Below are 72089 nucleotides of genomic sequence, written 5' to 3' on the forward strand. Positions count from 1 at the left end.
TGGCGATTCCTCAAGGACCTAGAAATAGAAATTCCATTTGACCCAGCAATCCCATTACTGGGTATATATCCAAAGGATTACAAATCGTTCTACTATAAGGACACGTGTACACGAATGTTCATTGCAGCACTGTTTACAATAGCAAAGACCTGGAACAAACCCAAATGCCCATCGACGATAGACTGGATAGGGAAAATGTGGCACATATACACCATGGAATATTATGCAGCCATCAAAAACGATGAGTTTGGGTCCTTTGTAGGGACATGGATGAACCTGGAAACCATCATTCTCAGCAAACTGACAGAAGAGCAGAAGATCAAACACCGCATGTTCTCACTCATTGGCGGGTGTTAAACAATGAGAACACATGGACACAGGGAGGGGAGCACTACACACTGGGGTCAGTTGGGGTGAAATAGGGGAGGGACGGTGGGGGGTGGGAAGCTGGGGAGAGATAGCAAGGGGAGAAATGCCAGATGTAGGTGATGGGGAGGAAGGCAGCAAATCACATTGCCACGTGTGTTCCTATGCAACAATTTTGCATGTTCTTCACATGTACCCCAAAACCTAAAATGCAATAAAATAAATAAATGGGAAAAAAAAAAAAGAAAGAAAAAAATCTTAAAGGCAGTTAGAGAAAAATGTCAAATCATATACAACAGAAACTCTATCAGGCTAACAGTAGACTTTTCAGCAGAAATCTTTCAAGTCAGGAGAGATTGAGAGCCTATTTAAAGCATTCTTAAAGAAATTCCAACCAAGAATTTTATGTCCCACCAAACTAAGCTTCATAAGTGAAGGAGAAATAAACTCTTCCCAGACAAGCAATCCCTAAGGGAATTCATTACCATTAGACAAGGCTTTCAAGAGGTCCTTAAGGGAGTTCTAAACATGGAAACAAAAGAATAATACCCACTATCACAAAAACACACTTAAGCACATAGCCCACAGACCCTATAAAGCAACCACATGATGAAAACTACAAAGCAATTAGCTAATAGCTTTATGATAAGATGTTGTTATCATACATCAATATTAACCTTGAATGTAAGTGGTCTAAGCACTGCACTAAAAAGGCACATAGTGTCAAGCTGAATAAAAAATAACCATTCATCTACCGCCTTCAAGATATCTATCTCACATATAATAACACCCATAGGCTCAAAGTAAAGGATTTGAGAAACATCTATCACATAAATAGAACAAACACAAAAAAAGCATTCCTCACTATTCTTTTTTTTTTTTTTTTTTTTTTTTTTTTTTTTTTTTTTTTTTTTTTTTGAGATGGAGTTTCGCTCTTGTTACCCAGGCTGGAGTGCAATGGCGCGATCTCGGCTCACTGCAACCTCCGCCTCCTGGGTTCAGGCAATTCTCCTGCCTCAGCCTTCTGAGTAGCTGGGATTACAGGCACGCATTATTCTTCATTAAATAAAACAGACTTTAAACCAACAACAGTAAAAAAAGGACAAAGAAGGGCATTACATAATAATAAAAGGTTCAACTCAACAAGAAGACTTAACTATCCTAAATATATACACCCCCCCCAACATTGGCGCACCCAGATTCATAAAACAGGTACTTCTAGACCTATAAAAAGACCTGAACAGCCACGTAATAACAGTGGGGGACTCCACCACCCCACTGACAGCATTAGACAGATCATCGAGGCTGAACACTAACAAAGAAATTCTGGACTTAAATTCGACACTTGATCAATTGGACCTAACAGACCTCTACAGAGTAACTCCAACCCATCAGACACAGAATGGACATTCTTCTCATATGTGCATGGAACATACTCCAAGAACAACATGTTCAGTCATAAAGCAACTCTCAATAAATTCAAATACATCAAAACCATACCAACAATACTCTCAGACCACAGTAGAATAAAAATAGAAATCAATACCAAGAAAATTTCTCAAAACCACAAAGTAACATAGATATTCAGTCATGCTCCTGAATGACTTTTTGGTAAAAAATGAATGTCTTTAATGGCATTGAAAATGGCGAATTTTTTCCAGAAGCTTTTCAATTTACTTTTTCCAGAACCAACAGAAAAATTAATATCTATAGTAGCTATAGCCTTATAAAATGTATTTCTTAAAAAACAAAATTTGAAAGTCCAAAAACTCCTTGACCCATGGGCTACAAAATGGATGTTGTGTTAGCAGACATGAAAACATTAATCTCCTTACAAACATTCGTCACAGTTCTTGGGTGACTAAGTGCATTGTCAATGAGCAACAAATTTTGAAAGACTTTTTTTTTTTTTCCTGAGAAGGAGGTCTCAACAGTGGGCTTCAAATATTCAGTATATTCTACTATAAATAGACATGCTGTCAACCCAGCTTTGTTGTTTCATTTACAAAGCACAGGCAGGGTAGATTTAGAATCATTCTTAAGGGCCACAGAATTTCTGAAATGGTAAATGAACATTGACTTTGATTTAAAGTCACCAGCTGCATTAGCTTCCAGTAAGAGAGTCAGCCTGTCCTCTCAATCTTTGAAGCCAGGCATTGACCACACCTCTCTAGCTATGAAAGTCCTAGATGACATCTTCTTCAATAGAAGGCTGTTTTGTCTACATTGAAAATCTGCTGTTTAGTGTGGCCACCTTCGTTAATGGTTTTAGCTAGATCTTCCAGACAACTTGCTGGAGTTTCTACATCAGCACTTGCTGCTTCAGTTTGCACTTTTATGTTATAGAGATGGCTTCTTTAATTAAACCTCATGAACCAATATCAGCTGGCTTCCAACTTTTCTTCAGATTCCTCACCTCTCTCAATTTTCATAGAATTAAAGAGAGTTAGGGCCTTGCTATGGATTAGGCTTCAGCTGAAGAGAATGTCATGGTTGGTTTGATCTTCTATCTGGACCATTCAAACTTACTATTTATCAGCAATGAGGCTGTTTTGCTTTCTTATCATTTTTGTGTTTGCCAGAGTAGCATGTCTAATTTTAAGAACTTTCCCTTTGCATTCACAGCGGGGCAAACTGTTTAACACAAGAAGCCTAGCTTTTGGCCCAGCCGGGCTTTTGACATGCCTTACTCATTAAGCATAATCGTTTTAGCTTTCAATTTGAAGTGACAGACATGCAACTCTTCTTTCACTTGAGCATTTAGAGGCCATTTGTAGGGTTATTAGTTGGCGTAATTTCAATATAGTTGTATCTCAAGGAATTGGGAGGCCTGAGGAGAGGGAAAGAGATGGGGGAACAGCCAGACATTACAGCAGTCAGAACACACACATTTACTGATTAGGTTTGCTATCTTATAGGGGCACAGTTTGTTGTGCCCCAAAAGAATTACAATAATAACATCAAATATCATTGATGACAGATCGCCATAATAAATATAATAATAAGTTTGGAATATTGTAAGGATTACCAAAATGTGACAGATGGACATGAAGTGAGCATATGGTATTGCAAAAATAGCACTGACAGACTTGCCTGATGCAGGGTTGCCACAAACCTTCAATTTGTAAAATAACATATTATCTGTGAAGTGCAATACAGCAAAGTGCAGTGAGATGAGGCATGACTGTAGTCGTAGACTGTAGTAGTTCAAATCATTTATTTTGGTTAAAGCTAATTTGAGTTGGGTTTTCTATCACTTGTTAGAGAAAGAAACCATATTCCCAGAATTCCCCAAACGGTACCCATTTAAATTATTCCTTATCATCAGTCTCATGAATGGTCATATATCTCTGTGATCATAGTGACTGCAAGCACCTTCTACAGGCTCCTGTACTGGGATGAGAGAGACGTGCTATCAAGGACTCTAGAAATCTAAAAAGTAGGACGTCTTGGGAAATGTAAAGTCCTTAAATGGAAATATAAAACATCAAAGACCAATTTTGCCTGACTCAAACATTTCTCTGGAGCCAACTCAGTGTCACAACTTAATTCAAATTGCCAAGAGAAATAATTGTCAAAGACACATACATTCTTAGTAGTAAACTGGGACTATGTGACATTGTAAGATCTGTCTATGTCTGTTCAATGGGTTTAAAGCCCAAATGAATCAGATAATTAGATCAGCTCTCTCCTCTAGCTGAAAACCCTGAATTAAAAAAAATTAAAGCTTTTATATATAGTACAAATGAAGTTCCTAACCTTTTAAATGCCCTAACACAAACAATATAATTGCTGAAGGTGATGGTTGAAAACAAAGAGATAATTGAAGTTTAGTGAATCACCGAAAAATTGAGAGTTTTTCTTATTTGTTGATGTGATACTGAGTTAAGCAAATTGAAATAGCATTTTGGAATAAAAATAGAAAATTTAAAATTGACATTAAAATACTGATGGCAATGATGATTGGTACATTGAAATGACAGCACACATGAAAAAACGGAAAGTTAAAACATCATCAAATTTAAAAAAAAAAAAAAAAAAGAAGTAGCAAGGCACTGTGGCTCATACCTGCAATCCTAGCACTTTGGGAGGCCAATGTGGGCAGATTACTAGAGCTCAGGAGTTCCAGATGAGCCTGAACAACATGGCGAAATCCTGTCTCTACAAAAAATACAAAAATTAGCCAGACATGCTGGTGCCTGCCTGTAGTCCCAGCTATTTGGGGGGGCTGAGGCAGGAGGGTTGCTTGAATTTGGGCGGTCAAAGCTGCAGTGAGCTGAAATGGCACCACTGCACTTCAGCCTGAACAACAGAGCAAGACCCTGTCTCAAAAAAAAAAAAAAAAAAAAAAAAAAAAGAGGGCCCTGAAGGTGAGGAAAAGTGTTCTGTTACAGAAATCTAGTTCATAAAACAAAAAGGCAACTTGGTAGATTGTCTCCTAAATCTACCTCAATCAATTCCTTTCCTCTCTGTACATATATGCCACATCCCATCAAGCCCATTCCTTCCATCTCCTCGAATCTGGTCTGACCTTAGTGACTCTTTTGACCAATAGAATATGGTAGAAGTGGCATCCCAGGACTTCTAAGACCAGGCCATAAGAAGTCTTACAGTTTCACCTGGGCCTTTTCATGCTCCCTCCATGGGAAAGCTTCTTCTGGGAGAAGCCAGCCACTATGCAAGAAGTCTGGCTTCCCTGAAACTACCATGCTGTGAAGAAGCTAGCCATGTGAAAAAGGTCACATGCAAACAGAGAGAGACAGAGGAAGAGAGGAAAGAGAAGAAGAGGGGAGGGGATTGGAGAGGTTGGGAAGGGAATGGAGAGGGGAGAAGGGAGGGGAGGAGAAAGGGGAGGGGAAGAAAAGGGAGAGGGAAGATAAAGGGGGAGGTGGTGGGAGGAGTAAGGAGGAGGTATGGAGGGGAGAAGGTACAAGGGAGGGGAGAAGAGAGGAGAGGGGGAGGGAAGAGAAGAGGGGGAGGAGAGGGGAACGAAAGGGAGGAGAGGGGAGGGGAGGGGAGAGTGGGGGAAGGGGAGGGAAAATATGATGGGAAGGGGAGCGGAGGGGAGTATAGAAAGTGGAGGGGAGGGAAGAAGGGAGAGGCAAGAAGACAGGAAGGAGTACAAGGTAGGGAAGAGGGGAAGGGTGGGGAGAGGGGAGTAGAAAAGAGGAGAGGAGTGAATACCTGGCCAGCTTTACCTTTTCCAGCCATTGCAATTCAAGTTCCAGACACACGAATTAAAAAGCTATTGTGGACATTTCAGCACCGCAACTGTGTTACAGAGAAGTAAGAAAGGCAACCAACATCCCATACCAATATCCCAGTCTAGCCATCCCAATCAACTCCAGCCTAAAGCCACGGCCATGCCACCTAAGGTCCTAATCAGCATGGAGCACAGATCAGCAGTCCTAGAGGGGTCCTGCTGCAATTCCTGACATACAAAGTGATGACTGTGATAAAAGTGATTGTTGTTTTATACCATAGCATTAGAATCATTTGTTACACAGTAATAGGTAACCAGAACAACAACTGTCATCTGAAGCCAATATTGTTCATCTGAAATTACTACTTTCAAAACTGACGGCTCACAAAAATCTAAAATGTGTGTCAGGAAGCAGGAGAGTCATATGTTTCACAGAAGCAAAGTCAAAACTGAAGTACCAGTCTTTTTAACTGGTCATATTGCACTATGCTAAATCAGAGATCAAATAATTGATATTTTATAGGACATTTTAAGGAATAAAATAAAAGCAATACTTACAAACTTGAGTTCTGAGACCTAGTCTTAAAATATTAAAGATCATTAAGATCATGCAATCAGCAATTGATCTCTTAAGGAACAAAAGCTTCTCACCATCTGTTTCAGTTAATTTGGCCAAGTTAACACATCTGAGATTAAGCAGTTTTGCCAACACAGACTGTGTTTCAGATTTTCTAAACTTACACTACCTCTGACTTTTATGATTAAAATCTAATTAAAAATTTAGTTATTTTTAAAAGATAAAGATGGTGTAATTGTCTCATCTATTACAGTTATGACTAATTGTTAACCTTCTTAAATTGTTGATTCACTGCCATGCTTTTCATTTCAACCTTTTCAAAGCAAACTCCAAAAAATTTAGATTGCAAAACAAACTCTGCTGAAAAAGAAATGCAATTCACTTTCATTGCTTGATCAAAGAAATTGAAAGACTTTTACAGGTTTACAGGTCTAACCTTCAGGACCATGAATTATCCGAATCTTTGATTCATTTATCCAACTTTTCAATCTAAACTTATTAACCAAAAATATGTATTTTACAACTGCTGTATGCCTGTCTCTATCCTAAGTGCCATGAATGATCATAAAAGAATTAGAAAGCATTACCTCTTGTTTTCTTATTGGGAAAATAAAACTGTGAACATAAATAAATCTAATAATAACATAAGACAGGTCTGCTTTCTTCCAGGGATATAACTTATCTACAGATGGAAGAGGAAAATCATATATGTAGATGGCAATCTTGTAACCCACTGAATACCACAAGCTTTTCCCCATTGTTTTCTCTGAAGACTTGTTGGCATTCTCTGCTAGACATAGAGGAATCCTTAATTATTTTTAAGTAAGCCCCTCTCTGCTGTTTCTTTGGATCTCAAAGTTGCCTTGTGAGAAACAGCTGTCACAGATATTCCAACATTTCAGACTTTGTTTTTGAGACTTGATTGGTGCCCACGTGGTGACCCACCATGTTCTCTGTCCATGGTCCTCAGTGTAAATGCCATGTCTGTTCTGAACCAGGCCTCTTGTCAATCTTGGCTTCAAACTCTTCAAGAAGATGACTCAGTATCTCTTTGATGTGTTTCCCAGGGAGTCTCTAAAATTAATTATTTGTATGCCACATAACTGTATGTGAAATTAGGTCACACAAAAATGCTGTGCAAATTTGATGAAAACACTTCATAGCCATACTCACATAAAGCACTGACAAATACAATTTTCTTAGTTTTACTTGTTAAAATACATAAAGCACTTAGGAAGGACTAGGCATATTTGAATTGGCTTCTAAAAAGAATTAGGAAAGATTGTGTATTTTCTCCTCAAATAATAAGCGTAAGTGCTTTGAGAAAAAAAATCTTAAGCAGAAAGTCAAAATAAAACAGATTAATTACTATTGTTTTGATTCCCTTTAAAATACCATCTGCCGGCCGGGCGCGGTGGCTCAAGCCTGTAATCCCAGCACTTTGGGAGGCCGAGGCAGGTGGATCACAAGGTCAAGAGATCGAGACCATCCTGGTCAACATGGTGAAACCCCGTCTCTACTAAAAATACAAAAAATTAGCTGGGCATGGTGGCGCGTGCCTGTAATCCCAGCTACTCAGGAGGCTGAGGCAGGAGAATTGCCTGAACCCAGGAGGCGGAGGTTGCGGTGAGCCGAGATCGCGCCATTGCACTCCAGCCTGGGTAACATGAGTGAAACTCCGTCTCAAAAAAATAAATAAGTAAATAAAAATAAAAAATAAAATAAAATAAAAAATAAAATACCATCTGCCTTGTCTCCAACCACTTGGCTCAAAGGCTTCATACACAGCCCCCACTGTACAGTACTCCCCAGAAATGCTGAAACTCCATTGAACCCCCAGCTACATAGTATCTCCTAATTTCTAGCTCATTACTCTCTCACACACGTGTCATTGAATTAATATCTTTTTATTTCTTTACAGCTAACCACAACACCCTCAGATTCTTCTCTCCAGAGATCAAAGATAGACAGATTAAGAATATCAAAAGACTTTGCTGAATGCGACTCCTTATAAAGTATGTCAGGATTAAATGTTCCAAAGCCAAGATTATCTACCCCTCCTCCAACCTCCAAAAAAGGGAAAAAGACGAGAAAAAAGGGCGCCAATCCCTTAACAGCATTTTTATATTTACAGAGAACTTACTTTGTTTTCCTCCTCCATCTGATTCAAAATTCTCCATGTGGATTTTAGTTGTTGTGGAAGAAAGCTCATTTTTTTTTTGAGACAGTACCCCTCTACTTACACATTTAAGCCCCTCACACAGACACTTTGTATCATAAAAATATTTCACTTGAAGTACAGGGCTTTGATTCTTTGATTTGATTCGAGCTATAGTGACCTCTTGCTTTCCCTGTCTCCTTTTCATCCATGTAGCTGCAATTAACTATAATGTGTCTAAGTCTTCTTTATTCCCAGGCAGCACTTCCCCAGTATGACCATCCATCATTCTGTTCCTGCAAGTTTACCTGTCTCTCAGTACCCACCTGGATAAAACTTGAGTTAAGAAAAGTGATTTTTGTTTTAAGTCATTGGGGATCTTCTACTGCTTCTTTAAAAAATGATTCTTAGAATTTTTGAGTACCTCACCCCAGTTATGCTGTTATATCTGAGACATTTTTCCTCTCCAAACCTAAACTGAATCTTTTAAAAAGGAATAGAGACTTTGTTTTTTGTTTTTTTTTTTTTTAAAAAAAGAAAAAAGAAAACTATGGTCCCAAGAATGGGTAAACATTCCAATAAGGTTCTTGTTTTTCCCCCAACAGGTCTGCCCATCCCTACAAATTGCATTCTTGTAAGAATACTCTCAAAGTGAGTCACAACAACAAAGTAAACAGAGGGTTTCTCAACGTGACACAGGAAGAATTTTTTTATTTGAATTTGCATGTTGTTTATATTTTCAAGCAGGAACTGGAAGAAAGAAGTTTCACTCTCATTGAGGATATCCAGTCATGAGTTCTTTTTAAGCTTTGCTGTTTGCTCAATTCCCCTCAGCAGTGAATATTTGGAATGGGGGACTATGACTCAATTTCCCTTCCTTTCATCTCACTTACTCTTTCATCCATCTTTCCCAACACACCATGAGGAGATTCTTTGCCAGTGTTCATTCCAAATTTTAGTTCTAGCCACATCTCTTCACCAATCTCTTCCTATCTTCGAAAGTCCAAGTTTCCACCCTTTCAAAGTTCCTCATAGCCCTTCCTCATCCGCTGCTCATACACATCCTCTGCTGCTCCTCTCACCCATCACTACCCCAGCTAATCTTCTCTGTGTGTCTTCTCTCTTCTTGCCTAAAACAATATTTTTCTAAAGTTCCTAATTCCTTTCCCCTTTATTGTCTGGTCTCCAGATCTGTAAATAACTTCTGAATTTCACCTCTAAGAATCATTCTTAGAGAAACAACTTTGCCCTCAATTATTATATTTTTCATATTGTCTGCCAAGTACATAAAATATTGCCTTTTATGGCTAGACTTCCCATAATTCTTAAATCAATATATACATAAATCATGTTTGTCCTTGTTGTTGCCAATTTTATCAACAATTCTCTCTCCTTGGGTCAAGAATAATGAGAACTCTGGTTGTATAATCCTGCTACCAAGATCAATGTGTAAGGAACATATTTGATATGCTACAGTGAAGCATGGCTATGTAGTAGCCCAGAAGATGAGAAGAAAGGAGTTCTGTAACTGTTCAGATTTGGGAGAAAAAGGAAAGGAAGGGAGATGCTAGATGGAGAATCTGGAGGACAGAATGAAAGCAACTTAGTGGGAAAAAAACTCAATATAAAATGATCATAATTCCCAGACTCATTTCAGTCAAGTGATCTGTGCCAGAGTTGCAAGATGAAGTAGAAGGACATCTCAACATGTGCGGAATCCTGGTGATGTATCAGGCGTAGAATCCCTGTTAAAGATATAGAAAGACTGCAACAGAGAGAAGTATAACATGGGGGAAATTCCAGGCCATCCAAAATAGAAAACTTTAAGAAGCCTCACAGGTTATATTGAGTGGATGGGGTTGGGATTTACATTTGCTTAAATACTTCTTGGGTCATTTTAGTCAGGGATGTAGAGTGAAACTGGCCCTACATACAAGAAAATTAGTAAGCCCAGCTTTGGAACTAGAAAACACAGAGGAAAAATGAATGTATAGTGTAGTTTGGCTGGGATGGAGAATTGGATTGAGGCATAGAGATGAACAGGGCTGGAGAGGCTCTTCACAGACTTAGAGGGCTCTAGAAATTAGAAAACCCTTGGAAAATTACCAGATTTGACAAATGAGAAAACTGAGTCCCTAGTGCTAATTTCCCCAAAACTAAACCACAAACACATGGCAGTTGGGGCTTGAATGACAAGCTCAGGACGATTTCAACTCTGTGACATAGCAGTTTTTCTTCTCTTTCACATCTTTCACATGAAATGTCTGAGAGCAATAATCATCTTCATTTTGTGATTTGATCATGACAAGTACCAAGTATATGCCTCTTAAGTGACCCATAAAGAATGGTATCAGAGCTCATATAAAAAGGAGCACACTGATTTAAACAAACTGCTGCAGCATTGAGTGAATAACATTTCTGCTCTGTAAAACATGTTACCCTCCTTCCCCAAATGGATGACAATTATATTTAGTCTTAGGTAGGCTGACTACATTGAAAAGTGGGCAAGAAGGAATGAATAGGTATTTCTAAATTATATTCCAGGAACTCCAAGAAATCATTGGAGGTGTCTCTAGGGGATATAGTGTTTGCAACCAGGAAACACAGAGTGAGGAGAAATGAGAGTGAGACTGAGAGTAACTTTGGTAAACGAGTGGTTTTATTCCTGTGCTTCCATTTCTTACTCAATAAAATGGAGAGAGTAAGGTTTGCCCTTTTGCCCAGCTGGATTGTTTTAAAGTTCAAGTGAGAAGAATGTGAAAAGACACTGGAAGCCAAAAGATAAATTATTGTTGCTATTATTTTCTCTATTTGGAATTGAAAGTTTCCATTAGAAGTCTAAGTCTGACACAAAACAATAATACAAAGTCAGGAATATTAGAAAACCCACGTGTAGTACAAAGAATTCAGTTAATCAACTTAGAAAGGCAGAAGACCTACAGCTTTATCCACTTGATTTTAAAGATCTATGATGCTTAATAGTTTGACAGAAGTTTAATTTGAGCCCAAAACCACCACTATTAAACACACACATACACACACACACACACAGACACATACACACACACTTGGTGCACCTATATTCATTCTATTACATTAAAATAAAGACCAAAAAAAAGAGAGCTTTTTGGCATTTCTCTATTTCTGGCCATTTTCTAATGATTTATGCAGCTGCTCACTGAATAGGAAAACTTATTTAAGTAAGTAACTGTTACGAATTAAGGAAAAAAAGAAATCTGGAGATAGTGATAGAAGCATTATTTTTGAGATGGTGGTAACTTTCTCAATGTTTTTGTTGTTATTGGACTCAGTTATGGTACCAGCTTACTCAAAATTAAATAAGCAAATGATGTGTGATTCTACCTGGGTGACAGCCAGGCTCATATGAATGAATGAAATATTCAAAATGATATCCTGACTTTTATTAAAGTAAAACATGTTGCAGAAAACAATTCTAAGAACGTGAAAACCATTATCTCATGTTCAGTCACTTTGCATGATTGAAACCGATGGTGAAATTTCCCTTGGAAAAAGTTATAATCATTTGCTATATGTGTTTCTGTTACTACCCACATATAGGCAGTAGGTTAACAAAACACTGTAGTACAGTTTGAACAAGAGGTAACAGTTTATAGAGCTCCTCCCAATTCACATTTGCAACAAGCAGGGTAGTTTTGGTCAAATGAGCAACTGCTTACAACTGATTCAAATACTTAAGATGCATATTTGATAACAAATCATGAAGGTAGGAAGAAATGATAACTATGTAACATTCTAAAACGTCTTTGCATACTAACAGAGCTCCATGGGAAACAGTCTCTGACTCTATTGAAAAATATTTATTTGAACTAAGAGATTAAAACCTTTTTCTTGGAACTTAGAATAAAGTATGGTTGTTTATTTTAGTAAACTTCCCAAGGTTTCTGTGGACATTGCATTTTTGAGTGATATTTTCTTTACATCGTATCTAAGGAAAGGCAGTACAATGCATGGCTATGGAGGCTTCCAAATGTACGCTTAACCCCAGCAGAAGGATCAGACAGAGGTGGTGTATGTATAGCCCAGGTGCTTACTTCTCTTAAGCAAAATGAAATTTAATGATAGTAAGAATTCTGATGAAAATTTTAAAATGGTGTTTAAAATGTAAAATAGGAATTTATATTGATAGCATGACTTTTTAAGAGATGGACAAAGAAAAGTACGTGTAAGACTGAATTAAGGCAGATTAATGGGGAGGCAGGAATATGACACACAGAAATGGGTTTCAGAGTTAGTCAAACTTGGATTCAAGTTAGTAGCACTGTCAATTACAAATTGGATGACCTTGGATTAGTTAGTTGACTAAACTGTCTTGTCTTCAGCTTCCTCATATACCAAATGGGATTTTAATGTCCAACTTAACAGGAAAGTTATGAGGAATCTATGCAATAATAATTGTGAATTACCCAAAACCTGGTCACTATGAGAATAAAAAGAAATTGTATAACAATCTCCCACTTGCAATTTTTGTAAAGTCTGTGGGTATGATGCACCCACCTTAAAATGAGACCGAAAAATACTTGAGCTAGGTCATATACAGTACTGTGTCTTTCTGCAAAGAATGGGATAGTTGAAAGTGGTTATATGCAATAGTCTGGAACTAAAAATGGAAAGATTGGGCAAGATATTAAAAACAAACCAACCACAATAACCTCCCAAGTCGTAACAAGAATTGAGCAATAGGAGAGTAGCTTTAGTCACCATGAAGAAGATGCAACAATAGGTTAGAAAGTAGATGAAACCACTCTGGAATGACTACAGATGAAGACTGCTTGAGGTCAATGATATGAAATGGTTTTTCCAATCCCAATCTAGTTTATTTTTATCTTCCTCATGAGAAGTAAAATAATTCACATGACAATTTGATTGAGACCTTATGAGTATCATTTCCATTGTGCAAGACAGGAACATTTAGGGCAGAAAGCTTTTGCCAAATGGTAACAGAAGATGACCGGTGCAAGTGAGAGTCAAGAAGAAAGTTGAGCAAGAATTTAGTGAATTTGGGAGAAAAGGCCACCAGAGTAGATAATCCTAATCAAAATATGTCATTGTCATCGTTAGAATCTCCTTTCATTTGTGTCACTCATAGACTTAATGAGGGAGGAAATAATAAAAGTCTAAAAGTCAGGATTTTGATCAATGCCTTCTGGTTCATATTGTGGGGTTACCCTTCAGGGAGCATCTGTATATTACATACTAATACAAAACCTTAGGCAGCTCTCAGATGCTCCCAAAGCCTATTTCTATAGCAGTTCCTGAAATCTATGGGAAATTACAAAATCAATACATTTGGCCTACAAGTCACTAGCTGTGTGTCCTTCAAAATTACTAGTTGGTACCTGTGACAATCTAGATGAGATTTTAATGTCTCTACAAAAAAGTAAAAAGACCAGTATAGACCCAGGTTTAGACAATCTGTTCCTAATTTTTCTTTGCCCTTGGAGGACTGATAAGAGTTTTATAAAAGGATTGCCATTTCAGTGCTGGTGAGTTCAGACAGTGTATGTGTCCGATGTATGGTTGAGAGTGAGAATAATTAGAGTTATGAAAAATCAGTCTCTCCCATCAATTTCCAGGTACAGGCTGTACCATTCTTGGGTAATTTCATAATCTCATTTGCACATCTGTGTTTGTTTAATGTTTGAGTGTGCTTGGATATGTTTTTACAAATGGCCGTCTATAAATCCCCGTCCATTAGGTAGCTGGACTTTCATAAGGAGATCCAAAGACCTAATGAAAAGAACATTTTGGTACCAATTCTCTGTTTACAGAGAGCATCTTTTTTTTTTTTCCCCCAAAGAGCTCAAAGTACTTTTCATTAAAACATTACTGCGTGTCTGTGAAATAGGTAGAAGGTTGGAAGCAGAAGCTCTATATTTTATAGATGAACAACTAAGCCTCCAGCCAGCATGACAGAATCCTTAGAAGACAGAACCCAAACTTCTAAGCCAGCTAAGCTTACTTGCTTTCCACACAGTCACTAGTAATACACAAGCCAAATACAATTTGAGTTTAGGCTAGCTGCAGAAAAATTAAGACGACCTGAAAAATGTATTTCCAATGCATTTCTCTTTTGCTTCCTTTTCAGATGTATATTTTCAATGCTATTCTATTAATAATAACAGCATCATGGAGTTCTTATTTACCTTTCAGAAACAGGTACACATCTCTGTATATGGTAGGGAGAAAAGGCCTGAAAAATCAATCATAAAAATGTGAGAAAAAAATCACAATTCTAAATTCTCATTTTCAGGGAAAATTGTAAGACATGTTTTTTAAAATCCCATCTGATAATGTTTACCACATGTATATAAATGGGTGTGTGTGTGTGTAATCTGAAATATAAAAAGAAATGGCTTAAGATGCAGTAGGGAAAACTTCTGTTTGATACAAGAAAAAATTTTCAAATAACAGAATGATAACCACTAGAACAAGTTACCGAGAAAGACTGTAGGAAAATCTGCCCTTACATTTTCAGGGCTGGAGCAATAGTAAAAATGATGCTTGATTTAAATATTCTGTTCTTCAACTTTGACAAATAGACCTTTGTAATGACAAGATAAGAAATGCATTAAGTCATGGTCTGCCAGAAGACAAAGAATTGACCAAATATCTAAGAAGATTGAGCAAGGACTAAAGGAGTAAAACATAAAATGTAATTGTATTCAAAGTATTCAAGTTTGAGTGTATTTTCATCTAAAAAATAAAATTATATGCAAGATATAAAAAATAAATTGATGATTAAAAATTGAATGTATTTTAAAATCATTTTTCTTCTAAAACTTCAAAATTATATAATTAACTATAAAAATAAAATTAAAAATATTTTTGTAAAAATAAATTTATTTGGAACTGTAGTATTTGGGACCTATCTAGTCACCATTGTAAACATTAGTATCATACATCATGCATGTTATTTACATACATGCAAATTTAAGAGTAATATGGATTTTTTAATATAATAAAATATTTTTGGCTAATCCTTGCAAATTCTGCACTAATTTAGGAGTTTCTCTGGAATCACAAATTAAAACATTAAGAGAAGCAAGAAAATGAATAGTTGACACTTTTGGGAAATTATATTTTGTTAGGTAAAAATCTAGTATTCATATTACATAATATGTCATATTATTTGACTAATTAATTGATTTGTCTTTCCTCTAAAATTAAGCCCTTCTACTGCTCCAATTCTCCCTGCACTCCAAAGCAGTGTCCATCTCTGATGTCAGCAGGTGTGCAATTCACAAATCTTCATGGCCTTTGGACACAGTTTCTTTTGTTTTGTGGACATACAGCAAGAAATGTAGAGGAGCTTTTCTCTGGGACTTGAACAATGTTGGTTAAAAGAGTAGATGTTTAGGATTATTGGTCACACTGTGCCAGCACCAAGTGCTAGATCCCAAATGACAAAGAATTCTGTGTGTTCTTTAATAAATTAGTGTGTGTGTGTGTGTGTGTGTGTGTGTGTGTGTGTGTGTCTGTCTGTCTGTCTGTGTGTGTGTGTGTGATGTAGGACCCTCTAAAGTTCAAAGCTCAGAAGAAACATCTTGCCTGGGTCTAAGGATGTTATTGGTTATTGAGTTTTAGAACCATAAAAACTTTCAAGAAGATTTTTAAAGAGCCATAAGTGATTCCACTGAGAATGTTTGTAGGGCTAGGGGACAGAAGAACCTCCATATCAAGGCTGATTTGCTTTTCTCCTTATAACTGGATATGTGGGGTTATAACTGGATTTGTGGGTTTATAGATTTGTGAGTTTATAACTGGATATGTGGGTTTATAGATATCTCAGATCTATAAACCAAGTTACAGGACTAAAACATTTGCATGCAATTTTATAAGGATCTTTGTAAGATCTGCAAAAAGAGTATGGTGAAGTGAACTAGTTTAACAGTAGCAAAGGAGAGATTCTGTTTTATTTTCATTAAGTAAAAACATACCCCAGGATAACAGTGTACACATAAATTCAAATCTCTCTATACATCCACAAAACACCAGGTAGGTCAACAAGCAGAGCAACCAAAATCTACCATAGTTCATGCCTCTAGCATAACTAGAAAACAGAAATGTTACTGACTCTCATGTTCATCTAACTAGGTAAATAATCCATTAAAACCAGCGGTGGAAGATCTCGAGTCCTGCCTAGTGAGGGCTATGTGATAAAGAAGAAAGTGTGATGGATCCAAGTGGCAAAAGAAACCAAATAACATCATTCACAGCAAGAGAGGAACCCGTCCTGAGTGGGAAAACAGAGAACAGTCCTGACAACTGAGGGATCAGAATTCTGGCACTGCAGCTTCAAAAGGAAGAGAGCTTGAGAGTGTGCAAGACAAGAAGTGGCCCTGTGAGAAGGCAGCACTCCTTGGGGAGAGATAGGCAACATAGAAGGGAAAAGCTTGGCTTCTCTGTTGGATCAGGAGAAGGGAGGGAGTGCTGAACAATTGGGATTCTGGGCTAATGAAAGGCATTTGAATGGAATAACATGCTAGTTCAGTAGGATGGATTACCAAGTACGTTCTAAGCAATGAGTAGAGAAGATATTCCAGATTAATGTAATATCGTCTGGAATATCTTCAGATGGAATATCTTCCAGATGATATTACATGAATCTGGAATATCTTCCAGAGCATGTAGATGGCCAAGGTTGCTCTTGCTTGCTAAACGTACAGCATACCAAGTACCGTAATGTCAAAGAGTAATCTGCTTTATTTTCTCTCCTATACTCACAAGTTTTGGGATATTAGACATTCAACAGATGCTCCTAAATAGATAATTTGAGATGAAGTAATAATTATTGTCATTTCAAATCAAAGGGACAGTAGGTATAAGCAAACCCATTTATAATCTTGTATGTGTTTGTTTGTTTTGTTTTGTTTGTTCATTTGTGAGAATTCTGACACTAGGACAGAGAATAGAAGCATCCCTGCAATCACAGAGCATATAATCTGATAGTCAGAACTCTGAACAACAACAAAAAATGATCTGCTCCCTTATGAACCGAATTGTCATCTTCTGTAACAATGACCTCAGAATTCTGCTGATATAGGAAATAAAACACTTTGGACTAAAGTTCTTTTGCTCTTAGAAAAAAGAAATCTGTTTCCAAATTCTGCCAAATCAATGTTGATCCAAAATCAAAGAGAAGAAAACTCAATGTACTTGGAGTATTTTAAAAAGACATTTCTACTTTTGTCTACCCACCCCCACCACTTCAAAAAGCAAACTCATTTGAAAAAAAAAAAAATCATGAGAACAAAAAGCACTAGCACTAGCAGGTTATACAAGTTGCTTCTGGATACATTTTGCCTAGAATTCTGCGTTCTTTTAACAGATGTTTGACTTTTAGACAGTTTCATTTTGCAAAAAAAGCTTGGATTAGAGCTCACATTTATATACATTATTACCTTTGAGCCAGCTGTTAGATAAGCCTGGAACTTATTGGCAGTTTCATCACCTGCCATTACTGGGATCAAAATAGAAATGATCTTCTGTAGAATCAACTGAGAAAATGATGGGGAAAGACTTCCTTTTGCCTCTTTCTTCCTCATCCACCAATTAAAGAGTGAAAGAGCAAAGCATCCATCAGCAACCAGGCTTCCCAGCTAACTATAATGACAGGTTATCAAGTTCATCATGGGTCAGACTGAAAATAAGGATGACTTGCTACCCTCCTTTAATGTCTGAGAGAAAAGAAAATGGCAGTAATTTGTCCTGGGAATAATTTGATTGAGACTGAAAAAGGCAAGCTCCTAACTATATGAAATTTGGAGCCATTGAATGGATCCAAGATAAAATGCAAAACTTCCTACCTCAAGTCCTTCAGTAGAGAAAGAAACCATATTAGTCAACCATAAGAAAGAATGAAATCTTGTCATTTGCAGTGTCGTGGATAGAAATTAAGAACATTATCACGAATGAAATAAGCCAGGTGCAGAAAGGCAAATACTACATATTCTCACTCATATGTAGGAGCTAAAAATGTTGATCTCATGGAGATAATGAGTAGAATTGTGATCACCAGAGGCTGGGAAGGGTAGGGGGAGATTGGAATGAGGAGAGGTTGATTAATCGGTACATACAATTAGATAGAAGGAATAAGTTCTGGTGTTTAATAGCATAGTAAGACAACTATATTTGTCAATAATGTATTATATATTTCAAAATAGCTAGAGAAGTTTTGGAATGTTCCCAAAACATAGAAATGATAAATGTTTGAGGTGATGGATAGCCCAATTACCCTGAATTGATCATGACACATTGTATGCTTGTTTCAAAATATCACATGTACCCTGTAAATATGTACTATTATGTAGATAAAAAATTAATTTCAAAGGGAAGAAACCAGAAAATAAAAGATGCCAATAAAATAATAGTAAAATGAATAATATGTATTGATTACTTACTAAATATGAGATACAATCATAACTGTTTACATGCATTATTTCATTTAATCATTACAATTATCTTCATAAGGCTGATACTATTATTTTCCCAATGTACATATAGGAAAATTAAAGTTCATGGAGGTAAAACAACTTGTCTAAAATTAGAGCTGAAACTTAAGTCCAAGACTTTCTGATACTACAGGTTATAATGATTCTTATTTCTATATACTATGGGGGGAAAACTACATACAAAAGACTGAAAAAAGTTACAAGACAAACAATTGGAGAAAATATTGGCAATGTGACTGAAGAATGGCTAATAGCCTTAATATAGAAAGAGGCTTTAAAAAGCCATAGGTAAGCTTTGTGCAGTGGCAGTATTGTAGCCAATGAGGTTTATCCGAGATGCAGTTATTGCTAATTGAAAACTTTTTCCAATACCCCACCAAGATGACCTGAAATATAGTTGGCATTGGCAATTTTTGGCAGTCGCTCGGGGACTGAGAAAAAAAAAAAAGAAAAAGCCATAGGTAAAAAGTAAGATCAACAATATAAAAAATAAGCTAAGGACTAAGGGGAAAACAAATATAAAAATAAGAAGATAGAATGGTGGAGCAAGTTGTCACAAATACAGTGGATTACAACAGCATAAATGTATAATCTTAGAGTTCTGGAAGTCAGAATTTAAAATGGGTCTGCAAGGATGTTGATATGGTTTGGCTGTGTCCCCACCCAAATCTCATCTTGAATTGTAGCTTCCACAATTCCCACATGTTGTGGGAGGGACCCTGTGGGAGGTAACTGGGTCATTGTGGTGGGTCTTTCCCATGCTGTTCTCATGGTAGTGAATAAGTCTCACGAGATCTGATGGCTTTGTAAGGGGGAGTTTCCCTGAACAACCTCTCTCTTTGCCTGCTGCAGAGCTGTGACTTGCTCCTCCTTGCCTTCCACCATGATTGTAAGGCCTCCCCAGCCATCTGGAACTGAGTCTATTAAACCTTTTTCCTGTATAAATTACCCAGTCTTGGGTATGCCTTTATTAGCAGCATGAAAGTGGACTAATACAGATGTGTTCCTTCTAAAGTTTCTTTGGGAATCTGTGGCTTATCTTTTCAGCTTCTAGAGGATGCCCACATTCCTTGGTTCATGACCCCTTCCTCCAATTGCAAAGCAACAGCATAGTAACTTCTCTCATCTCTGACCTCTGCTTCCATCCTCATATCTTCTCTCTATAACTCTTTCCCTCCTGTTTTCCCCTTATAAGGACTCTAGAATTACATTGGGCCCACCAAGATCAGCCAGGATAACCTTCCCATCTAAAAATCCTTAATTCAATCACATCTATAAAATTCTTTTTACTATATAATGTAACATATTCACAAGTTCCAGAGATTAGGACATAGTTTTCGGCGGGAAGCATGATTCAGCCTGCCACAGTTGAAACCAAAATCTATTTAAAACAGCATAGAGATGCCATTTTTTGCCAATTGAATTGGCAAGAATACATAAAATGAATACATTCACACTCTATTGCTAGGAGCACCAACGGGCACACATTTTTTGTAAGACAATGTGGCACTATATATCAAAAACATTAAAATTCTATTGCCCTGTCTCGAAATTCAATTTGTTGGAGTTGGTCATAAGAAAATAACCACAGACATTAGCCAAGGATGATAACCTAATTGGCAAAAATCTAAATTGCTTTAATACATTATGGTTTATCATGTAATGGGACTCAAAGCTGTTTTTAAAATCATAATGTAGAAAAATATTTAAAGATATGGGAGCTGTCATTTTATATGAGAAGGGCTATAAGCAAAAAGATATATTTCCTTTTTAAGAAGAAAATTAACAAATAAAATTTTGGACATTTTAAGTTGTTTCTCTACTTTCCTGCTTTTCTTCAATAAGTATGTAAGACTATTATAATGTGGAAATATCAATGCTATTTATAAAAGAACCCTCTTCAGCTTGATACTAAGCAGGTAGAGTTCCTGTCTTGCGAGGAACCAGGGAGAAGGATGTGATCATCTTCGGGGTCCTGACCAGCCCTGAATTTCTCTAATTGTCTTCACTATCAATAAAGCCTATGACAGTTCATGAAGATGAAACACTAGAAGCCAGGAAGACAGTGAAAAGAAAATAGACCTTGAATCAATGATCTAAATTGGAAAGTCAGTTTGGCTATTTATGGGCCGTGTGGTACTGCACAATTTATTAAACTTATCAGAGTTTTGGTTCATGATCTGCAAAGTGATTCTAATGATGTTTATCTTCAGGATTCTTATGAAGAGTACATGAAATAATGAAGAACAAAGAAGTCATACACAAGTATTTTGGGGTGAGGCAGCTGGTATTCAGAACCTGGGTTTTTCCTTTACTGAATACGTGGATAAAGTCAGGATGCTTTTACCCTTTCTTTCTCAGATTTCTCCATTTTTTTATAGAGCTAATAATACTTAGAAAATAACTGTATAAAGCACTGTTGAGTTTAGCACAGTGCCTGGTCTCTCATACATAGTGAAAACTTAAAAAAAGTAATAGCTTATATAGTTTGGCTGTGTCCTCACCCAAACCTCATCTCGAATGGTAGTTCCCATAATGGAGATAATTGAATCATGGGGGTGGTTTCCACGACTAGTGAGTTAGTTGTCACAAGATCTGATGGTTGTATAAGGGGCTTCCCCCTTCCCTGAGCACTCATTCTCCTTCCTGCCACCCTGTGAAGAAGGATGTGTTTGCTTCCCTTTCCACCATGACTGTAAATTTCTTGAGGCCTCCCCAGCCATGCTGAACTGTGAGTCAATTAAACCACTTTCCTTTATAAATTACCCAGTCTCAGGTTTATCTTTACTACCAGAGTGAGAATGGGCTAACACAATAGCTACTATATCAGGTATTCAGAAAATTGTCATGTTTTTGTTATTTCTAATTATCATAATGTTACATAAGCATGCTTTGACAGTTCTTGGTTAACATCTTGATGACAACAGTCAGGTTACTCAACACTTATTTTGTTTTTTATTTTTCCTACTGCCTGTATAATTGCAGAACAGTTACTCATCTCTTTATCACTTTTTATCACTTAATTTTGGAATAGCCAAGTGGCCAAATCTTCACAGTGGTCAAATACATGGCTTAAGGAAATATATCTTTCAAACTCTATACAAGTCTTCCTTCTATGTCAATGAAGACTTGAGTGTTTGGTATAAATGTTCTTAAATTGGTTATCCATGGTAAAAAGCCTAAGAAATTGTTTATGGAGATCTCTGCAGGAATAACTACCTCCATGAGATCAATTTTTTTAAGCTCCCACATATGAGTGAGAATATACAATATTTGCTCTTCTGCATCTGGCTTATTTCACTCAACATAATAATGTCCAGTTCCATCCATGTTGCTGCAAATGGCATGATTTCATTCTTTTTTTATGGCCAAATAATATTCTATTGGGTGTGAGATATATACATATATATAGATACATATATAGATATAGATATAGATATATGTATATCACATTCTTCTTCGTGCAGTCATCTTTGATGAACACTTTGGCTGATTGTATATCATTGCTATTGTGAATAGTGCTGCAATAAACATGGGGGTAAATACAATAGCTTTTTCAGCCTGCTTTTTTCTTTATTTTCTCCCAAAATATCCCTTTCATCCTCATTCTCACCCATTTCAAGAGCAATTTTTGCAAAATTTGGCCAAGTTATTCCCAAGCTATCTCTACAGAGAATCCTTGAACAGCTCTCCTTCCTGCCCAGCATGAAAATTCAAACTCCTTATAACAATATGCAGAATTCTTTAGTAGCTCACCAAGTCATTTATTTAGTCATACTTCCTATCATGCCCCTTCATGCATCTTACCCTTCAGAGTTGCAAAATTACTAACATCCTACAAGGCAATTTCTATGTCCTGATCTAGGATGGCTGTCACAGCTCCTGACTCCTGCCTTAATTCACCCCAACATTTTCATGACTAATTTTGAATTGTTTTGCAAGTAATCTCAGTTGCCTCTTCCTCTATGAAGCTCTTCTCAAAGAAGACTCTCCTTTGAATAAATAATAAAGTCTCACTTCTAGTTATGAACATTTATACAGACTAGAGTATCACTGTTCAACAAAATTTTCCCTGATGATAATAATATTCTACTTCTGCCCAATCTAAAATGATAACCACTAGTTATATGTGGTTGTTGAACACTTGAAAGGTGACTGTTGCAACACAATTGAATTTTAATTAGATTTAATTTCAATTGATGCCACTTATCCTTGATGGCATGGGTCTAGAGGATAATTAAGTACTTACAGTCTGTATGCAACCCTGGATACTTTCATACAAGCTTCAGCCATACATTCTTGGAGCAATATTTTTTCATTACAGGGGCCTCTCTGACTTTGCAGAGGAAACGATAAAATCTTTAAATCAGGAACCCTTTCACCTTAAGGAGAATTCCCATTTGTTGACTGTTGTTCTGATCTCACTTGTAGGTTCTTCCTGAGAGTTTGCACAGTTGGCCAAAATTGCATAGACACATAGGACATCTAATCACACACTCTTATGCTACTGCCCACTTGTGCCTTAAATTCTTGTTTTCTTGTCATTTCAGGTCACTTAAAATCTGAAACACCATATGAAGGTTAGGAAGTCTCAGGGACAGCCCGGGTGGGGATCTGAAGTTGCTGGAAATTTTGTCTAGGCTAGCCAAAAACTGGCAGACAAGAGTCATCCATTCACAGTTGCTGGAGAGAGTAGACCTTCTTCAGGACCACATGCAAGTCACCAACTCTGGGTCTCAGCTTCCTCACTTAAAAAGTTAGAAGATAGGATTTTTTTTGGAGGATCCAAGATGGCCGTTTAGGAACAGCTCAGGATTGCAGCTCCCAGTGAAAGCGCAGAGGGTGAGTGGACGCCGCGTTTTTATTGCCCACAGACTAGGAAATTCCCGGGCGGAGGAGCTCCACACTCGCCAGCGCGGCTGTGCCGGCCGGAGCCGCTGCTTTGCCCCGTGTGGCTGCTTTGTTGGCGCTCCAGAGCAGCAGTTCTCCGTACAAAATACACCGGTCCGGGTGCCCTTTTGGCTGGTGATTGGAGCCATGGGAAGTCGCCCATTCGCCGATTCAAAAAGGGGACTGAGCAGAGAAACAGGACAGTAGATTCCAGGGCAAAAAAAAAAAAAAAAAAAGCGCCACAAACCTCAGTGCTGCTGTTTAAGCCAGTGCAGTGACTTGCAGCAGGGGAAAACAAACAGACCCCGGCGCCTCTTCAACAGGCAACTGGAACACCAACTTAACAAAGGCTCTGAGGCAGGGAGCCAGGCGATCAGGCTCGGCTGGTCCCACCCCCGAAAAAGAACAGCAACCAGAAATTCTGGATTGAGACTTTCACAGTAAGCGAAGCTGAACCCAGGATGGTCCAGCTCTGTGGGGGAGGGGCATCCGCCATTACCGAGGCAGCCCGCCGTTGCCAAGGAACCCGCCACAGCAGAGAGACTCCGCCTCAACAGAGGCGGGCCACCATCACCAAAGCAGTTCTAACTACAACCATATAAACAGGACTGCAGGGAAGTTCACTCGGCAGCGGGGTGGAGCCCACAGCAGCTCAGCAAAGCCTCTACAGGCCGACAGTGACTAGGCTGCCTCCTTGCTGGGCTGGGCAGGTCTGAAGGAAAAAAAAAAAAGAAGGCGGCAGCATAACGGAAACTCATAAATAAAGGCCTAAATCCCTGGGACAGAGCACCTGGGAACAAAAAGCAGTTTATGAATTCTGCTGCAGCAGACCTAAAAGCACCTGCCCAGCAGCTCTGAATGAACAGCAACAGAGCTCACAGCTCACCATTTGAGCTCCTATAAAGAAGAGACCGTCTCCTCAAGCAGCTCCCTGACCCCTATATATCCAAAGAGACACCTCATAAAGGAGAGATCAGATTGACACCAGGCGGGTATCCTTCTGGGACAAAGATAGCAGAAGAAGAAAACTGGTAACAACCCTTACTGTTCAGCAGCTGCTGCAGGTGAACCGCAGGCAAGCAGGGCCTGGAGTGAACCTCAGCAGACCTACAGCAGAGGGGCCAGACTGTCAGAAGGAAAACCAAGAAACAGAAATAACCTCATCATCAACAAACAGAACGTCAGTCTGAAAGATTTGAGATGCAATCTGAAAGCCAGCAACTACAAAGTCGACAGGTAGATAAATCCTTAAAGATGGGAAGAAACCAGCGCAAAAAGGATGAAAACACCCGAAGCCAGAATACCTCTCCTCCTACAAGGGATCACAACTCCTCACCAGCAAGGGAACAAGGTTGGAGGGAGAACGAGTGTTATGAAATGACCGAATCAGACTTCAGAAGGTGGGTAGTAAGAAACTTCTGTGAACTTAAAGAACATATTCTAACCAAATGCAAAGAGACTAAGAACCTTGAAAAAAGATTTGACGAAATGCTAACGAGAATGGACAAAATAGAAAGGAGTATAAGTGAATCGATGGAACTGAAAAAAGCAACACGAGAACTTCGTGAAGTATGCACAAGTATCAACAGCCGAATTGACTGAGCAGAAGAAAGGATTTCAGAGGTCAAACATCAACTCAATGAAATAAAACAAAAAAGGCAAGACTGGAGAAAAAAGGGTAAAAAGGAATGAACAAAGTCCCCAAGAAATGTGGGACTATGTGAAAAGACCTAATCTACGTTTGATAGGCGTACCTGAATTCGACGAAGAGAATGAATCCAAGCTTGAAAATACTCTTCAGGATATTATCCAGGAAAACTTCCCCAACCTAGCAAGGCAGGCAAACATTCAAGTCCAGGAAATACAGAGAACACCACAAAGATATTCGTCAAGAAGAGCAACCCCAAGGCACATAATTGTCAGATTCACCAGGGTCAAAATGAAGGAGAAAATACTAAGGGCAGCCAGAGAGAAAGGTCAGGTTACCCATAAAGGGAAGCCCATCAGACTCACAGCAGATCTCTCAGCGGAAATCCTACAAGCCAGAAGAGAGTGAGGGCCAATATTCAACATCCTTAAAGAAAAGAACTTTCAACCCAGAATCTCCTATCCAGCCAAACTAAGCTTCATAAGTGAAGGAAAAATAAAATCCTTTGGGAACATGCAAGTACTCAGAGATTTCGTCACCACCAGGCCAGCTCTACAAGAGCTCCTGAAAGAGGCTCTACACATATAAAGGAACAACAAGTACCAGCTCAACTAAAGGGCAAAACACCTAGCTAGCACCAAAATGGCAGAATCAAATTAACACATAACAATATTAACTCTAAATGTAAATGGACTAAATGCCCCAATCAAAAGACACAGACTGGCAAATTGGATAAAAAGACAAAACCCATCGGTGTGCTGTATCCAGGAAACCCATCTCACATGCAAGGATACACAAAGGCTCAAAATAAAGGGATGGAGGAAGATTTACCAAGCAAATGGAGAGCAAAAAAAAGCAGGAGTTGCAATTCTCATCCCTGATAAATTAGACTTTAAAGCAACAAAGATCATAAGAGACAAAGAGGGACATTACATAATGGTAAAAGGATCAATGCAACAAGAAGAGCTAACGATCCTAAATATATACGCACCCAATACAGGAGCACCCAGATACATAAGGCAAGTTCTTAATGACTTACACAGAGACTTAGACTCCCACACAATAATAGTGGGAGACTTTAACACCCCATTGTCAACATTAGACAGATCAACCAGGCAGAAAATTAACAAGGATATCCAGGACTTGAACTCAGACCTGGACCAAGCAAACCTAATAGACATTTACAGAACTCTCCACCCCAAATCCACAGAATATACATTCTTCTCAGCACCCCATCACACCTACTCTAAAATTGACCACATAATTGGGAGTAAATCACTCCTCAGCAAATGCAAAAGAACGGAAATCATCACAAACAGTCTCTCAGACCACAGTGCAATCAAGTTAGAACTCAGAATTCAAAAACTAACCCAGAACCGCACAGCTTCATGGAAACTGAACAACTTGCGCTTGAATGTTGACTGGATAAACAATGAAATGAAGACACAAATAAAGATGTTCTTCGAAACCAGCAAGAATGAAGACACAACATACCAGAATCTCTGGGACACACTTAAAGCAGTCTCTAGAGGAAAATATATAGCAATAAGTGCCCACATGAGAAGCAAGGAGAGATCAAAAATTGACACCCTATTGTCAAAACTGAAAGAGCTAGAGGAGCAAGATCAAAAAAACTCAAAGTCTAGCAGAACACAAGAAATAGCTAAGATCAGAGCAGAACTGAAGGAGATAGAGACACAAAAATCTCTTCAAAAAATCAATAAATCCAGGAGCTGGTTTTTTGAAAAGATCAACAAAATAGACAGACCACTAGCCAGATTAATAAAAAAGAAAAGAGAGAATAACCAAATTGATGCAATAAAAAACGATAAAGGGGATATCACCACAGATTCCACAGAAACTCAAACAGCATCAGAGATTATTACAAACAACTCTATGCACACAAACTAATAAACCTGGAAGAAATGGATAAATTCCTGGACACTTGCCTCCTGCCAATCCTAAACCAGGAAGAAGCCGAAACCCTGAACAGACCCATAACAAGGTCTGAAGTTGAGGCAGCAATTAAGAGCTTACCACCCCAAAAAAGCCCAGGTCCAGATGGGTTCACAGCTGAATTCTACCAGACGTAAAAAGAGGAGCTGGTGCCATTCCTTCTGAAACTATTCCAAACAATACAAAAAGAGGGAATTCTTCCCAAATCATTTTATGACACCAACATCATCCTGATTCCAAAACCAGGCAGAGACTCAACAAGAAAAGAAAACTTCAGGCCAATATCCATGATGAACATAGATGCAAAAATCTTCAATAAAATACTGACAAGCTGATTGCAATAGCACATCAAAAAGCTTATCCACCATGATCAAGTAGGCTTCATCCCGGGGATGCAAGGCTGGTTCAACATACGCAAGTCTATAAACGTAATTCACCACATAAACAGAACCAAAGACAAAAACCACATGATTATCTCAATTGATGCAGAGAAGGCCTTTGACAAAATTCAACAGCCCTTTATGCTAAAAACACTCAATAAGCTAGGTATTGATGGAACGTATCTCAAATTAATAAAAGCTATTTATGACAAACCAACAGCCAATATCATACTGAATGGGCAAAAACTGGAAGCATTCCCCTTGAAATGTGGCACCAGACAAGGATGCCCTCTCTCACCACTGCTATTCAATATAGTATTAGAAGTTCTAGCCAGAGCAATCAGGCAAGAAAAAGAAATAAAGGGCATTCAAATAGGAAAGGAGGAAGTCAAATTGTCTCTATTTGCAGATGACATGATTGTATATCTAGAAGACCCCATCATCTCAGTCCCGAACATCCTGAAACTGATAAGCAAGTTCAGCAAAGTCTCAGGATACAAAATCAATGTGCAAAAATCACATGCATTCCTATACACCAGTAACAGACTTAAAGAGAGCCAAATCAAGAACAAACTTCCATTCACAATTGCCACAAAGAGAATAAAATACCTAGGGATACAACTAACAAGGAACGTAAAGGACCTCTTCAAGGAGAACTACAAGCCACTGCTCAACGAAAAAAGAGAGGACACAAACAGATGGAGAAACATTCCATGTTCATGGTTAGGAAGAATCAATATCGTGAAAATGGCCATACTGCCCAAAGTAATTTACAGATTCAATGCTATCCCCATCAAGCTACCAATGACCTTCTTCACAGAACTGGAAAAAACCACCTTAAACTTCATATGGAACCAAAAGAGAGCCCGCATAGCCAAGTCAATTCTAAGCAAAAAGAACAAAGCAGGAGGCATCACACTACCGGACTTCAAACTATACTACAAGGCTACAGTAATCAAAACAGCATGGTACTGGTACCAAAACAGAGATATAGATCAATGGAACAGAACAGAGGTCTCGGAGGCAACACAACATATCTACAACCATCTGATCTTTGACAAACCAGACAAAAACAAGCAATGGGGAAAGGATTCCCTGTTCAATAAATGGTGTTGGGAAAGCTGGCTAGCCATGTGCAGAAAGCAGAAACTGGACCCCTTCTTGACACCTTACACTAAAATTAACTCCAGATGGATTAAAGACTTAAACATAAGACCTAACACCATAAAAACCCTAGTAGAAAATCTAGGCAAAACCATTCAGGACATAGGTGTAGTCAAGGACTTCATGACCAAAACACCAAAAGCATTGACAACAAAAGCCAAAATAGACAAATGGGACCTAATCAAACTCCACAGCTTCTGCACAGCAAAAGAAGCAATCATTAGAGTGAATCGGCAACCAACAGAATGGGAAAAATTTTTTGCAGTTTACCCATCTGACAAAGGGCTGATATCCAGAATTTACAAAGAACTAAAACAGATTTACAAGAAAAAGCAAACAAGCCCATTCAAAAGTGGGCAAAGGATATGAACAGACACTTTACAAAAGAAAACATACATGAGGCCAACAAACATATGAAAAAAATGCTCATCATCACTGGTCATCAGAGAAATGCAAATCAAAACAACATTGAGATACCATCTCACGCCAGTTAGAATGGCGATCATTAAAAAATCTGGAGACAACAGATGCTGGAGAGGATGTGGAGAAATAGGAACACTTTTACACTGTTGGCGGGAGTGTAAATTAGTTCAACCATTGTGGAAGACAGTGTGGCAATTCCTCAAGGACCTAGAAATAGAAATTCCATTTGACCCAGCAATCTCATTACTGGGTATATATCCAAAGGATTACAAATCGTTCTACTATAAGGACACGTGCACATGAATGTTCATTGCAGCACTGTTTACAATAGCAAAGACCTGGAACCAACCCAAATGCCCATCGATGATAGACTGGATAGGGAAAATGTGGCACATAGACACCATGGAATATTATGCAGCCATCAAAAACGATGAGTTTGGGTCCTTTGTAGGGACATCGATGAACCTGGAAACCATCATTCTCAGCAAACTGACAGAAGAGCAGAAGATCAAACACCACATGTTCTCACTCATAGGCAGGTGTTGAACAATGAGAACACATGGACACAGGGAGGGGAGCACTACACACTGGGGTCAGTTGGGGTGAAATAGGGGAGGGACGGTGGGGGGTGGGGAGCTGGGGTGAGATAGCAAGGGGAGAAATGCCAGATGTAGGTGATGGGGAGGAAGGCAGCAAATCACACTGCCACGTGTGTACCTATGCAACAATTTTGCATGTTCTTCACATGTACCCCAAATCCTAAAATGCAATAAAATAAATAAATGGGAAAATAAAAAAGTTAGAAGATAGAATCATATTGCCTTTGAAGTTCCCCTTACCTCTAATAAAACTTTACCACTAGCCAGGCTTAGGTTTGACCCCATCCCCATTTTAAGAAGAGTTTTCTTTTCTACACAAAGTAAATCTCCTTTCCAGATGTGCTTTATATTGGAAAGAACAGAAGAACTGAGAACAGAAAGATCTAAGTTTAACTCCTGCTCTCCACTTCTTAGCTTTATGATATTTGCTAGGTTTCTAATTCCATTTGATTTGTCTGTAAAATAGGATGATAATGTTGTTGCAGGAAACAAATGGCAGTGTGGCACATAATGTCCTTAATATGAAACATTTACCAAGCACTAAATAAATATGGTTTATGATTAGTGTTAAGGGAAAATCATTCAAGGTTACAGGCTTTCCCCTAAAGCACAAATTCGTATTTTTTTTTCTGGATTATCTTTGATATCTAAGACATCAAAGATGACCAGTTTTAGGCCATCACTTTATTTTCACATTTGAGAGATTCTTCCTCTGTCTACTTATGATTGCCAGCACTAGCTATGCAGTCCAGACCAACTTACAAATTGCCTTTCAAGGGAAAAAGGGCATTTATAAAACAGAAAGAAACCACTCGAGAATGGCTGCCTCCCTTACTCTTCCAAGAAGAGATGGATCAACCCCTTGATTCCCGTAACTTAAAATTACAAATTGTAGTGACTCAACATTTAATTATTATTCTGAACTCGATTCAGTATTATACTCAAGCATGAGACCTGGATCACATCAACAAAACAGAAGATCATAATGTCTATCTTATTCAAGATGCCAGACATGGAAGAAATATTTAAGATATACTAGAAGGCACAGGGTTCAAAGATCAGGCCTGGAATCTTTCATATGACTGACATTCATGAGAATTCCCTCACTGCTACTCTACCAGAACTAAGATCAGGATATTATCAAAACCCAAGGTGGAGATCTCTCTGTTTACCCTTTATGATTTTTCAAATGTCATATGGTTCTCCACAGAAGGAGGATATCAATGGACAGAAAACTGGGGATTCTGGGAAGATGAGCCTTACTTATGTGCCAGAGTAGTTGAGAACCCCAAGGTATACTAACTTTATCAAAAGAACAAGCACAGTCATTAATCCTGAGTAGGGGAACAAAGCAGCCCCTGCACCTAGGACAGAATTAGCCATGAAAACCTAGGGTGTATATAGATTAAAGATGCCACGTAGCTCTTACCCAGTATCTGAGCAACATGCTCCCCATGTTGCTATTAATAAATATTTCCATGTAGCTTTTCCATCCACAGCATCCCTGACCAGAATAGTTGGTTCCTACCTGTCCCAGCTCTAATGCATACCTGCACTGACTGCATCCATGGCTCAAGTCCTGCTAGTAAACCTAACTCACACTGATGCCTACCTTCCCCACCAGGCCTTTGTGTCCAGTGTAGGCTTAGCCCTTCTAAATTTCAGTATGCTGTCCTGGTACCATGACACAGCCCAAGAGGTAAAAGTTCAAAGCCAAGAGTTCTTCTGACATTGTATTCAGATAAAGCCAAATGAATTAATTAAATCATATTCCAAACACCAGTTTTAATACTTTGTTATACATTTAGCACTCCTGGAAATGAGAAGCTAACAATAACAGTGGGTCAGGCCAAGAAGGACCATCCCTGAGGATGGACTCCTGCCCACTCACACTGCCAAGAGTGTTAGCACACAACACTCCTGTTCCCTCAACCTCACCTCCCAAGATGTTGATCTCAGTCCTGACCCTCAACACATCTGGCTGAGATCTGACTGCCCTGGGCTTTCTGAGAACAGCATTCTGAAAAAAGAACATGTTGTCCAACAGTTTCATGGCAGGCAAGAATTTTTGCCTTTGGCATTGTTCATAGGCCATCAGAAGATTTAAAGATCTTTCAACCCAAATGTACTACTCTGACTTTCCCACTTTTTCAGAACCCCCTTCACACTCTGTGCTCTCTGGTTTCCATCCCCCAGCACTCCACTAACACTGTCCTTTCCAAGGTCATCAGCGACCTCACTCTAAATAAATCTCAAGGCGATTTCTCTGTTCTCATCTTCCTTCACCACACCCTTCTTCTTAAAAGTCTTTCTTCTTTTTCTTTGCAATTTGGAAGCTTTATTCTTTTTTTGTTTTGTTTTGTTTTTTAAATATTTTTGTGGGTACATAGTACGTGTATATATTTATGAGGTACATGAGGTATTTTGACACAAGCATGAAATATGTAGTAATCATGCAATTATGTAGTAATCATGGAGAATGGAGTATCCATCCCCTCAAGCATTTATCCTTTGTGTTAGAAACAATCCAATTATACTCTTTTAGTTATTTTTAAATGTAAAATTAAATCATTTTGACTACAGTTAACCTGTTGTGAATAATAGGTCTTATTCATTCTTTCTAATTTTTTTCGATACCCATTAACCATTTCTACTTCTCCCCAAACCCCACACTACCCTTCCCAGACTCTGGCAAACATCCTTCTATTCCCTACCTCCACGAGCTCAATTTTTTTTGATTTTGAGATCCTATAGTTGTTACAGCACTGTTCACAATATCCAATATTGGGAAACAACCTTAAGTATTCATTAACAGATGAATTGATAAGAAAATGTGGTACATATACATGATGGAGTACTATTCGGCCACAAAATAGAATGAGAGCCTGTCATTTACAGCAATATGAATGGAACTCAAGGATACTACAAGAAGCAAAATAAGCCAGGCACAGAAAAGCAAGCTTTATTCTCTTAACTCACCATCTTTTTGCCATCTCTTTCCTCTTCCTTTATTATTTTTCTTTGACACATTAGTGCTATAAATGTCTTCCCAATTATTAATCTTCTTTTCTTCCTGTATATACACACCCTCACTAATCACTTCTATGGTAAGACCACTCAGAGCTCTAAGAGGAGCTTTTATTTGCTACCATCCACAGTTCTGGCCAGGTCCTCTTTGCTTTGGCCACCAGTGTTACCAGGCCCTTTCTGCCTTGACCACAAGGGCTACCAATCTTGATCTATACACACTTGAACAGAGCAAACCGTGACAAAAAGAAAATGCCCTGGACCATCATAGCCAACATGAAGCAGGTCTAGACTGTAGCTCTGTCTCAGATGGACAGAGCAGCAAACAGAGGCTTGCATTGTATATTTTAGCTACAGATCGACTGTAAGAACAAATCAGCAATCCTGAGAGGACCCACAGACCCTCTGAAGGAAGCAGACTGCTCCTGCAGGATCCAGGAGACATCTCAAATACCATGAGTGCCCCACCTGCAGAAGTGGGAAAGGGAGACCTTCCTCTCCCAAACACACACCCCCACTGGAGAAACTAAAGTCTGTTTGAGGGAAAAGTTTCTTATCTTATCTAAGTCAATTTAGAGAGCTGAGCAAAATACAGGGGTAGAGGAAGCAGCAGAAAGGCCTTTGGAGCTCAATGAATCCCCAAACAGGCCATTTCTACCTGGCACCACAGGGATCCACTGGGAGGGTGGCCAGAGGAGTTGGGGGGAATACCACAGGAAGAAGGAAATATCCAGCTGAACTTTGTAATAATTTGAACAAGGCGAGAAGCCTCTGGCCAGAACTTGGGGGAGAGCATGAATCTGGTGTGCAGGCTCCACAGGCAGTAGAAGAACCAAGCCCTTTTATTTTATAGCTGGGAGGTGGGTAGCCTGGGGCAAGTTCTCAATCCCAGCTTGCCCACTGCCTGGAAACAGACTCAGGGCTATTAGTAGGGGCACAGTAGAAGTGAGAGCGGCCCTTCAGTTTGTATGGGAGCTGGGTAAGGCCTGTAACTGCTGGCTCTCCTTCACTTCCCTGACAAACAGCATGACTAGGCAGAGGCAGCCATAATCCTCCTAGGTACCCAATTCCATTGACCTAGGAACCTCACCCCAGCCCCCACAGCAGCCTCATTAAGACCCGCCCAAGGAGAGCGTGTGCTTGGACATGCATAGCCCTGCCCCCACCTGATGGTCCTTCCTTATCCACCCTGTTAGCTGAAGACAAAGGGCATATAATCTTGGGAGTTCTAGATCCCTGCTTATTGCCATTTTCTCTCCATACTACTACAGCTGTTGCTCTCTGAAAAGTGCTACGTCCTAGCAGAAGGCCAACCAGCATGAAAATAGAAGCCACCAAAGCTAAGAACTCTCACAGAGTCCGTTTCACCTCACTGCCACCTCCACCAGAACAGGTGCTGGTATCCATAGCTGAGAAACTCATAGATGGTTCAAATCACAGGACTCTGCAGACAACTCCCAGTCCCAGTCTGGAGCTGAGTAGGCTTATTGGGTGGCTAGACCCAGAAGAGAGTCAATAATCACTGAGTTCATCTCACAGGAAGCCACAACCAGAGAAAAAGGGGGAGATATATACATCAAGAGAACACCCCATGGGACAAAAGAATCTGAACAACACCCTTCAGCCCTAGACCTTCCCTCTGACAGAGCCTCCCATTTAGAGAAAGAACCAGAAAACCAACCCTGGTAATATGACAAAACAAGACTCTTTAACATCCCCCAAGAATCATGCTAGTTCACCAGCAATAGAGCCAAACTAAGAAGAATTCTGAATTTCCATGAAATAGAATTTAAGAGGTTATTAGGCTAATCAGGGAGGCACCAGAGAAAGTCAAAGTACAGTGAGAGGAAATCCAAAAAATGATACAAGTGAAGGGAGAAATGTTAAAGGAAATAGATAGCTTAAAGAAAAAAATAATCACAAATTCAGGAAACATTGGACACACCTATAGAAACACAACATGCTCTGGAATGTCTCAGCAATAGAAGTGAACGGGTAGAAGAAAGAAATTCGGAGCTCAAAGACAAGGTCTTCCAGTTAACCCAATCCAACAAAGACAAAGAAAAAAGAATAAGAAAACATGAACAAAGCCTCCAAGAAGTCTCGGGTTATGTTAAACAACCAAATCTAAGAATAATTGGTGTTCCTGAGAAAGAAGAGAAAAATCTAAGAGTTTGGAAAACATATTTGTGGGAAAAATCAAAGAATACTTCCCTGGCCTTTCCAGAAACCTAGACATCCAAATACAAGAAGCACAAAGAACACCTGGGAAATTCATCACAAAAAGATCATTGCTTATGCACATTGTCATCAGGTTATCCAAAGTTAAGATGAAGGAAAGAATCTTAAGGGCTGTGAGACAGAAGCACCACGTAACGTATAAAGGAAAACCTATCAGATTAACAGCAGATTTCTCAGCAGAAACTTTGCAAGCTAGAAGAGATTGGGGCCCTATCTTCAGCCTCTTCAAAAAAAACAATTATCAGCCAAGAATTTTGTATTCAGTGAAACTAAGCATTATATATGAAGGAAAGATACAGTCTTTTTCAGACAAATGCTGAGAGAATTCACCACTACTAAAGCACCACCACAAGAACTGTTAAAAGGAGCTCTAAGTCTTGAAACAAATCCTGGAAGCACATCAAAACAGAACCATTTTAAAGCATAAATCACACAGACCCTATAAAACAAAAATACAAGTTAAAAAGCAAAGACAAAAACCAAAAAAAAACAAAGTACACATGCAACAAATAGCACAATAAATGCAATGGTACCTCACATCTCAATACTAACATTGAATGTAAATGGCCTAAATGCTTCACTTAAGAGATACAGAACTGCAGAATGGATAACTCACCAACCAACTATCTGCTGCCTTCAGGAGACTCACCTAACACATAAGGACTCATATAAACTTAAAGTAAAGGGGTAGGAAAAGGTATTTCATGCAAATGGACACCAAAAGCAAGCAAGAGTAACTATTCTTATATCACACAAAACAAACTTTAAAGGAACAGTAGTTAAAAGAGACAAAGAGGGACATTAATGTAATGGTAAAAGGCCTTGTCCAACAGAAAAATTTCACAGTCCTAAACATATATGCACCTAACACTGGATCTCCCACATTTGTAAAACAATTACTAATAGACCTAAGAAATGATATAGGCAGTAACACAATAATAATGGAGGACTTCAATACTCCACTGACAGCATTATACAGTTCATCAAGACAGAAAGTCAACAAAGAAACCATGGATTTAAACTATACCTTGGAACAAATGGACTTAACAGATATATATAGAACATTTCATCCAACAGCTGCAGAATACACATTCTATTCAACAGCTCATGGAATTTTCTCCAAGATAGACCATACAATAGGCCATAAAATGAGCCTACATAAATTGAAGAAAATTGAAATTATATCGAGCACTCTCTCAGACCACAATGAAATAAAACTGGAAATCCACCCCAAAAGAAACTTTCAAAACCATGCAAATACATGGAAATGAAATAATCTGCTCCTGAATGAATATTGGGTCAAAAACAAAATCAAGATGTAAATTTTAAAAAATTGTTTGAACTGAATGACAATAATGGCACAATCTATCAAACCCACTGGGATACAGCAAAGGCAGTGCTAACAGGAAAGTTCATATCCTTAAACACACCAAAAAGACTGAAAGAGCACAAATTTGAATTCTAAGATCACACCTCAAGGAACTAGAGAAACAAGAACAAACCAAACTGAATCTCAGCAGATGAAAGGAAATAACCAAGAGCAGAACTAAATGAAATTGAAACAAAACAACAACAACAACAACAACAAATACAAAAGAAAAAAGTGAAACAGAAAGCTGGTTCTTTGAAAAGATAAATAAAATTGATAGACCATTGGCAAGATTAGTGAAGAAAAAAAGAGAAAATCCAAATAACCTCACTAAGAATGAAACAGGAGATATTCCAGCTGAAACCACTGAAATACAAAAGAGCATTCAAGGTTACTGTGAACACCTTTATGCACATGAACTAGAAAACCTAGGAGAGATGGATAAATACCTGGAAAAATACAACTATCCTAGCTTAAATCAAGAAGAATTAGATGCTCTGAGCAGACCAATAACAAGCAATGAGATTGAAATGGTAACTAAAAAATTACCAACAAAAAAAAGTCCAGGACCAACAGATTCACAGCAGAATTCTACCAGACATTCAAAGAATTGGTACCAATTCTTTTAACACTATCCAACAATAGAGAAAAAAAAGAAACCCTCCCTAATTCATTCTATGAAGCCAGCATCACCCTAATACCAAAACCAAGAAAGGACATAACCAAAAAAGAAAACTACAGACCAATATCCTTGATGAACATTCATGCTAAAATCCTTAATAAAATACTAGCTAACCAAATCCAATAACATATCAAAAAGATAATCCACCATGATCAAGTGGATTTCATACCAGAGACGTAGGGATTGTTTAAGATATGCAAGTAAATAAATGTGATACACCATGTAAACATACACACATAAAATCACATGACCATCTCAATAAATGCAGAAAAAAACATTTGACAAAAATCTAGCATCCCTTTATGATTAAAACTCTCAGCAAAATTGGAATACAAGAGATATACCTTAATGTAATAAAAGCCATCTATGACAAACCCACAGATAACATGGTACTGAATGGGGAAAGGTTGAAAGCATACCCTATGAGAACTGGAACAAGACAAGATGCCCACTCTTACCAATCCTCTTCAACATAGTACCGAAAGTCCTAGCCAGAGCACTCAGACAAGAGAAAGAAATAAAGGGCATCATAAATCAGGAAAGAGAAAGTCAAGCTGTCACTATTTGCTGACAATATAATTGTTTACCTTGAAAACCCCAAATTTTCCTCCAGAAAGCTCCTAGAACTGACAAAAGAATTCAGCAAGGTTTCTAGATACAAGATTAATGTACACAGATCAATACCTTTTCCCTACACAAATAGCAACCAGGCAGAGAATCAAATCAAGAACACAGCCCCTTTTACAATAGCTGCAAATAAAATACTTAGGAATATGCCTAACCAAGGAGTTAAAAGACCTCTTCAAGGAAAACTACAAAACACTGCTGAAAGAAATCTTAGATGACACAAACAAATGGGAACACATCCCATGCTCATAGATGAGTAGACTCAATATTGTGAAAATGACCAGGCTGCCAAAAGAGATCTACAAATTCAATGCAATCCCCATCAAAATACCACCATCATTCTTCACAGAATTAGAAAAAACAATTCTAAAATTCATGTGGAACCAAGAAAGAGCCCACATAGCCAAAGCAACACTAGGCAAAAAGAACAAATCTGGAGGCATCATACTACCTGACTGCAAACTACATTATAAGGCCATAGTCACCAAAACAGCATGATACCGGCACAGAAACAGGTATATAGACCAATGGAACAGAATAGAGAACACAGAAATAAACCCAGATATTTATAGCCAACTGATCTTTGACAAAACAAACAAAAACATAAAGTGGGGAAAGGACACCCTTTTCAACAAATGGTGCTGGGATAATTGGCTAGCCACATATAGGAGAATGAAACTGGATCCTCATCTCTCACCTTATTCAAAAATCAACTCAAGATGGAATAAAGACTTAAACCTAAGACCTGAAACCATTAAAATTCTAGAAGATAACATTGGAAGATAAACCCTTCTAGACATTGGCTTAGGCAAGGATTTCATGACCAAGAACCCAAAAACAAATGCCATAAAAACAGAGATAAATAGCTGGGACTTAATTAAATTAAAGGGATTTTGAACAGCAAAAGGAACAGTCAGCAGGGTTAACAGACAACCCACAAAGTGGGAGAAAATCTTCACAGTCTATATTTCTGACAAAGGACTAGTATCCAGAATCTACAATGAACTCAAACAAATCAGCAAGAAAAAAACAATTCTATCAAAAAGTGGGCTAAGAACATAAATAGACAATTCTCAAAGAAGATATACAAATGCCCAAACATAGGAAAAAATGCTCAATGTCTCTAATTATCAGGGAAATGCAAATCATAATCACAATGCAATACCACCTTAACTTCTGCAAGAATGACCATAATCAAAACATTAAAAAAAGCAGTAGATATTGTTATGGATTTGGTGAACAGGGAACACTTCTACACTGCTGGTGGGAATGTAAACTAGTACAACCCCTATGGAAAATAGTATGGAGATTCCTTAAAGAACAAAAAGTAGAATTATCATTTGACCCAGCAATCCTACTACTGGGTATCTACCCAAAAGAAAAAAAAGTCATTATGGAAAAAAGATACTTGCACTTGCATGTTTACAGCAGCACAATTCGTAATTGCAAAATCATTGAACCAACCCAAATGCCCCATCAATCAATGAGTGGATAAAGGAACCGTGGTATATTTATATGATGGCATGCCACTCAGCCACACAAAGGAATGAATTATGGCATTTACAGCAACTTGGATGAGATTGGAGATTATTATTCTAAGTGAAGTAACTCAGGAATGGAAAACCAAACATTGTATTTTCTCACTGATATTTGGGAGCTATGCTATGAAGACACAAAAGCATAAGAATGATACAATGGACTTTGGAGACTTGGGGAGAGGAATGGGTAGGGGCGAGGCATAAAAGACTACAAATATGGTGCAGTATATACTGCTCAGGTGAGTGGAGCACCAAAATCTCACAAATCACCACTAAAGAACTTACTCATGTAACCAAATACCACCTATACCCCAATAACTTATAGAAAAATTAAAAAATTATATAGATATTTTAAAAATGCTCTTTGCTTGGAGATCAGTGAGTCTATTTCCCTGATGCTGTCTCTTTGAACCCAAGAGTCAATTTTTAACTTCAAAATGAAGTTCAGAGCCTGGTTCACTGGAAATTCACATCTTGTCCATCAGCTCCTACAAACTAAAATTGAAACTGATCTTGACTCTTTTCCTTTAAAGCCTCTTTAGAATTGTTTTCCTCAGTGGCTTTTCATTCTGCTTCTTTTTAACTTTAAATTTGGTATCTCCTTCTTGACTTGACTCATGCTCTCCTTACATGGAGTTCACCACATTCTTCCAATCCTCTGCCAGGGGCATGATAGTGCTAGAAATAGAGTCCTTGTCCTTATTGATGGGGGAGGGTAGACATCTGTTAAGTACTCCCAAATTCCTGTAGAATGACAGATTGTGATCAGAGTTAAGGAGATTCGCAGATGCTGTTTGAGCGAATGACAGGGTAATCTGAGTAAGTCTGGAAATTAGGACAGAAATTAAGCATGAGCTGAGAGTTGAAGGATAAGAAGCAGTTAACTTTTACAGAGACCAGTGGGAAAAGCGGGAATGGAAACTGCAATGGTCTTGTGGCAAGAAGAATCATGATGCATTAGATAATCAGAGGAAAAGACCAGCAGAAAAGACTGGATTGTGGAGAATGGGTTTGTGAGTGCCTGAGAGATGATAGTGGTGCCAAATCAAGCAGGACTTTTTGGCCATACTAAGAATGCTGACCTCAGGAAACATGTGTGATCTTTATCCCAATGATAATAGGATATTATCTAAATTAATTTAAGCTCATCATGATTAAAATTGCCATGTATATAGAACAGATTGTGGGTAGGGGAAGGGGATCCAGTGATTGATGCAGGGAAACCAATTAAGAGGCAAGAGATACATAAGGCACAGGTAACCACTTTTGAGGTGCGCTGAGTTTATATGAGAAAATTATTAGCAATTAATAAAGCAAGACTGCACTTCTTCCATTCACATGGAAAGATTAAATGATCTATAATAATAGAAATCACCATCTCCAACTTCAACTACAAAGTTAACTTTCTATGGGTTTTCCTAGTAATTTTTCCCTTCTATATGGCAGAAATAACCCCTTCCTTAATGTCCACATCTAAATATTAAAGTATAATTACACACCAATTATAAGAGAAAGGGCTATAAATATATGTGACATTGCTGCTTCCTGTGATGACATTTCAAATTGGAGCCTGCACTGGAGAGAGTAACATATTTAAGGAAACTATGTACAAAAGCAAGCTGGAAACTATTGTGTCTGTGTTCTCATAAAATGCAGCAACAACAATAATAATGATCTCTATAATGCCACACCTGAAAGAGAAATTTGGGGAAATAGCCAACCTTGGCAAAGAAGCAAATTGTAGAGGGTGGTACAGTCAGTTTCCCCAAGGCTGTGAAAGACTGGCTCCTGGCTGCCCACAGCCTCATAGTCACATGTTGTTTCAGGCTTCGACAAGCTTAGTACAGTCATAGGCAGCAAACAGCAAAGTCAAAGGGATTAAGCGACTCTGCTGTCTGCATGTGTGTTGAGCCCTACAGCAGAGTCAGGAAATGCCAACTGGCACTCGGGCTGCAGCTTCCATCTTAAAGAGAAGCAACCTCTCCCCTTACACAGACCCAAATTTCCTGCTTCTGAATTAACCTCTCTTAGAAAACCATCTTTGGTTTTACAAACATATATAAAAATACAGTCCATCTTTTCTGCTTTGCCCATTGTGCATCTGCAAATCCCTACAAGGCACAAATGCAAAAACAGTTGCCAATGTCATTTTGGGAATTTGTGGGGCAAGCAGCCAACTGGCTGCCTGTAGGTCATTCACACTGCAATAGGAAGCAAATTTCTTGCTGCAATTATCCTTAAAGTTCTACTGTTTACCCCAGGAATAAACTAATTGCTGCTGTAAAATACCCTTTCCCACACTGTCCAGCACACATCTGTAAATTCCAAGAGGAATGAGGGCAAGCGGTTGCCAGTTGGCTTTTGGGAAGGAATGGAGATGTGCCAGCTGGAAGTCAGCTTATTATTCATGGTGGAATAGAACTTGAGCTTCTTATTGTAAATACCCCTGTATCGTTCAGTGTTTATCTGTGTACTTAATCCAACTTGGATCTCAATTTGTAATATGCTCCTGTTTACTACTGACTGTGAACCAGAGGAAAAGAAAAAGAAAGACAATATTCACACCTCAAATATTTACTGAATACCTACTAAATGCCAGGTAGTGTGTTTGGTGCTGACAATTGTCCATGGGAATTTTGCATTATTAAAAGAATTCACAGAAGCAGAGTAAGGTATAATTTTTCCATCACCATCAACTATTTGACCTGTAAGTGGAGATTTAGTTGCAAATATCCTTTCAACTTCCCTTCACTAAACTTTGATCATCAAACTTGGTGGTCTTCTTATTCCTGGCCAACATTTCATACGGTGTTTACTGAAAGTACCTTCTGAAGTAGCTCACCTTTAGAATGCTTGTGCTTTTGTACCTTTAAATAGACTATTGGTTTTGCCTGGAATGCCCTTCTTCTGTTTCTCTAACCAGGAAAAGCCTACAAATCTTTGTAGACCCATCTCAAGTATGGGGAGGCAGAGAGAGGCACCAATATCCCTTAAGGGTATGGTATGAAATTTCACAGGCAAAGACTAAAATAAGTCCAGAGTTGCAAAGTTTGGAACTGGGAAGCCCCTTAGGAATCCGTATTTTTAAATATGCCTTTCAAATATTATAATCTGTTTCTCATCTGCTTTCTGTCTGCCTCTTTTCTGATTCTTCTTTTAGCTGACCAGCCACCTCTGATTGTACTGTGTCCAACATAAACAGTAGCCACATGGCTTTATCCTCTTCAAGGACCAGTGATCACCATTAATGATTACATTCTCCGTGTTGTTTAACTAATGTTTAAGGGAGATTCTAATGTGTTCCTGGTCTACGGTGGCTCTATCTTGGACCAGTGTCACACCCTTGGGTGAATTGGCTGTGTCTGGGAAACTGGGTTCCATGGTATTAGCCAGCTAAGGCTGTCATTTCAGCAAGATCACAGACAGGTTCATGTAGGAAAGTTTTGTGAGCAACAGAGAAAACAGTCTGTCGGGTAACTTACCACACTTATGTTGTCACTAATGGATGTGTCTTTCTTCCTCCCCACACATTGCAATCTATTACACTCTGGATGCCTCTCCACAGCCATATGTTATTTTTCTGCTGCAAAATCACTTGGCAGAGTCCCTGCAAATAAGTAGATTTTCAATCAACATGTGTTGAGTAAGCCTTTTAAAAACATAAATTGGATTATGTTGCTCTTTTTTTAAAATACTTCAGTGACTTCCTACTATATCTAAAATAAAATCCAGATTTATTTCCATGATCCCAAAGGCCCTGCAGGTTCTGATCCCTCCCGCCTCTCCAGGTTAGTCAGGTGCATCTCACCCATTCATTCTCAGTGGTCTCACTCATGGATTTTTTTCCTTTTATTTCCTCTAACACATAAAAATTGTTCCAGACTCAGCACCTTGATAAATATTGCTCCCTCTGTCTGGGATGCGGTTCTGATCTTCTCAGGGCTGGCTCCCTCTCAGTTCTCCTTTGGGACGCAGCTTAAGTTTTATATCATCAGAAAAGCCTTTCCTGACTCTCCACATTTTTAACACTACTTTCTATCCTTCTGCTTTGCTGGGTTTGTTCAAAGTGTCTGTCACAATTTTGGATAGTTTACTTAGTTACTATCTTTACCCTGGGTTAGACTGTAAAGGCTGCAAAGTTGAGGGCGTGTCTCTTTCGTTTTCTCCCATATATGTGAAGCCTCATACAGTGCTTAACACTCAATAAATATTTGTGAATGGATGAATATATCAGAAGAAAGTGGTTCAAATTCTGTCTTGCTCACTGACAATGATTTTAGGCAGATAGCTTTTCCTTTCTAAGCTTCAGTTTCCTTTTCTGCAAAATCAATAGATTTCAGGGTGGACAGAATGGTTATTTCTCTTCACCCAAGAACATCTAAGGCTTTCTCTTCTGAGATGCTTTCCTGAGCTAACCTATCTCATTCTGGGCCCACTGAATACCTAACCTGAAATACTATTTGGCAGTAGTTTTCTTAGACATGAACCAGGGACGCTTGGAGAAAGAGAGAAGGCTGGGCCACATAGAAATTTTGAGAATCCAGAAGTATCTTTTAAAAATGAAGAAATTCCTAAATATGGTAATAAAAAGTATCAGAAATGTAGCCATTTTAATTCTGACAAAAAAAAACTTAAAATTTCCTTCAACAGAAATCTTATTTAAATGTTTACTGAGCATTAATCATATGCATTAAAGACCATAGAACATTTTTCATCTACTGTCTCATTTAATGTGACAACATTTGCATGACAGATTTATTTGGGGGATCCCATTAAACCATGCCTCCCAGATGCATACACCTGTAAATCTCTAGCCATTTGGAGGCTGGGCTGGCCCTGTGACCAGCTGTGACCAATAGGACATTAGCAAGAATAATGCAGTAGAGGCTTGATACATGCTTGCACACTGAGGCTTGTTTTCTTGAACTGTTTCTCCATAAAACCTAGCCACCATGCTGTTATGGAACCCAGAAAGCTATGTGGAAAGGCCCATACAGAGGAGAATCAAGGGGTCTGGCCCACAGCCCCAGTAGGGCTCACAGGCAGCAGGCAGCACCAGTTACCAGCTATGCGAGTAAAGTCAGACATAGTGGAAACTTTCAGACATCCCACAGTGACACTCCATGAAGCAGGGCACCCAGTCAATAATCCACAGAATCATAAGAAAAAAATAATAATTTGTTTTTCTAAGCCACTAAATTTGGGGGTAATTTGTTACTACTCCAAGCAGTCTCAAAACTAGATAGTATTTCATTTACACAAAGGAGAAACTGAGACTCAGAAATGGAAAATGATCAAAATCCCATTATTATTTTAATTCTGATTGATATTTGCCACCTTCTCTGGAGATTAGTGAAAGACCCTCCAAAATAGCTGATTTACGTAGAGCTCCAATGGAAGAGGAAGTCCTGCATGGATCACATGACCCTGTTCTCTCCACCTCAAGTCACAGGTGGCTGAAAGAAATTGGCAACTAACTCAAAAACAGCCAAATAATCAGCTGGCCAGTAACCTACAGTGTGGCTTGGAGTGCAAGTCAAAATAACAAGTCAAACTAAAGTCAAATTTCCTGTCTCAAGAATTTTAACTGAAAATACGGAATGACTAAGACAGCTGAGTAGTAGACACTGAAGTTTACATGACAGCATGGGTTAGGCAGAAATATGACATATCACAACACACCAAAGTTATAAGAAAGCATCATATAAAGCAATATGAGCAACCAGAAAGTATAAAGAAGAAACAACATGTAAGAATACAGGTGAATACTCTATTGATTGATACCCAAAAGCAGAGGAGGCAGAGGGAGCTGTGCAAAGACACAGAAAAAGGAAAAACAGCCATGCATCAGAGCCTCCATAAGACCCCCCATCCCTGCCTATTTCCCAGTGATTTTTCAGTTATGAATTTAATACACTCTCTTGTAATAAAGACATCTTTTCTTAAAATAATTTGAGTAATTTTCTATCTCTTGCAACCTTGACAGACAAACTGAAACAAATTTTAAACAGGAAATTATTCCCACCATGAAAAATTTATTTGTTTAATTTTAAATATGAGTCCACTTATATGAAGGACCAGAAGACTTTTGAGATTGTTTAGAGATAATGGAAATGGGGGTCCCTGAGAAAAATTTGTGTCTCAAGATAATTTTCTATGCAGAATGACTTCAAGTTGCACAGAATAATTTGAGCTATTAGATTATCAAAACGTTGAATTTAGAGTTCAAGATCCCAATACCTTCTTCAGACACTTGCAACCAACAGCTTCTCATTTGACCCAATTTGCCTATGAATTAGTATGCACACAAGCATAACTAGCCCCTCAAAATTTATATCATCCATGAGTAGTTATATAAAACTTTACAACTCTAGAAAGGAAATAAATAAACTAGTGAAAGGAAGAAGGGAAATATTACTGCCGCAAAAGAAGTTAATTCTACAAATAATTTTTAATAATTTTAAACCTGACTTTGATTAGAAGATTTAAAACCTTAGAACAATTTACTTTGGTTATTCTTTGTCAGATTTATGAAGTTCTGTCTTTAAAAAATGTGTATATTGCTGAAAGATTGTAAAATTTAATAGCAAACAGATTACGCACTTAGGAATAGACTAAGCACAATTAGCGCTCACATTCCTCTCACTCCTATAAATAACTCAGTTTCCTTTCCATGTCTGCAAATTTCATTAGAGTAGTGGAAAAAAAAAGCGGGGGGAGAGAATAAAAAGGGAAAAAGAAAAGGCTTCTGATTCTCTTTCACTGCAAAGTACAGATCCAGTCATTCAATCAGGGTCTTTGTGCAGCCCTAGGAAGGGGCATAGGGATGGGGTGGGGCAGAGTTAAATAATTCTGTCTCTGGGTCTTAGCCCCCTAGCTTTGGAAAGAAACTTTTCTACATGTGGCTTTGGAATTCACCTGCTAGAAAAGTGTACTGGCCTTTCCAGCAAGCAACCTGCTGTATGGCTTTCTCAAAGATGAACTTCAGTGATCTCAGAACAAAACACTTTGTCCCTCGCATAGTTTCAAGTTATATCTACTTTAGAGATCCTACCTAATTTAGCAGTTTATTGTTAATTGTGTCTGTAAAAAAGAAAAAGACTAAGACAGGTGTTAGAGGAAGGTATCTGGAAGAAGTGAAATTCTGGAAGCATGGAATGTACAAGTTCCTTCAGAGACTCTTGTGCCCCACCCACCACAACACTCTCCTCTAGGGAAAAGTCTGTGCCTAAACAAATTTTAAGACTTTGGGTTTATGTTCAGTTTGTGGAGGGGCCTGTTTGTGTAAAGTGAGGTGGATAATAGAGAATTTTGTTCATTTTTATACTGTGTGAAGGAAAAAAAACTTTCTTCTTTCATAATCTGGATATTTTAAAACACTCAAGTCTAAGTTTGTGTTTAAAAGGTGAAAAAAAATCTACAGTCTAGTTTAAAACTGGATAAAGGACTTAACAGGTATTTCTTCAAAGAAGATATACAAATGGACTGTGCATATATGAAAAAATTCACAACATCGCTAATCATTAGGGAAATACAAACCAAAACCACAATGAGATACCACCTCATACCCATTAGGATGGCCATTATTAAAAAGAAGAAGAAGAAAGAAAGACAAGTGTTGGTGAAGATGTGAGGAAACTGGAACCCTCATGCATTTTTGGTGGGAATGTAAAATAGTGTAGCTGTTGTGGAAAACAGTATGGCAGTTCTTTAAAAAATTAAAAACATAGGGCCCACTGAGAACCATCCTAGCAACCCAGCCACAGCTAGTCTTCCCTGGACAGCATGAACCACACCATCTAAACCTTCTTCAGTCCCGCCAACACCAACCATCCCTCCAACTATGAGATGCTGAAGGAAGAGCATGAGGTGGATGTCCTGGGGGCACCCCATAACCCGGCTACCCCGACATTCACCATGATCCACATCCACAGAGAGACCTCTGTGCCTGACTATGTAGTCTGGTCCCTGTTCAACACCCTCTTCGTGAACTCCTGCTGCCTGGGCTTCAGAGCATTTGCCTACTCCGTGAAGTCTAGGGACAGGAAGATGGTTGGTGAACTGACCGGGGCCCAGGCCTATGCCTCCACTGCCAAGTGCCTGAACATCTGGGCCCTGATTTTGGGCATCATAATGACCATTCTTCTGATCATCACCCCAGTACTGATCTTGCAAGTCTATCAATAGATCAAGAGGACTCATCCAGGCCAGGGGCTCTGCCCATCACCTGTTTCCCATGTACTCCACCTTCCATTCCTCACCCAGCCCCCGAGCTGAGTCCTGTATCAGCCTTTTGTCCTCACACACTTTTCTACAATGGCATTCAATAAAGTGTACGTGTTCCTAGTTAAAAAAAAAAAAAGAAAAATTAAAAATACAATTACCATATGATCCATCAACTTTACTTCTGGACATATACCAAAAAGAATTGAAAGCAGGATCTCAAAGAGATATTTACATATCCATGTATATAGCAGCATTGTTCACAATTACCAAAACGTGAAAGCAACTCAAGTATTCACTGACAGACAAATGGATAAAGAAAATATAGCATATACATATGGTGGAATATTATTCAACCTTAAAAAAGAAGAAAATTCTGTCTCATGCTACAACATGAATGAATCTTGAGGAGATTATTATAAATGAAATCAGTCAGTTGCAAAAAGACAAATACTGTATGAGTCCACCTATATGAAGAACCAGGAGTAATCATATTTGTAGAAAGTAGAAAGGTGACTGCCAGAGATTGGGAGAAGGAGAGAATGAGGAGTTGCTGCTCGATGTGTAAGGAATTTCAGTTCTGCAAGATAAAAAAAGTTCTAAAGATTGGTTGCATGACATTCTGAACTAATTTAATACTAGTGAAGTGTATGTTTAAGCATGATTATGATGGTAAAGTTTATGTTATGCCTATTTTTACCCTAATTAAAATTTTTCAAAAATATTTAAAAGACGTAATTATCATAAAGTGACGAGAAGATTTTTATACTACCCACTTTCTGAGAAGTAGAGCCTGATCCTTTTGATAATTAGAAAAACCAATCAATAAATCAAGGTTTCTTTCTTCTTCCTCTTCCTCTTCTCCACCTCCTTTATCTATACTTCTCTCTCTCACCCCACCCACTTCTCTCTCTTCTTAGATTCTCTGTTTCTGCTCTGTAGCAGACACTCTCTAAGATGACCCTCAATATGATCCCCACCTTCTAATAGTTACGCACTTGTGTAAGCACCTTCCCTTGAGTGTGGGCAGGACCTGTGTCTTGCTTCCAATCAATAGAGTACTGCAAAGGTGATGGGGTGTCACTCCTAAGATTACATTACTGTACACTGTAACTCCTGTATTGCTTGCAGATTTTTCTCTTGCTGGCCTGATAAAGCAAGCTCCCATGCTGTAAGCTGCCCTAAGGAATTTTATTCTCTCTGTAACAATTGCGAATGGGAGTTTACTCATGTTTTGGCTCCCTGTTTGTCTATTATTGGTATATAGGAATGCTTTCAATTTCTGCACATTGATTTTGTATCCTGAGACTGCTGAAGTTGCTTATCAGCTTAAGGAGACTTTGGGCTGAGATGATGGGGTTTTCTAAATATACAATCATGTCATCTGTAAACAGGGACAATTTGACCTCCTCTCTTTCTATTCAAATACGCTTTATTTTCTTCTCCTGCCAGATGGCCCTAGCCAGAATTTCCAATACCTTGTTGAATAGGAGTGGTGAGAAAGGGCATCCTTGTCTTGGGCCAGTTTTTAAAGGGAATGCTTCCAGCTTTTGCCCATTCAGTATGATATTGGCTGTGGGTTTGTCATAAATAGCTTTTATTATTTTGAAATACGGTCCATCGATACCTAGTTTATTGAGAGTTTTTAGCATAAAGGATTGTTGAATTTTGTCGAAGACCTTCTCTGCATTGAGATAATTATGTGGTTTTTGTCTTTGGTTCTGTTTATGTGATGGATTATGTTTATAGATTTGCATATGTTGAACCAGCCTTGCATCCCTGGGATGAAGCCAACTTGATCATGATGGATAAGCTTTTTGATGTGCTGTTGGATCTGGTTTGCCAGTATTTTATTGAAGACTTTTGCATCAATATTCATCATGGATAATGGCCTGAAATTTTCTATTTTAGTTGCACCTCTGCCAGGTTTTGGTATCAAGATTATGGTGGTTTCATAAAATGAGTTCGGGAGGATTCCCTCTTTTTGTATTGTTTGTAATAGTTTCCAAAGGAATGGAACCAGCTCCTCTTTATAACTCTGGTGAACTTGGCTGTGAACCTATCTGGCCCTGGACTTTTTTTGATTGGTAGGCTATTAATTGCTGCCTCAACTTCAGCCCTTTTTATTGGTCTATTCAGGAATTCAACTTCTTCCTAGTTTAGTCTCGTGAGGGTGTAAGTGTCCAGGAATTTATCCATTTCTTCTAGATTTACTGGTTTATTTGCACAGAGGTATCTGCAGTAATCTCTGATGGTAGTTTTTATTTCTGTGGGATTGGTGGTGATATTCCCATTATCATTTTTATTGCATCTATTTGAATCTTAACAAAGATACAGGCCAATGGAACAGAAAAAAAGCCTCAGAAGGAACACCATACAACTATAACCATCTGATCTTTGACAAACCTGACAAAAACAGGCAATGGAGGAAAGATTCCCTATTTAATAAATGGTATGGGGAAAACTGGCTAGCCATATGCAGAAAGCTGAAACTGGATCCCTTCCTTACATCTTATACAAAAATTAACTCTAGATGGATTAGAGATTTAAACATGAGACCTAACATCATAAAAACTCTAGAAGAAAACCTAGGCAATACCATTCAGGACATAGACATGGGCAAGGACTTCATGACTAAAACACCAAAAGCAATGGCAACAAAAACCAAAATAGACAAGTGGGATCTAATTAAACTTAAGAGTTTCTGCACAGCAAAAGAAACTATCAATAGAATGAACTGGCAACCAACAGAATGGGAAAAAATTTTTGCAATCTACCCATCAGACAAGGGGCTAATATCCAGAATCTACAAAGAACTTAAACAAATTTACAAGAAAAAAACAAACAACCCCATCAAAAAGTGGGCAAAGAATATGAACAGACCCTTTTCAAAAAAAAAAATTTAAGCAGCCAACAAATATGAAAAAAGGCCCATCATCACTGGTCATTAGAGAAATGCAAATCAAAACCACATTGAGATACCACCTCACGCCAGTTAGAATGGTGATCATTTAAAAATCAGGAGACAACAGATGCTGGAGAGGATGTGGAGAAATAGGAACACTTTTACATTGTTGGTGGGAGTATAAATTAGTTCAACCACTGTGGAAGACAGTGTGGCAATTACTCAAGGATCTATAAATAGAAACACCATTTCACCCAGCAATCCCATTACTGGGTATATATCCAAAGGATTATAAATCATTCTGTTATAAAGACGCATGCACACATATGTAAATTATTTTGTAAAAAAGTAATAAATCATGAGAAATTGAAATGTTATGTTGTTCAGTTAGTTGCATAACCACTTTCTCTTCCATTTGTCTCAATCCAACTGAAAATAAACAAGATCTACCCCATGCAAACCCTTAATGTATTGTTGCTTGCTTACATGCCCAACTTCCCCTTCCTGTACCTGTCTTCCCATTATCCTACCTGATAATCTTTCTTACAAACCCAGAGATCCAAAACCCTCCTGCAATCTTTAATCCCTATACTATCAAAGGAGATCTGAGAAATAGAAACACCATTTGTTTCAATCCCATTACTAGGTATATATCCAAGGATTATAAATCATTCTACTAAAAAGACATGCACACATACGTTTATTGCGGCACTGTTCACAATAGCAAAGACTTGGAACCAACCCAAATGCCCATCAGTGATAGACTGGATAAAGAAAATGTAGCACATATACACCATGGAATACTAAGCAGCCATAAAAAGGATGAGTTCATGTCCTTTGCAAGGACATGAATAAAGCTGGAAACCATTATTCTCAGCAAATTGACACAAGAACAGAAAACCAAACACCCACAAGTTCTCACTCATAAGTGGGTGTTGAACAATGAGAACACATGAACACACGGAGGGAAACATCACACACTGAGGCCTGGGGGGTGAGGGGCTAGGGGTGGAATAGCAGATGGTGGAGGGATTGGGGAGGGATAGCATTAGGAGAAATACCTAATGTAGATGATGGTGCGATGGATGCAGCAAACCACTAACATGGCACGTGTATACCTATGTAACAAACCTGCACGACCTGCACATGTACCCCACAACTTAAAGTATAATAAATAAATAAATAAATAAGCGGCCCTAAGAAGAGACCCACATGGCAAGAAACTGAGACTCTCAGATGATGGCAAGCTAGGAACTAAATCCTGACAACTATGTAAGAAAGCTTGAGAGTGGACCTTCCTCAGAGGAGTGTTTGGATGAGACTTCAGTGCCAAGCTGACATCTTGATTATGATCTTGTAGAATCAGAAAACTCTAAAATAGAGAACCTAATTAATCCCTGCCCAGATTCCCAACTTGTAGGGGAAAAAATGAGATATGAATGTGTATTGTGTTAAGCTACTAAATTTATGATAATTTGTTACAAATTCATATATAACAAATGCATTCTCTGTTACCCTCCATAGACAAACTCCCTTGACAGGATTTTAGTTTTTATGAATATGCATAATGTGATTTGCCCCAGACCTGTCCAAGTTTGCCTCAGCTCCACTATTGCTTCTCATAAGCAACCTAACTGATCTCTGGGTCTCAGGTTGGAATACCTAGGAGCATCAGCTAGCCCAACTAGAATCAAACCCATTCACTATGGCACCTGCAGCTAACAGACCTGCATTCTCATCAGTTAAGACTGTAATTGAAGGCAGGTATTTCATAAAAGGGGGAGTGGCCTGAAGGCCCTGACCAGGGTCTTGAGCATGTTATACTGGCCCTCTGTCTGTTTTCTTTTGAAATGAAGTTAAGGGTCAGATTATTGTAAAGGTTGTCCTGAGACTTCAGAACTCTTCCATATAGATGGAAGAAATAGTGTAAATAATAGTAGTTATATAAGCTTTGCAACTCAATAAATAAATTTTAAAAACTAAAACTATGTAAATAACACATACAGTATTTAATCTTGCAACTAAAACCAAACATCTCTGACATTTGCAGATTACAGTGGCCTTCACAGGTAACTTAAATTAAGTTAGCATCCAAACTAAGTTTTCATATTAATAAAACACTAAATAATGAAATATTCCCAGTGTGACCAGTTCAATTGCAGTTAGAATAATAATTTATAACATTTATTAAAACCTTATTTTGCTCAACATAAATACTGAAAAAACATCCAATAAACCGCTGTATAACTAATTTTTTCTTTTGTGTGTATTTCCATTGGCTGCCTAAAATTTTTTGAAACAAGTTTACATTTATAAAATAAAAGGAGAAAAGTTATTCTCTTTTTCTAAAGGCATGTTTATTTGGCAATCAACAAAGGATCGAGAAGATACTTTGGAATTCTAGCCAGTGGAGCAGCAGAATTGAAATGCTTGGGAACTTTGGCTTGCCTAAATGTCTTCTAAGCTACTCGTGAGTAGAAATAGGCTGCATATATTAGCATGTGAGTTATGTTTTTCTTAAGTCAGGACGTAAATTGTTAAATTCTTTGGTGTTTCCAAACATGGAGCAGACTTCTATCTCTTCTCCAAAAAAGTTGCATAATTAATAAAATTCATATCATTGAACCAATTCTTTGCTCTCTTTGCTTGCAAAAGTCAAAGTTTATTTTCCTACTCTCCCTTTGAAGAAAGACATTTGTGATAGATGGTGGATGACAGTCCAGGAATTCGACCAAAATGACAGTACACGCCCTATAAGCAGCTGTGGGTTGGCTATGATTCTGTTTTGTGTGCACATCTAGTGCAGTGCAGCCAATGGAAAGAAATAGTCACACTCCATCATGCCACTAATCCAGAAAGCATTTGCATTGGGTGTCAAAGACACACAAGATGCAGTCAGTAGAGGTCACTCCAGCTTACAGAAATAGGAAGACAGGTAGGGCAACTTTGACAAACTAGTTTAAAACTTCTCTGCATATATGTCTAATTCAACTATGTCTAGTTTTAACCATTTAAAAATTGTGGTGCATCAAGTCAGGCCATGGAGAGAAAGCATGGGAGGGTGGGTTAGTTGATGTAGAACATGTATGTGCAGATGGGGGAAAAAATCAGATCAGACTCCATATAAGGAGGTATGCAATAGTCACCACCATGCCCATCTTCTGTGTTCCAGTGGCTTGGCTTGCCCAACTGCCCTGGCTACACCAGCATCCTTGCTTGGTCCACACGAAGCCCCACAAGGGGTAGTCACTTACAAGTGGTGGCAGGGTTGGGATGGAAGACAGCTGTGTTTGCTTTTTCCTTCCCATAATGAGTAGTCTCTTAGAGTCTGGAGAAGAGATGGAAACTCAAATTTGAAGGTCACCACCTATGATCTCATTATCGGTAATTTACCTAAAATCATATAATTCAGTGGTGTGATACACTCATACCCATTATCTTGAGTCTTTTGTAGATTTATATCCACAATATTCAGCTGAATCCCAGGTTTTGTTGTCGGTGTTTTTCCTTTTTTCTCCCCCAAATAACCGATGTAACATAAAAAAGATACTTTTGTGAGAAAAGATGAAACAGCATCTTATTATATTCATAAAGCAGTGAATTTAGTGCAAGCTTAGCATTATTTGGGGTCTTTTGTTTAAAAAGGCATGCTCCCTGGCCCCATATCTGAGTCCATTGGATTCAGTCCATCTTGATCTGAAGCCTAGAAATCTATATGTAATACAGTGCCCTCAGGTGATTCTGATGCAGACAGTCCAGGGACCCATGCTATAAAATCAGCATTTACAGCCTTCCACCATTCCCACACCATTGAATTATTACAGCTGTTGTTTGGGAGCAGTCCCCTGTTCATTATTTCCTGATTCTACCAAAGCATAGAAAGGCAATCTATAGCCCCTGGCAACATTGTTGACATCTATCCTTCTTCCCTAGTCCCTTCCCTCTTTTACTTTACATTTCTTCTCTTTTCTATTTTTGTTCCCCTTCTCAAACTCTTTCGTGTTTCTTATTCCTTCCTTTTATTTGTAATATATTTCCCATGCTTCAGCCATGGGACCATGTGGGTTTCTCTGATATAGCTGCCTAGTCAAAGAGTGATCTGCCCTAGAGTGTTGATACCCTAGAGTGTGTTGCACTCTGCTGCCCTAGAGTGTTGTGTAAGAAAATGCATTCTCAGGAGCAGAGGGATGTGTGGCTCTGAAAAGCTATTGTAAGGATCTGGCATTAGATTGCTGTGGTTGCCATTGCATTGTTCAGTGTGCCACTCTGTTAGTGGGATTCAATCAGGAGTCGGGAAGTTATTCAAACTGATGACCCACACAGTTATAGTGGAGGGAGTCTCAGCAGAGTTTCTCCATACCAAAAGTGTCCAGGACAAAACTTCAGTCTAAAAACAGTCCAACTTTCATCAAAAGCAGGTAATCAATAGGGGGAAGTATAACATCTGTTGCGGTTGTGGACAATTGGATTAGAAGGACCAACTTTGACTAAGATCATGCTAGTAAACTGAACCAGCCACATTCAAGGAAATGAGAGAAAAGGATGGAAGACTGTCAGTTGACCCCTGCTGTGTGTCAAGTGTCATAGGATAAATTTGCAAAGGTAATGCCCCAGGTGATCCTCATGAGGGACCTGTGAGGGTGAGTGGTTTTGTCCTATTTCTCAAATAAGGGACATGAGACTCAGAAAGTAAGTATAATTCACCCATTGTGACACATTTACTACGTGGAGTCGACTAGCTGCAAATTCAGGGCTCTTTTTACTCCATGACACTCTCCCTCCAATATCCCAAAGGTTCTGATCTTGGAATTACCATCAAGTCTTAAAAGAGAGATGATGGGGTGCTGGGTGGGAGTTGTCTTGTTTAAATTCATTCCTCTGTGAGGATATTTTGAATTCTTCTCACCTCACAAAAGTATGGAGCTAGAAAGGATCTTAGCGGTCATTTAGTTGTAATCCTCATATTACAGATGAAGAAACAGAGAGCCCAGAAAGACAAAGTGCTTTGCCCAAAGTCACATGGTTACAGATAGATTCGAATTAAACCCAGCTCTTCTAATATGCACTTCAGTGTTTTTCTTGTTGTTGCAGTGTTTTCCAAAAGGCTGTCATATACATTTGAAAATATATCAGAAATTAAAATGTGGCCATATAAACTCTTCCCCAAGTTTGTATCCTAGGCCCAACATAAAACTTGCTTAGAATCTTTTGAAATATATGCTCTTAAAATTCCATTATGTGAAGCCATGTGACTCTGTCTCTAGGTATCTGTTCCAGTTGGAGCAATCTAGGATTGCTATAAATTCTATTACTCCTTTTAAGGATCTTGCCACATAGATTTTCCCTGCCAAAGCTTGACCTCCAAAATTAACAAGACGTTAGTCATAGATATCTCTAGCTTTAAGGAAATCCTATGCCTCTTTTATGTGAAAGTCACTGGCATCAATAAAATGGGAAGCTTACAGATTGGTACCTCCCCTCTCTAACTCTCAAACCTCAAGACAAAAGATGAAAGAGAAAGGACATAATGATTTTCTGCCACTTACTCTTCCTTACTCAGTCCTTGAACCCTGCAGGGAGTTGGCCTTGAGAGAAAGAGAGAGAGAGAGAATAGACAGACATAGATATAACATATCTATCTAAATCAATACTTAACACACACACATAAACATACACACAAATATATATTTATCTAAATATATCTATATAGAGATATAGATTATATAGATAGATGAGAGAGAGAGAGAGATTTGTGTGTGTGAAATATATACCAGGCAACTTCTAAAGTTAATCTTCTTTTGCGCCTTTCCTATATCTTATCAGTAGAAGGGGTTGGGAGGCTGAGTATATTAGATGTTAAAATCCATGGGACTTCAGTCTTGCATGAAAATGATAGCTTTAGCATCTATCTTTTAGCCCAGTATGTGCACGTTCCTTCCCACCTGTTTTAACTTGTAATAACTAACTTGATGCATATATTCCTCAGTAGTTGATGGATTCCATCCAAACAGAGACCAACCTGTCTGATGTTTTAAGAGACAGGGTCTTACGCTGTCACCCAGTTGGGTACAGTGGCATGAGCATAACTCACTGCAGCCTCAACCTCCTGGGTTCAGGCAATCCTCTCACTGCAGCCTCCTGCGTAGCTAGAACTATAGGTGCATGCCACCACGCCTGGTAAATTTTTATTATTTTTTTATTTTTTAGAGAGCTGAGGGTCTCACTATGTTGCCCAGGTTGGTCTCAAACTCCCGGCCTCAAGTGATCCTCTTGCCTTGGCCTCCCAAAGCACTGGGATTACAGGAGTGAGCACTGCACCTTGCCCTGCCTGACCTTTTGATAATCGATCTTCAACACCTAGAACAGCGTCTGGAATTAAGGAAGTTGTTATTAAATACGTTTTGAATGAATGAATAAGTGACACAGCATAACATGATATGATACAATATTGAATAGCAAAATGTATTCACTAATCCCACCTGATCAGTGTCTCAAAACTCAAGACTCAGTTTTCCCAAACTGGCCCACATTCAGTGAGCAAAACAGGTTAACACCACTCTCATTGCTAACTAGTGTCAGATGTAAGAGAACATTATAAAGATCTAACAAAAAATTAAGCGTCTCTAAAGTCAGAGATAGGGCAATATATAATAATTAAATTAGAACAAAGAGAAAATGTCTAACATGCAGTTGAAATTCAACAAGCTGATTGTAGAAAAGAGAAAGGGACAATACTAGTTTTCATGTTAGAAATAAATGTTCATGTGTTTCATATGATTATAGTCATATTAATTTTCTTCTATATATTTTGAATTTTAAACTTTCTATAGTAACCATTTGTTACCTGGGGTGAAAAAAGAATAAAATGTGTTAAGAAAAAGGAAGAATGAAAGGAATGGAGGGAGAGAAGAAGAAGAAAAGGGAGGGAACACCTCATGAGATGAAAAAGGACAGTCTATTTCTCCATGACTGTAAAACCACTGATTGAAAATGGAGAAAAGTCAAATCAACCGGTTGTTTTGTCTCCATGACACTAAACACTACTGGTTTTACTTTTTCAAAGGATATCTTGAAATGATTAGTTATTTTGGCATCATGGAGACACACCACCATGTAAACAAGGATAACAACGTATGAGCAACCAAAGAGGGCCATGGCCCACGTTGAATGACTTGAAGACACCACAAAACACATTGGTGTATCCTCATCTTGAGAAATTAACACTATTAATTAGTTTCTCCAGAGAATCAATATGGTTCAGTCAGTGGAGAATATTCAAGACTTAGGAATCTGAATCCCTGGGTCCTATTGTCCACCCTTTCCACAAGTAAATCTATAAACTAAAGCAGGTGATTTAACCATACTTCCTCTTCTATGAAAATGTGGATAATAGCTTCTGTCTTATTCACCCCTATACTGTTGCAGGTAGAAGAGTGTTTAGAAAATTACATTTTGTAAATTAGAGAAAAGTAGCATCTTAATATAAAATAGTTGCATAATTCTGACCGTACCATGTGCAATCAATTGAATATTTTAAAGTGTTCTTCATGAAATGGTAATGTGAAAGCCTTTATACTTATTTGTTAACATTTGTTTCAATGGCAATGGGCTTAAGCATAGTAGCTACAAGTTAAAAGAAAATGAGGTTGACAGACATGAACAAAGCTATAACCCTACATGATTAACTACAGATTACTAGTCTCTGGAGCAAAGCATTCATTTGTATTCCTCACATGTAGTATGGCTTTGATATAGTATAGTAAGGACTGAATGTTTTAACATTTAAGGATATTTAAAATATCTCAATAAAATAAAAAGCTTAGAGTAGCCAGTTTCTACTGTACTTGAGGATTTTCAAAAAGGATTTTTTTCTGAGGACAATAGTAAGGAAGAAGGTAGCACTTTGGTGATTCATGTTAAAAGGAAACTAAGAAAAATAGGCTTTCCCTGCTGCACTTGACCCGACAGCATGTCATTAAGCCAGTCCTGGTCACAGTCATTCCTGACATCATCTCAGGATAATCTTCACAAACATGTTAGTGTGTTAGGCTCCTCCACAAATGAACCAACAGAAACTGATGCCCATGACTAACCAGATGCAGCGGCAACCACCCCTGCTTTCCACAAGATTCTGTAAAATGCTGATGGAGCAGGAAATAGCTATAAAAGTTCCCCTGAAATCCTCTAGGGATGTCCTATAACATTTTCCATGGAAATGTCATAAAATATTCCATGCAATTAGTTTCACTTAAAGAAACATTTGTCAACTTGTTTTACCTTCTTAAAGGTGACACTTTTTTTCTTTAAATATGTGTCATGTATAAAAAGGTTTTTGTTGTTTAACAAAATACATCAAAATCATTACCACCATGGGATTCTGATTGACAGAAAGCTAACAATGGCAAGATTAACTTCTTGCAAAAATGAGGAGCAGAGTTGGGGTGGTGAAGCATAGAATGTGAATGAAATTTTTTTAAAGATTTTTTTTAATCAAAGTCCTACCTTTTTATGGGGCTATTTTCATTTTCAGAAAATATAAAATTACCTAAGAATAGAAAGACTCACTGTTAGGCATGTAACCCTAGAGAATTCATACGAATTGAAATTTATTCCCAGGCTCCTAATCTGACATTAAGAAAATATGCTACAAATCAAACTGTATTTTCCAAAGCAGAGCGTAATGTTACCATGTCATACCCACAGGTGTATGGGTGAGGCTTCCTGACTGCAGCTATTTCACTTTCAATCCCCAGGTGGCTTATCTATACCCTGCTCCACACATAGGTCACTCCAAAATTGGCATACAGTGATTTTCCACTGGGAACCCCAGGGTTTTCAGAGTGACTGTTGAAATGCAGGATTATCCCACAACACTTTCCATCCCTGAAGCCATGACACCTTTATGTGTCTTTCCATTTCACCAGAAAGTCTGCCATCTGCAGATGCTCATGACCTTGCAGGGTTCTGCCCAACAGCAACCGAAAGCTAAAAATTCCCTTGTCTGGATCGATTGGGTTGTTTGATTAGTAGCTGGTGCTCAAATGCCTTCATTTTTATCAGTTTCTCAAAAGTCTTCTTTCTCTTCTCTGGTTGACCTTTAAGGTGTAAGGGGATGATATGACTAAGAAGAATTACCCAGCTTCAAAAGGTATTTTTAAAACTTTAGAGAGATTGGAACAATGGAGAGGGGGAAGAAGAGGTAGACCAAGGAAGAAGTACCAGGTAGAAGCCCTAGACTCGGTGTACACAGTCTTTAGAAGGAGTCACTGTTGAGAGAGGTGCAGGAAAACTGAAAGTATAATTTATACATAGAACTGAAATCAGTCGTCAAAAGACATGGGCAAAAGACATACATCAAAACCTACTTTGTGAAACAAAAGCAGACTTGAGAATGTGACAAACCAGGAGATACCCATCTGAGGCAAACAGTGGCAACATTTAGAAGGTATAGAGAAAAGTAAGATTTATTAAGAGAATGAGCTCAAAAGTCATCATGGGCACATGATTTTTTCAGACAAATATTTATGAATAGTGAGTTAAGTGCATTCAACAACAACAACAACAACAACAACAAAAATCCCTGGAATCTAATTGGGTCATTCTACCAGTTGTAGCCTTAGGAGACTTGTTTTATGATGAGATCTAAATTAGAGGATCAGAAATGGAAAAAAATAATAATATAAGGACTAAGAGGAGGAAAAGGACAAGCTAACCATCCAAAAGTGTTCTCAGAATCCTCAGGGCCTTAAGATTGATCAAGAAGAAAAATGGAAATCAAGCTTGATGGAATGACTGAGGAAATAATTTCCTAGTTAACTGATTGAGGACACATGACATTGTCTGGCTAACAGAACATGACTGGCTGCCTCCAAAGAGATGTGCAAAGGGTGCCACGTCCTCTGGGATTGTATCAGAGGCTCATGCCAGCACTCCAGATTATACCAAGCTAGCACCCCAGTGCTAGTCCTTTACTGAAGACTGACTCATTGCATCTAGCCATCAATCTTAGGTTTAAGACAAAAATTTTAGTCTATTAATTTACATGGAAAAAGGGAACAGCCTCTGAAATGAAATTAGTTACTCAGGAATGAATAGTATGAGCTATCCTCATTTAAAATTAATTGATGAAAAATAGATAACGCCAAATTTGATGAGAAAATACATTACACTTCCTTTTCTTTGAAATCTTAGTTGATATTTTCTACTTTAACTGGAAAGAAATAAGCTCTAGTAAAAATTATTCATTAGGATGATTGATGATCATAGACTATTAACAAGCATTGTTAATAAGTCGTCTGAATGTTTCATGAAATCAATCTAAGAAAACATAACACAGCCATCTCAACAACCAGGATGACCTTGCCTGGGAGTCAGGAGTGCTTCAAGTCCATCTACGAAGCTTTGTTTCCCCTGGATAGCATTTAAAAGAACGCTGCCAATGTTTACCTCTGTGAATTTTCTGTTTGCTTTGCTCACCCATCTGACTGGCATAAACTTTTCTAATACCTTCTATCAGGCTACAGTTCAGTCTCTTAAGCCATAGAGTCTTTCCTGCTCCTTTTCTCTACCCACTTCTGTTGTGACCTGTGTAATAATGTACTGGTTTTGAAGTTTAACTTCTAGAGATTACTCCCATATCTGTTTTTAGGATTTTGGAGGGAAGGATATAAGGCACTTCTCTGTAGCACCAGATCCTCAAACAGAAGTGACTGGCTTTCCTTCCCATTTAGAAACTTAATGAGATTTTTAAGGCCTGTTATTGTACTTTTCTTATTTATAATGTTCATATCAACAGGCCCCAAATCATTTTAGTCCTCCCAGCATGCTGGACATGGAAAGTACTTTTTATCAAGGTCATTAATGAATTCACACTAACAAAGAAGCTTTATCTGTGTTACATTCAATATTTGCAGAGGCAAAATAGTGAGCTTCTCTAGAGAAACCCTAGCAAGTGATAATCAAAAGAATCGAGGAAACAAATGAGAAAAGAAGATAAGTTGTGCAAATCACATTCGTATTTTAGAAAGGCAAACTTGAAAGAGATAGATTTAAGGCAAACTCAGAATTATACAATGGAAAAATCCTGCACTGAAGATTAAAGCCCTGCCTGCTAAATAGATAATGCCAAATTTGATGAGAAAATACATTACATTTCCTTTTCTTTGAAATCTTAGTTGATATTTTCCACTTTAACTGGAAAGAAATAAGCTCTAAGATGTCAGTCAACACTTGGAAAGAGAGGCCTCCCTTTCCAGATGAGAAAACGTGGAGGAAGTGCCTAAATGTTTTTTCTATGAAGCACAAAACCCTGAAAAGTTCAAGATCAGCTCACAGGCTATGAAAAAAAAAAATATATGTTTAGGGTCTTTTGTTTGGCTGTTAACATTTTTTTCTCTTTTTTACTCTCTGAGGAAAACTGCTGAAGGGGCTGGAAGCAGGAGAGAGAGGTGCGTGAAAAGAATATACTTTCCCTCTGCTTTTCAGACAGGTCCTCTCCCTCAGGGCCTTTGCTTTGATCTTGCCTTTGTATTTCCTTGTTACCCGGGCTTTAATTTACCAGCAGGTAACTGCTGACCTTGCTCTGTCTAACCTACACGATTAGGGAACATGCTCATGAGCTTAGTCAAAATAATCTCAGAAGACCTGAGACATTTTATCACTACTCTCACCTAGACCATCTTGCTTGGTGAACACTTTGCTTGTCTTCTATAACTGTGCAGCTAAACTAAGTTGAACTCTCAGCTCTCTGTTATTTTTCCTCCATTTTAGAAGCACCACAAAGATTGACCTGTTGGTTTCCAGCTGGATGCTATGTGCTCTGTGATCAGAGTCAATTTCATATGTGTGCTACACAAGACTGCATGCATAAAAGCGTTGTGATTCTTAAAAGTCTTCATGCTTATAAGGGTTCCTTGAAATTCTTAGTAATGTTTGAATAGTTACACACAAGACCACCATGAGGCTGGGCAAATTATATAGCTAGTCTTGTGTGTAACTATTTTTCCCTGCCTGAAATCCAAAAGCACAATTGCATTCCTGATATGACCTGACAAAATCTAGTCTAATGGAGTAAAACATGCATCAAAAGCACCTAGATTAAAAAGCTAAGCATAGCCAGCTGTGGCTCCAGCCACACATGCTGTCACACTTGTCAAATATTCGGGAGCATGCACTCATTTGCTTGGTCACTGCACTGAGCAAAATAAAGGCCTCCAGTCACATCACATGCTAACATCAAGGAGAACCAGAGACCACGGTTTGTATTAATTGAAAAGTCGTGTCCAGACTTCAGTCCTTACTTCCAGAGAGTTCAGGGCAAAACTCATGAATTCCAGGAATGCACGGAAAGCGAACCAAAGAACAAAATTGGATTTCTACCTAAGTTTAGAAATCAAAGACTACTGATCTAATGCTTTAGCTGAAATCTTTTATTAGAAATGGCAATAAAACCCAACTAAACAACTAGAACACAAAACATGTTTTATTCCTTTATATAATCATTTCTTAACTTCATGTTGACAAGAACAAAGTGACCATGAGTTATATTATTTCCTGGCTTAGAGTAAAAATGCCTACATTATTTCAGCAAGGGAAAGATTTGTCACCCTTCCTCTCCATACCACTCTCCTCCTCTTCCACCAGAAACCCATTATTTGTTGCAGGCACTGAGGCAAGAAGCTGAATCATATATTTTCCTAGTGTCCTTTACTTGATAGATCTGCCTTGTCAAACACAGAATGGAAACTGATATGGTTTGACTCTGTTTTCCCACCCAAATCTCATCTTGAATTGTAATCTCCATAATCCCCATGTGTTGAGGGAGGGGCCAGGTGGGAGGTCATTTGATCATGGGGGTGGTTTCCCTCATCTGTTCTTATGATAGTGAGTTCTCACAAGATCTGATGGTTTCATAAGGCACTTTTCCCTGCTCTTTCTCACTCTCTCTCACCTGCCACCATGTAAGATGTGCCTCTTCCTCTTCCCACCATGACTATACATTTCCTGAGGCCTCCCTAGCCATGGAGAACTATGAGTTAATTAAGCCTCTTTTCTTTATAAGTTACCCCATTTCAGGTATTTCTTTATAGTACTGTGAAATCTGGTTAATACGGAAACCTATGTGGCACTTGCTTTTAAGGGACTCAAGGGATCCAAAGGCAGGTTTGTATTTGAAGAATTTAAGACAAAATTGTTGTGGAAAGATTTTCAGAGGGAATCAACTGCATCTACCAACCTTATCATGCACTTGCACCTCAACATCTTAGTGTAGACCTGTGTTAAAATCACAGCCCCACAATCAGAAATTCAGACACTGACTGGATATTAGATAGAATTTTTTTTTAATTATTAAACATTGAATGAATATTTCTCTTTTGGAAATATGTACTGAAATATGCTAGCTATAATATGTTACAGAATCTGCTCCACAGTAACCCATGTGGGAAAGGGCTGGAGTAAGGCTGGTAGAGATGAATAGACTTGTTTATGAGTTAATAAATTTTAAAACTCAGCGATGCATTCAGGAAAGTTAATTGAATGTGCTTTCAACTCTTCAATGTGAGATTTTCCATAGTGAAAACTGTAAACAATATATTTTGATGTATTATACATTATTGTGGTCCTGCCGCTACCATTTCTCAGCTGTGAAATATTAGACAAATAGCTCTCTGAGCCTGCTTTATCTGCGTACACTTCATAGTCATAACTACCTCTTAGAGTTGTGAGAAATGAATGAGATAGTGTGTACAAAGTGACCAGCAAAGAGTACTGCCCTTTGGGCACTTTATACATCCTGTCTTATACATCCTTTGGGACTAAGGATGACCTGGAGTGGAAGAAGAAACTGGGCCATGAGACCAGGCATCTTCATCACGGCCCAATTCCTTCTTCCACTACAAGTCCTCCTTCAAGTACAGTCTGCTACTGGTCCTCAACTGAGTGTATTCCTTTCTTTTGTCTACTTGTCAGCCAGAGTCAAGACGGAGCTCCAACTTCTGCTTACTTTATGAAATCAGATAGGACTTCAAGAATTCAGCTTGCCGAGTGGAAAGCTAGAGTCGTAATCTCCTGTGTGAGCTCCCTTCCAACTCCCACTCCTTCTAAAAGAACACAAATATACATTTGGATTTTCCATAAACAAGAGCACGTGCCAAACAGGTTTGTGTAGATTGCAGAAAAATGTTCTTTTGATTCAGATCCTGAAAACACATCACTGAATGACTGTACTAAGAAATAGCATTCACCAACCAATTGAAAGTTGCAGCTGCCTGCAAAGAACTAATACAACAGATAAAGTTATAGAATTAAATCATGACCATTTTAATCATGCTGCCCTTCTGAATATTTTTTAATTAATATACTTTTTTTTTAACCAAACACAGCATTGAATCTCCCTAAATGTTAATGGTATAAACCACCAAGCTTGTCCAACCCACAGCCTGCAGGCCACATGTGGCCCAGAACAGCCTTGAATGTGGCCTAACACAAATTTGTAAACTTTCTTAAAACATTATGAAATTTTTGTTTGCAATTTTTTTAGCTCATCTGCTATTGTTAGTGCTAGTGTATTTTATGTGTGACCCAAGACAATTCTTCCAATGTGGCTCAGAGAATCCAAAAGATTGGACACCCCTGGCTATAAACAAAAGTGAACGGTGACCTAATGGTGCTTACGTCATGGACCTTCTACTATGCTGAATTTCCTTTAGGGAGGTAAATCAGTGTAAATAAATACTGTGTTCTTCCAAGAGAGATGGTACAGAGAATTGTAAATGGAAGACTACCTCAGGTTAAGTTACACAGAAAAGTTATTTTCCAGCCTTTTAAGCTTAATTTCACCTATGGAGGATGGGAGTATTATTTTCCCTCCCACAGCATCTTCTTCCTGTGTTCTAGCACTGTGCTGGGTATTGAAAGTAGGAAGACAAAGTCCTCACTTTAAAGAAAAATTACACAAACAACCGACATTGACTAAAGGTTTAATGCATCCCAGGCATTGTGAGGAACACGACATTTATCCACACCTTTAACAAATATCAAGCATCTACTTTGTGTTAGGCAGTGTTCTGGCACTGGGGATGATGCAGTGAATGAAACACAAAATCGCTGTCCTCATGGTGCAAACAGTAAACAAAATAAAATGATTTCACTTGTTAAAAAAATTCTATGAGATAGGGGCTTTATAATTCCCATTTACAGATGAGGAAATCGAAGCACAGAAAGGATGAGTCATTTCCTTAATATTCTAGCAAACAGTAAACCTGGATTTTGTATCTAGTCATTCTCTCTGCAGAGCCCAAACTCCTTATCATCATATTGATCATTCCTCTAGTTCTGTTTTGCCACCCAAAAATGGACCAAATGAGACTGGACCCAGTGGGGCACTGCGGCTAGGAAACCATGCCACCCAGAGTCACACCTGGACAAATTGCCAGACTAATGAACTGGGGGAGATTGTTAGGAGGCAGGATCAGATCTATTAAAACCCACCCTGGCCACTCAGCCCAGGCCAGCCTCACCAATTTGGCCTTCTGCCTCTAGCCTTTTGCTTTCCGTTTCAGTCATTATTATCATATAATCTTAAACCCTTAAAGATGGGAGAAATTTGAGATCATTCTAAATCCGCTTTAAACTGAGAATGAGCCCGTGGTTGGCATCTCTATTCCCAGACCTAAAAGTAAATCTGCAAAGCCCCGTATCACATTTCTAATTTTTTTTCTTCCTAACCTTTCTGCCACTTTAATCTCTTAACCCCAAATCACAATTGGTACAACAGCTTTGGGCCAAGCCGTTTCAATCAAATTCCTACTGGCAATATGGGCTTTGTAATATACCAAGACTGCAAGGGCAATTAACTTTGGCAAAATAAGGGTCACACCTAATTTCCTGAGAAACTCATAAACTTCATGCAATCCCAAGTAATTGGACATCTATCAAAGGGTTCATACAGTAATTCTCTTGAGAAATCGTTATAATCTGCCAGTTTGATTAATTCCCCAGAAATATAAAGCTCAAGTTGATAAGCTTAGCCTTCATCCTGCTGCACAGAGAAAAACTTGAGCTATGACAGCCTTCTAAGACACTGCTCAGGCCCTACTTGCCCGTGGGAAATTGTCTTCACACCTCTGTAATATTTTCCATTGACTGTATGCTCAAGGGGAGAATCTGAAGCTGTGTAGACACAGATTCACTACGTTCACTTCTCAGCTTCATGACATCTACAACTTTACTTTCAACACCCACCTATTTAGTAACTCCAATATTATAAAAGAACTGGTGTCGGTATAAAGATGTGAGTTTTCTTGCACATATTGTTAAAGTAAAAAAAAAAAAATCACCCATATTGTGGTAAGAGAGAATATGTGCCAGTTGAGCTCTCTGCTGTCAGAAAGCAGAATAAAGACATGATATGGAACCAGGAAAGATACCTAGAAGCCCACTGCTGCCTTGGCTTGATGTTTGGATGTTCTGATGTCCGTCCATTACTTGATTCCTTAAGGTTGCTCAGAAGCCTACACTTTTGTATCACCATGAGGCAATTTGAATATTTTGCTACTGTTCCTCTTTCAATTTTGACCTTCCTAGCAGATAAAGGACAAGAACACACCACATTTTAGGTATTCACCAAATAATCTCGACATAAGCAGTTTGCTAAAGCGATTAGAAACATCCCTGCTGTTTTCCAATGTGTTTTTGTTTGGTTGATAGTTTTGCTGGTAGTGGAGGGGGCTGTGTTTTCTTTTTTTAAATTTCTTTCAGCAATTATACTAACCTTGATACATTTCTTCATCAAAGGATTTGAACCAAGCATTAGGAAATTATATGGAATATTTTGGGCATCAGCTCCTTCCACCAGGACTGATCTTTAAAATCAAACGCAAAAGCTCCTCTATTCCCTTGTCATGCTTGTTTGCAGTCTGTTTGTCAACTTATCGGTTTGTTTTTAGCAAAGGCTATTAAGAATTATTTTTAGTTTAAATACGCAGACCCTTCTCAAAATGTGGTGATGCGAATTTCCTGGATACTAGATATGACATTTGCAAGTAGACATTGGTTTTCCACATTACGTTTTTTTAAAAAATTATTATATCATTACCCATGATTTATTCCACTCCAAAGGGCCTCCCAGGCATTGTTCAGTGATACTTGCCTGAGCCAACTTTTAAAAGTCATAATACTCTTCTAGTATTTATTCAGGGACATTCCATCTATTCTTTCCCTGAAAAAAAAAAAAAGACCCCATTGCTTTTCTTCTATGTTTAATGGCTCAACACAAATCACTAACCTGTGTTAAGGCTGACAAGCTCAGCAAGAGCCGTCCATTCAATGGCCAATTTCAGCAAAGGTGCATCTTCCACAGCAAAGAAAGGGCCCAGAATTGAAAACATCTGCCAGCTACTCTGTTCCCAATCTGTTAATATTGTGAAATGAATGATTAAAACCACTTCATTCACTGTAGGTACTAGAAATACTATATATAGGTGCATTATCATTCAATGCGTGGTTTAATTTAATGTCTTGATTCCAGGGGGAAAATGCCTAATCCATAGGATATCCTTGATTTATCACTATCCTCAGAGATTTACAGTATTGTTAACATTTGTTTTTTAAGTTAAAACATTCTTTGTCAATGATATTTAAAAGGAAATGGTATGTGGCTGGTTAGTGGAGGAGAAAAGAAAGTAGAATAGAGGATTACTAGGTATGGATGGCTTACTTACAAAAACATAAGGATGTTTTTCTTAAGTTTTACAATATACAGATCTGCTGCTTTGGACACCAATTATGATACTTTGCACAAGTTTGTAGCTGGCATTTGCTGTTGACTTTTTCTTTGATTCACCTCTCAGTTGACTAATTGATTTTTCGATTCTGGTGCAAGCAACAATAAACTATGAAAATGCCAAGGTTCGAGGCACTAGATGAATTAGTCAATGATTCTCTATTACTGCTACTGAGGCTCTGAGCAAAATACAAAGTATAGAAGTGTCAATTACCCAGTTCAATTTGTATATTTGACCAGTTTCTCAACAAAATCATGCTGAGCACACAGGCATGACAATTGTTTATGTCATCTTGCTGCAACGGTAGGATGTTTAGTATTCATGGCTCTGGAAGCAAACAGTAGCATTCTCCCTCCCAAATGCACATACACATACAAACTCAGTCACACCCCACATTTCCAGAATCCCAAATATCCCACTCTTTCTGCCATCTTGTAGCTGTCCAAAGTACACACCCAAAGTATTTCATTCTCCCATGTTTTCCCTCCACTTTCTATGACCCTTCCCCACCCTCCCCGCAAAAAAAATGCCTGAGTCCTGGTGAAATGCCTCAGCCCAAATAGTTCACTATACTATCTGTTGATTTAAAGATTAATATGTGTTCTGATCCTTGCCATTTGTAAAGATAAAAGCAATTTAATGATCCAATTAAAGTAACTCACGGTGAGGTCTCAATGACTAATAGACGTAATCTTTTTAGGGGTAATTACACATGAAGAAAGAATGGCCCCACCCACAGCCTTCTCCCAATGCCTGCCATGCAAGACAAAAGTCATGAACTCAAGACTGCCTTTATGGAAGGTTGATGACTCCGGTACAGTGGGAAACTTAGAGAACCCTGTTCTTGACTACAAAAAGTTAATAACAAAGCAATTTCATATCTCCAGTGTTGTCAAAAATACCATATCCAGAATAGTGTCATTATGTTCCCATTCTCCAAGAGCAAAGCAAAGTCAAAACTAAGGGAGAGGAATAAGAGGCCTTGGTAGGGACATGGATAAACCTGGAAACCATCAGTCTCAGCAAACTGACAGAAGAGCAGAAGATCAAACAGTGCATGTTCTCACTCATAGGCGAGTGTTGAACAATGAGAACACATGGACACAGGGAGGGGAGCACTACACACTGGGGTCAGTTGGGGGGAAATAGGGGAGGGACGGTGGGGGGTGGGGAGAGATAGCAAGGGGAGAAATGCCAGATGTAGGTGATGGGGAGGAAGGCAGCAAATCACACTGCCACGTGTGTACCTATGCAACAATTTTGCATGTTCTTCACATGTACCCCAAAACCTAAAATGCAATAAAATGAATGGGAAAAATAAATTAATAAATAAATAAAAATTAAATTAAAAAAAAAAGAAAAAAAAAGAGGCCTTGGGTTTTCTGGTTGAACCTTAACTCTTAAGTCTTTCTGACTCGTCTTGTAACAAACTAACCAGGAACCCCAGACATGTCTTCTCAGCAAATATACTGTTTCCATTTTATTTGACTGCAAAAAAAAAGAAGAAGAAGAAGAAGAAGAAAAGCAAAAAAAAGCAGTTTAAGTTTTTAAGTTTCACTAAATGCAGTCCCTCTTCCCATAAAAATTACAGCAAAAATTCAAAGTCCATCGATATGGCAAATGACGTTGCCCTTGGGAGGCAGCACATAAATTTTGGAAGGGATAAACAGGTTTGACTTTCATTTTATAAAATCTCCATAGTCAGGACTTTCTTCTCGTGGAATTGCATTGCTGTCTTCAGCATTACTTCACAAATACTCAGAGAAAACACTGGTGCTCTTAAAATGATTTGAGTATTTTTCTTTCTTGGTACGCCTTGGTACATCATTACGTTGAAGGATTTAATTGCAAGTGAAGAAACCCAGTATGTTCTCAGAGTTATTTTCCATTTTTCCCTTAGCATGGGCATTTTGCTTTGACGTCACTAACAGTCAGTGAGAGCAGAGACAGGCTGTGGTTAAAAGAAACCACAACTAGTGGAAAATACACTGATACTGTTTCTTTTGTAGTTGTCATTCATTGGTGGTGTCATTCATCATGCACTATTGTGTAAGTAGTCGTTTTTAGCCCTACTATGTAAGAACAGAGGCAGATTATTCTGTTATTCCTGGAAAACTGGTACAAGAAAGAAGGGTCACAGCTCCCCCTTGGAGCTGCTAATGATAAAAACCTGCTCACAAGGTTTAGCTGCAGCTCTATGACCGGCTCCTTTGAGGAAAATGCATCTCAATAGAAAATGCATCAAAAATAGCTATTTTTGAACACATTTTTGAAAAAATTACTTTATTTAATCATTTATTTCTCTAAATTCTGTGATTTTGCCTTCTATAATCCTCCTTTGCAAATGGAAATTGCAACTCACTAGTTAATTCAAATATTATTTATTGGGGCTTTAGTATAGACAGCAAGAAAGATATAACACGAGAACTGTTTCCTTGCTGTTGTCTTATGTGTATATGTGTGTGTGTAAAAATAATCATTTTTTAAATCATATTATAAAAACCCTAAGTTGATTTTTTTAAATCAATAGAACAGCATGCTGAATATAGCTGACAATTGAGTACTATACATCTCAAGAGAGGAAATTTCTAGTGTTCTCATTACAAAGTAGGTGAAGTATTTGAGTAGATAAATATAAATATGTTAATTCACTTAATTCAATCATTCTACTTTGTATTCAACAAATCACAACACCAGTTTGTGCCCCATAAGTATATGCAACTATGATTCATCAAATACAATCAAAAGCAAAAAGCAAAACAAAAATCCTGCTAAAAAAAAAAGAACCTGTGGAATCAACTTAACTCGTTCTCATTCTCCTATTTATCCCCAAAGTCTTCAAGTTCTATGCTTTAACATGTTTTAAAATGTATCTTGCATTCATTTAGAAATGCCGGAAAAGTATAATTACATAGGAAGCAACAATGTACCCACCACCCAGCTTAAGAAATAAAGCATTACCAACATGGTTGAAGCCCCAAAGAACTACTTCCAAATTATATCTCCTCCCTGTCCCTCAGAAGCTAATTACTGTCCTGAATTTGGAATTTATTATTCTAAGTTTCTTTGTACTTTTGCCATCCACATCACACAATATGTGTCTTCTAAACTATATGTAAGTGGCATGCTTTTACCTTTATATGGCATATACCATATACTTTCTCCTGCACCTTGTCCCTTTTGATGCTCTGTGCTGTATTTGTGAGATAACACAGTACATTCTTAGCATGGAAAAGTATATAGTGAAAGAAAGAGAAGTGTAAATGATGCTCTGTATTCGTCCTGCATCTGCCCTGTAATTGCTAGTGCCTTATTGCAGCCTTTCTGGTCTTCATACGTGGACCATTATCACTACCTCAAGTCTCTACCTACTCTAAAGTAACTTCCATTATACTGCCACACATGTGCCTAAAAACACTACTTTCAAGATGCTAGATTGTGCAAAAATAATTAGGGAATCTCTGCTCTTTACCACATCAGGGCCAAGCTCCCATGCCTAACTTTCAAAATTTCAACACCATGCTCATATCCTTCGGCCCACCGTGAAGGTCACCTGGAGCACCAGGGGGCAGTTCCCACACACACATTCATGGTTTTCTGCCTCAACTGTCTGTACCCCGTCCTGCCTGCGGCTCAGGCTACAGGTGTGAGCTTAGCCTGCAGAAGGACAATCCAGGTGAGTTATTGCTTCAGGCAATAAAGAAGCACAGAAGCTGGTAAATAAACACCACGGTTTTTTTTTCTTTTTTTTTTTTTGCCCAGAGTGGGACACTCCTGAGACATGCTCTGTGTGGCCTTTTGGAAAGTCTCTAGGAAGACACAGCCTTAGTTTTCCAT

The 72089-nt window shown here is 38.3% G+C and overlaps 1 non-coding gene and 1 pseudogene across 2 annotated transcripts; both read left to right on the forward strand.

Moving 5' to 3' along the window:
* Positions 1–19088: 19088 nt before the first annotated feature.
* Positions 19089–19228, forward strand: LOC116525860. Its single transcript, XR_004257857.1, has one exon. It is a non-coding gene; the product is annotated as a U4 spliceosomal RNA (small nuclear RNA).
* A 27898-nt stretch (positions 19229–47126) lies between these two features.
* On the forward strand, positions 47127–47689 carry LOC116525849 (annotated as a pseudogene). Its single transcript, XR_004257852.1, has one exon. The product of XR_004257852.1 is annotated as an interferon-induced transmembrane protein 3 pseudogene (transcript).
* The last annotated feature ends 24400 nt before the right edge of the window (positions 47690–72089 follow it).

Source organism: Sapajus apella, unplaced genomic scaffold (genome assembly GCF_009761245.1).
Source record: "Sapajus apella isolate SASKATOON/1434 unplaced genomic scaffold, GSC_monkey_1.0 scaffold48, whole genome shotgun sequence".
NCBI classification, from domain to species: domain Eukaryota; kingdom Metazoa; phylum Chordata; class Mammalia; order Primates; family Cebidae; genus Sapajus; species Sapajus apella.